This window comes from Cheilinus undulatus, linkage group 17, assembly GCF_018320785.1.
Source record: "Cheilinus undulatus linkage group 17, ASM1832078v1, whole genome shotgun sequence".
Classification (NCBI taxonomy): domain Eukaryota; kingdom Metazoa; phylum Chordata; class Actinopteri; order Labriformes; family Labridae; genus Cheilinus; species Cheilinus undulatus.
Window position 1 is genome coordinate 21,612,385 of NC_054881.1, and position 72,089 is coordinate 21,684,473.

At 39.1% G+C, this 72,089-nt stretch overlaps 1 protein-coding gene across 1 annotated transcript; it reads left to right on the forward strand.

Annotated features, from left to right (window-relative positions):
• The first annotated feature begins 9,175 nt into the window (after positions 1-9,175).
• LOC121525266 (fibroblast growth factor 10-like) lies at positions 9,176-39,493 on the forward strand. The gene is made up of 4 exons (XM_041811159.1): positions 9,176-9,208; positions 10,047-10,710; positions 35,014-35,117; positions 38,641-39,493. Exons 1-4 carry the CDS (start codon positions 9,176-9,178, stop codon positions 38,839-38,841), a joined length of 1,002 nt encoding a protein of 333 aa, XP_041667093.1. The 3' UTR covers positions 38,842-39,493.
• Positions 39,494-72,089: the final 32,596 nt, after the last annotated feature.

Here is a 72,089-nt window from a genome sequence, read left to right on the forward strand (position 1 = left end):
TTCAGTTACTGTGACCCTTTGTAAAACATTATGAGATATGTACAATGGGGAAAGTACTTTTGGTTTGTTGGTTTCTGGGTATGAACATCATGTATGAGCTTTCTTCTGTGTTGATAGAGAGAGTGTTTGCTTTGAACCAACTGTCAGCTTTACTTAGTTTTGTGTTCATGTCTGAGATCAATGTTTGAACATCATTACCAGATAGAAAAATATTTGAGTCATCTGCAAACAGGATGAAAAATGTTTTACTTGAGACTAAGTATAAATCATTTATATAAATTAGAAAAAGTAAAGGTTCCAAAATTGACCCTTATGGTACACCACAGGAGATAATCCTGTAATCAGATGATGTATTATTCCAAGATACAAATTGCCCTCTTGCTGACAGATAGCCTAATATTTTAAACCTTAATAGATTTGCTCCACTTAAACCATAAATAGAAAGTTTCTTTAGTAAAATATCATGGTTAACTGTATCAAATGCCTTAGACAAAGCTACAAACAGTAAAAGACGCAGTTGATATTTGAATTTGGTTGGTCTATAAATATAACCAACAATAACCCTTTTTCTGGAGAATGACTCACAAAGCTCTAAGAAGACAGCCTCAGCTTCATCTCCAACTAAGGCATCAAGATCAATGCAAAGGGAAGATTGAATGTTTTCTTTAACAAAGAGGGACACACCACCTCCACTGCGATTTGACCTAAAACAAGGATGGTGACTATAGCCATGGATTGAAAACACTGACACTATTGAGATAAAACAAAGAAAAAACAAATATCATTAGTAATGTTTTTGTCTATGCAGAGATATTTTAAGGATTCCCCAGAAATATAGGTACAAGGAATTGCCCCCTGTTTAAAGTCTGCAAAGTTCAAATCAGGATCAGCATTAGAAAATGTCAAGAAATACCATCCTGAGAAAAAGTGGCACCACTAAACTGGAGATGACAGGAACTGTCCATGGTTCAGAACACAAAGGGAATTAAAAACATCTTGACTTAGCATAAGAATAAACTATTTCACTGAGAAGACTGAGGAGGGTGCACAACCAACAGGTCATATTTGATGTACGCAATGTTGCATTGTTTACGAGCCTCTCTGGGTTGGGGGAGTAGTTCCTTCCTCTTGAGGCATACTTGTTCTGAGTAGTCCTTATTAATGTAGAGCTTGGTGCCCTTCAGGGTTTTGGCTTTTTTCAGTATTTCCTTTTTATGCTTGTACCTGAGGAGTCTAACCTGGGGCGTCCTTCAGCTTCAAATCTTCCTGTCCGATGGGCCCTCTTCAACTCAATGAGTGAAGGATCCATCTTTAGGTGCTCTGATAGGATTTTTTTTAACTTTGGTCTCAGATTCTTGCCAAGATTCAGATTTGGAGTCCGGAATGCCATCAAAGAGAAGGTTGTTTCACCTAGACTGGTTTTCTAGGCAATCCATTCTGGAGGACAGGCTGGATAAAGTGGATTGGATGTTAGCTAAATCATTGTTTACTAATTTGCTGTGCTCCAGAAAGGTGCTGTAACCTGACTTTAAGTCCTCAATTTCTGCTTGGGAAAATTCCAGGCTCTGGGTGATCTTGGCAACTTCCCGGTTTAGCTGTCAATGCATTTGTTAGTGGAGTCAAGGGTCATCTGAACAAATGATTTGTAGGACTTCAAATGTTGCTCTATAAGGTCCTTGTAAAAAGTTTTTTGTTGGTCAAGTAGCTCATGTACTACAGCAAGTAAAAAATTAATTCATCCTCTGGGTTGCATTTCTAAGGAGGCATGGTGTCTAAAAATAACTTTCAAACATAGCAAATAAAAAGACAAATGAAAAGATCAGAATATATTGAGGCAGGTACCTGGGAGATTATTCCTAGTAGCTCGACGAGGTAGTAGAGGCTATGGCTCCTGCTGCTGCTGCTGTGGCCTGGTAGTAAAGGCTATGGCTCCTGCTGCTGCTGCTGCTGCTGCTGCGGCCTGGTAGTAGAGGCTATGGCTCCTGCTGCTGCTGCTGTGGCCTGGTAGTAGAGGCTATGGCTCCTGCTGCTGCTCCTGCAGCCTGGGGGTAGAGGCTATGGCTCCTGCTGCTGCAGCCTGGTGGTAGAGGCTATGGCTCCTGCTGCTGCTGCTGCAGCCTGGTGGTAGAGGCTGTGGCTCCTGCTGCTGCAGCCTGGTGGTAGAGGCTATGGCTCCTGCTGCTGGTGCTGCTGCAGCCTGATAGTAGAGGCTATGGCTCCTGCTGCTGCTGTGGACTGGTAGCAGGGGCTATGGCTCCTGCTGCTGCTGTGGACTGGTAGTAGAGGCTATGGCTCCTGCTGCTGCTGCTGCAGCCTGGTGGTAGAGGCTATGGCTCCTGCTGCTGCAGCCTGGTGGTAGAGGCTATGGCTCCTGCTGCTGGTGCTGCTGCAGCCTGATAGTAGAGGCTATGGCTCCTGCTGCTGCTGTGGACTGGTAGTGGGGGCTATGGCTCCTGCTGCTGCTGTGGACTGGTAGTAGAGGCTATGGCTCCTGCTGCTGCTGCGGACTGGTAGTAGAGGCTATGGCTCCTGCTGCTGCTGTGGCCTGGTGGTAGAGGCTGGCTCCTGCTGCTGCTGCTGTGGCCTTGTGGTAGAGGCTGTGGCTCTTGCTGCTGCTGCTGCAGCCTGGTAGTAGAGGCTATGGCTCTTGCTGCTGCTGCGGACTGGTGGTAGAGGCTATGGCTCCTGCTGCTGCTGTGGCCTGGTGGTAGAGGCTGATTCCTGCTGCTGCTGCTGTGGCCTAGTGGTAGAGGCTGTGGCTCTTGCTGCTGCTCCTGCAGCCTGGTAGTAGAGGCTATGGCTCCTGCTGCTGCTGCTGCAGCCTGGTAGTAGAGGCTATGGCTCCTGCTGCTGCTGCTGCAGCCTGGGGGTAGAGGCTGTGGCTCCTGCTGCTGCAGCCTGGTGGTAGAGGCTGTGGCTCCTGCTGCTGCTGCTGCGACCTGGTAGTAGAGGCTATGGTTCCTGCTGCTGTCGCAGCCTGGTAGTAGAGGCTATGGCTCCTGCTGCTGCTGCTGCAGCCTGGTGGTAGAGGCTATGGCTCCTGCTGCTGCTGCTGCAGCCTGGTGGTAGAGGCTATGATTCCTTCTGCTGCAGCCTGGTGGTAGAAACATGTTGTCGATCCCCTGGTCTCAGAACACATTGGCATGTGTTCGGGTTCTAGTGGCACCACAGCTCTGCAGTTTGACAGCTGTTAGAATATTTGTGCTTCCTAACAGTGATGAAAAATAAGAAATCATTTTAGTTTTTTGATTAGGTTAAGCCAGTTCAACGGTTTAAGATGGCTTTTAAAACCTTTTCTTGTTTGAGATGATGCTTTGCCAAAACTCACAAGTGAGAATTAGTAGGCTACTTATGTTCTTAGTATTATTATTATTATTTTACAAACAGGAATACAAATACCAGGCACTTTTGTGCATTGGTGTAGTTCAGACGTACAAATGGTTTGTATTAAAACCACACCTAGAAGGCATGTAACACAAAACCACCAAACAGATTAGATTTTGGACATCACATTTAAAGTGCAGGAATAGAGTATAAACAGGCAGAAAAGGGATTTAAAAATATTATACAAAATATAATTAAATGAATAGAAAAAATGAGAGTACGTGAAATTATTTAAAAAAACCAATTATTAATATCTGAGATAAAGTCAAGTGTATGTAAGATAAAACTTTATAAATTCAACATGAAATGTTGAAAATGTCAATGATACGGGATGCAATGTTGCATCAGTTTAACATCAGTGTGATACAATAATTTGCCTTGTTGACAGATATTGGCCCATTGGATAGAACAAGAACAGCATGAGCTGATGTCAATAGCAGCTGTTAATCTGTTGTGTTGTATCAATGTGATGCCAGAATTGAGGACACCCAGAGGCCAACAATTTACACCCAACATGTGCCAAATGTGGATAGATTTTCTATTTGGCAAGCACATTTCAAAGGAATGTGTGACTCTTGGTGGGAAAATGTTTGTATCAAAATAGTCATGAACAAGAAAATTATGCTGTGTTTAAATCAGCACACACAACTGACTGAACAGAACTATCATAAAGTCTGTGATACATGGATTCATGAAAATGTATCACTATAATAGTCCATAAATTTACTACCAATAAAACCCTGTGCTGATTTTCACTTAATTGAAAGCAGCAATAAGTGCACAGAAGGGAAAGAGATGAACTAAAAACAGCTTGACGACAAAGAAAAGGCCAAAAACTGTCAAGACAACCGTCTCCAGTCTCTCAGACCACATCTAAATTGATATTTACAGACTATCTGTTCTGTGTTTTTAATATCAATAGATTTAATAAGAAAAGTAGATAAAGTTGTGGCCTAGGTATCCCTAACTAAAAAAGGGATGGAAAATCTTTTTTTTGCTCATTCTTTGGTTTTCTTGATGTGAAAAATGATAAGGTCTGTTATAATCTCAGTGAAATGTACTGAAATGGATGTGTGTGTGACACAAAAACAAAAGTCAATTTTAGAGCTTGAACAACTACTGAACTTTTTTTTCTTTATTGGACAGCAGGGCTTGACAATAACTGCATTTCCATTACCATTAGAAATGTGCAAAATCCGGCGCGCTGGTAGTCGAGTGGTTAAGGTGCGCGCCATATACGCAGGCGACCCGGGTTCAAATCTGGCCCGTGGCACTATTTCCTGCATGTCTCTCCCCACTCTCTTCCCTGTTTCCGACTCTATCCACTGTCCTATCTAATAAAGGCAAAAAAGCCAAAAATAAATCTTAAAAAAAAAAAGTGCAAAATCTAAATTACGCAACAAAAAACTGGTAATGGAAACACCTGAATTAAAAAAAAAAGTCTCAAATATCGCTAAAAACTTTTTACGCTCTCATGAGGAGGTTTTTCAGATTTTTCGATACAGAAGTATATCACAAAAGTGCAATGGAAACACTTTTTCCACATTTACTAGCCATAGGACCTGACGCATGGTGTCACGTGGCCCGTTTACTCTGAGACAATATGGCGCGGTACGTGTGGACAGAAGAGGACCAATCAGGAGTAAGAGGCAGTACTTTTGGGTGCAGCAGAGTTGTGACGTAAGCAAGCAGGGACCAGAGGCTGGTGTGATTATGGGGGAAAAGACTAGCATGGATGGTGCTATAGTGCCAGTTTTATCAGAACTTGACGATATTTCTTCATTAAAAGAGGAACAAACAACAGCAGAGTTCTTTTCGTTTCAAAAACAACAAAAGTCGTGTACTGACTTGTCTACAAGTCCCCATTTTTCACGGTATCGAGTTACTCCTCTGTAGTGGCGCACATGTGTGACGGCACGTGTTGCGTTGCTCTGATTAGCCTGTAAGAATGTGACAGACAGAACGTTCATCCAATCATCCCCGAGTTCTCTTTCAAAGGCTCTGACCTTTCCAAAACACAGTCTATGGGAGGTTTTTCTCCAGATGGATGTGTGAAACAAATCCATTTGGCATGTTAGGTTATCAAAGTGCTAGATTTGTGCCCACTTAATTTAAGACAAAAAAGGGGGATGAGAAAAAAATACTTTAAAGTTGGAATTGTGGTGTTCATTTTTGAATCTAGTATGAGTTGATCTAGTACGTCATGGTTAGCCTTTACCCTATTAAACATTATTTCAAATGAGGAGTGTTATACAAAAAGAAGTTATGAAAAAATATCCATGGGCTAAACTGTTATTTTAAACATTGGTATTGGTATTGGCCCTGATTTCACAAATAATATTACATTACACTGCCCATCAGTTCTGCCCAGTATCTGGCCTTTAGCACACTCAAATCAATCTTTGCCATGTGCAGTCCGGCCCTCAGCAGGAAAGGAGAGGCCGTAACTTTGACTGAATGACAGATTGTTGGCAGCAGCCAGCATCTGTAGTATCAGTCACAGTTAGACACCTTATAGAAATATGTTGGCAGGCTGATTCTACAGTTCTCTCTTTTTACAGTTAAAGCTGCAAAACAGTATGGATTAGAATATATTAAATCCTTAAAATAAAAGACTACTGATCCTTAGCAGATGGACACTAGAGGACTTAATAAAGACAACGTTGAACACTGAATATGACAACTAAAATCTGCCTGCTGCGAAACTTTGCCAGTGGTTCCAGTAATAACTGAGATACTTTTAGGGAAAAATACAGAAGAAAAGGAGGAGAAGACAAGAGAACAGAAGAGTAGAAAAGAGAAGAAAAGCAGCAGCAGCGGGGATATGGCTGTTGTCTGACAATGTGAAAAGGAAATTAAACAATGCTGAAACCAGACAGAGGACCTAGATTCTTGAAAGGTGAAATGCACACAAGATGCAAGCTCTTTCATCCAAAAACACTGAGATGTTTATCTAAAGATTAGCCTCCAGGGAAAGAAATCACTTGACAGTGTCTGTCAAAACAGCTGAGGGGAAGTTGACTCAGCTAAAAGAGCTTTAATATTCCAATGGAATAAAAGAGAGTGCTTTATCAGGCATGTCGTGTCATGGAGGGTGGAGAATTCATATATTTTAACTTGATTACACAAACTACAGGAGGTAATTTGACTAATGAGCATCCTGTCAACTGAAGCAGACAGCATCCTCAGGAAAATGAGCACACTGAGTCAGAGACACTTCTGTCAATGAAGAGTCCATTTATAGAAAACGACTCCACATCTACTTTTGGTAGAAAAGGCTTTGCTCTGTAAAAAGTCTGAATATAAGCCACGATCTTACTTCACATGCATTAAATTAAATCTTGAATCAACAACATTGAAATATTCACACCTAAGAAGGGAGCTGGAGTGGTAGAAGGAATTCATAGCATACATTCCAATTCACAAACTTTTTCTTATGACTACAGGACGTAGAACAGCTGCAGATCAAGAAGAATCTATATCTTTAAAAAGGATCAGGACTATGACTTCTTTAAAACAAAGCCCATTACGCTTTGATACAAGATTATACAAGGCCATTAAAATGTGTCTGTTTTCAAGGAGGCTATTGAGTGTGACCTATCTTCTCCTGTGCAACGAGACTGAGGTAGTAGCTACAGGCGTGGTTTAGTTGAAGTGACTGACAGAAAGACTAGCCAGATTCCATGTCATCAGTTGGCTGTCTCTGGTAAAGCCTCAAGCTGAGACACCTTCAAGTCAGAGAATGACCGGACCAACAAGCACCACTTGAGGAGAAAGAGGCAGTAGAGGTTTAGTTGTACTGTAAGCCTCTAAACCAGTAGTTCTAAACATTGGGGTCGGGACCCCCTTGGGGATTGCGAGACACTTGGAGGGGTCGCCAGACGCCTTTAAGAAACTAAGAATATTTTTTGCACAGTTTGAGCCCATTTTTTCTTCTTTTTACCCTTTATCTGCCACTCAACACCAAATTTGGCACATTTTAACCTGTTTTCATCACTTTTTTTTTTTAAATCAGATTTTGCCTCTTAATACATTGTTGCTACATTACTCCCATTTCTGTCACTTCTTAATCAACTTCCAATGCTTTTCATATGCATTTTTTCGACTTTCAAGACATTTTTGTCACTTTTAAACCCTTTCCACCACTTTTTCCACCTAATACTGCCTCTGTTGTCCCATTATTGTCACTCTTAGCCCCTTTTCACTACTTTTTATGCTAATTTTTGCCAATTTAACCACATTTTACTATTTGTAATGCCCATTTCTGCCACTTTGAAGCCAATATTGACACTTTTAACACTTTTTAAAATCACTTTTTATGTCAGTTTTTGCCCCTCTAACCCATTTTTGCCAATTTTTTCCTAATTTTTTGCCAATTTCATCAAATTTTTGCCACTTTTAATCAATTTCTGAAGCTTTTAAAATCCCATCTCACCACCTTTTCCACCATTTTTTGTCATATTTTTACCCATTTTATTTCTGATTTAAAAAAAAGGATTTACATTTTTAAGATGACTATATACTATGGCACAAATAATAAAAAACTCCCACAATTTTAGCTTTAATAACAATGACAGTGACTTCATGGCTGGGCCCCAGAAAACTCTCTCCTTTATCCCACCTTATGGACAGCCTTGTCTGCACATGACTATTCTTGACTATTCTTCATGGCTGTGTTCAACCACCTTCAGGTACAGTGGGATCCTTTGTCTCTGTCACCTTTATTTTGGGGGTCGCAGGCTGAAAAGTTTGAGAATCCCTGCTCTAAACAATGGTGGCTGGAGAAGAGATTAGCACCTGTTTCTACTCATTTATTAGCTGGTGGTCAGCTGAGTATAGGCGTTCACCCTCTTAAGTACTCAGATAAATAGATTCCGCCACAGCCTCGTTTGACCAATCATCACGCACCTGTCATATTTTACATCTGTCATTCCCTCTTTCACAGTCAGCCTGTCATTTCAGTGTGAGTGCTGCAACCCTCCTCCACCCCAGCCACCCCCACTGAGTTCATCAGCACCTTGTCCATATCGTCACAGGTCTTTTGCTCATCTCATCCTGCATACCTTAGTCTCCTCCTCCAAACCACATGATCCATTTTCTCAGAAGTACTCCTCATGTGATCCTGGATCCCACCTCAACACCACCACCAGTGTCTAGACTCCATAGGGAGGTATCCTAGTTCGGCCGTTTACCTCACTTCCCCTTCAGGTACATGAAGTCATCACTATGATGTCAAATTGCCAGAGACTTTGCACCTTTCTCTTTCATTAAAACTTGAAAATAAATTATTGTTAAACGCATATTAAGTCCTTCCTAATTGAAATACAGTTTATCTTGGCGGTGAAAGCTCTGCTAAAAAGATGTTCTCTTATAAGACAATTAAAACCAGCATTTGTGGTAGCATTAATTGCTTATCTAGAGTGTTGTCTGTTAAGATACTTGAGTTTATATCAGTGCAAGTATTGGTGGTTTCCATCAACACCTTTGGCTAATCAGAGACAAGCAGTGATGGAGCTTTGACATGAAGGGGAACTTTCTTCCCTTTTTTCTGACCTGCTCTGCTCCACTGGTGGGGTTTTGTTGGCGAAGGGGAGGAGATAGAGAAAAGGGGGAGAGAGAGAGAGAGAGAGAGGGAGGGGAAGAAAGAACTGGGTGGGACAGAAACCCCCCCTGCACACTCATGCACCCACGCTCACACACGCACATGTGCAGACACACATGCATGCACTCATAAGTGCACACGGCTCTTCAAAGCCAAGTGGTTTTCATAGACATCCAATTACACTAAGAGATGACATCTGGTGAACTGCAGCAGATAAATAAGGTGAAAGGAAAGACAAGATTCAGTCACCTCAGAGAAACTCCAGATAACCAGAGAGTGCTCGGCTTATAGAGATAGAGGAGAGGGAGAGGCAAAGGAAAGAGGGAGGGGGCCAAAAGAGAGGGAGCCACACACAGGAGGAAAGAAGAGAGGCAACTCACTGCTCCAGAGCTCAGAGAGGCAAAGACTGAGGAGAGATAGGGAGCTCAGCTCACTGACAAGAAGAAAGACGAGAACTACGGAGCTTGGTTACACACTCAAATAACTTCAAACCAGCTCCACTAACTACAAGAAACAGAGACAGGGAAGAAGAGCAGGATAGAGCAAAGTCTGGATTTTGTGACTTTTTTGATGGATTTCTCTGGACATTTAATGAGAAGCAGCATTAATCCTTTTTTAAACTTCCTGTTTTTATTTATTCACTTTGTACTGAGCAGAGAGGCATCTTTAATCCCGACCTCCTCCTCTGCCTTCCTAAAAACAAATAGTTGGGAAGTAGATTTAAGCTGTATGTATGAATGAAGTGATAAAGTGTTTTTATTTTTGGATTTAGGTGTTTAGATTTGCAGTCAAACTTTTAAGAAAGGATATTCCCAGTTTGTGTGTGAATGAGTTACAAGAGGCAGAGAGCGGCAGTCTTGGGAAAAGGGGGGAGGAGGTGGTGAGAGGTCTTTGAGGCGAGCCCCCAGTTGTTCCCATCGTGAGGTGATCTGAGTTATGGATGTTGACGCATTCCTGCGGCGCTGCTGAGGAATAAACAGCACCGAGGACTACAGCAGAGTCAGCCACAACACCGCAGGCTTCAACCACCGGCAGCAGCTGCATCGCCATCTCCATCTAGAGCACCCAGAATCTGCCGCCACACATCGACTTCAAACAGGTCATTCTACAGGTTTCAGCACCAGCCGTCCCAGTGAGGGTGGGGGTCCCCGCGCAGAGGAGGTGTAGGCGGTCAGTCAGGGGGGGTTTCTCCCACTCTTGCTCCCTCTCCCTGCACCCAGCTCAGCATGCCCCAGCCCCTGAGCACCTCCACAGCTCTCCCAGCTCCACTACCATGTGTAGATGGACAGTGACACAAGGTGCACCGGTCGCCTGGTTCTCCTCCTGCCCCTGCCGCAGACCTCCTTCACACTTCCTCCTCTCCTTTACCTTTCTCCTCCTGCTTCTGCTGCTCAGACCCTCCTCATCCTCGCCGCTGTCAGCTCTGTCAGCAGACTCTGAGAGGAACCACGATGCACAAGGAGGGAGCCCTCCTGACGTCTTCACCTCACCCGTTCCAGTTTACTCATCACCGCAGCCGCTGCACGCATCCTCCGCGAGGTTGCCAAGGGCGACCAATGTGTCATCGTCTTCGGCGACGGTCGTCGGGCGCCACGTGCGGAGCAGCTACAACCATCTACAGGGAGATGTGCGCAGGAGGAAACTTTTCTCCTATCAGAAATTCTTCCTTCGAATTGACAAGAAGGGGAAAGTTAATGGCACCAAAAGTGAGGATGATCCATACAGTAAGTCAACTCTTGTGCTTTATAAGTTCTTTGTTTATTAAATAGAGCTTACAAGATTAATCACATTCATCTCAATTGATCAAGTTCCACAATTATTGCAAAAGTGATGTATAATAAGCCCACCACTGCTCCTTAATGTCTCATTTAAAAGTCAAAAAAAAAAAAAAAAAACTCATCTGCACTTTGTCTTATCAAACATCACCTTATTTGCTTTATAATCCATAATAAGTTATTTTTTCCATGGTTAAACCCATGTTAAAATCTTCTGCCTTTAAGAGCAGGGAACCCATACCCTTAGTTTAAGACAGCAGAAAAATCCAAACTGACCAAAAACAGTTCTGAGTGTAATATAGTGGAATTTTACGATGCAATAGAAAGGATCAATTGCAATTAACTACAGAAATTCTCAGATTAATCACAATTAAAACATTAAATCTCTTTTTACAGCACTAATTTAAACTATATATATGACTGAATATCTGTTATGTGGGTCATTTTGCATTTGAATTAGAAGAAAAGCCAAAAAATGCACAGGGAAGTCCAATTTTTGAAGCCTTCAAAGCAACATTTTCATATCCTTTTATAGAAAAGGATCTCCTGATGCTCCTCTTCCTGTTGAAAGATGCATTCCTGTTTTCCCATCCTTCATAAACTGCGCACATTAAGACAGGTGACTGGGCAAGAGAACAAATAAAAGAGCTGCGTGATTTTCAGCCCTTTCCCCCATGTGCACAGGCAGCGTGCACATTTTCCAAACTGCAGACAGTTAGGGAAGGGAGTGCATGACAGTGCAAGAGGAAAAAAACAAAATGAGTAAGCCAGGAAGACAAAAAAAAGGGAGATGAGCCCCTGGAACCAATTAGAAATTGCCCAGAGAAAGTTCTTCTTCTTTGAGGAAATATCTCAAACATGGCTATTACCAAACCCCTAGGGAGAATGACAAGTACTGTGGCTCCTTGCTGCTTTTGTGCAGCAGCTTTAATAGTAGTGGGCATATGCTAAGTCTGAGGTTGTACTGACTCACATGTAAAATAATAACCATGCAAATTCTGCTCTATTTATTCTGGTTTGTGCACTTTGAGGGCTGTGTAACATGATTTTAACCTTATTTATGCTGAGAGGGGTCACTGAGAACACATGCTTTTTTTGTCAGCACCACTCAGCTTCATGTTCACCCAGGATAGACTTCAAGCTTTTAGTCCTCCAATGAGATGCAGCAAAAAACTCTACTTATGTCTTCAAGGAATCTTGGGATAGCTGTAGCATAGTTTCTGAGGGATTAAGGCAAATTATTGCAAAAAAGACTGAAAACAGCTCACCACCACAGATTTATGTTAAAAAGTTAGCATGTTTCAGTCACTTAAAGCTACCATGTGAGCTATAAAGATTGTTCATAGGGGTTGCCAAAATCATGCAAAATGCCTGTAGTATCATCCTGCTTCCTTTAACTTTCATATGTATCACTTATCATGAATCTTTGCAATAGTAAATGAACAAATAGGCCCTTTCTGATAATCAACTGATGCCTACCCCTCATCAGCAGATTCAAGCATTAATAATAAGTATAAATATTCAGTCTTAATGCTGATGGTCTTGTTTGCATTTAAAGCTTAAAAAGAGACACCAGTATTAATTTCAGTCTGTTTGATAAACAAAACAAAACAAAAAAAAAACCCGTGCAGGAGCTTTAAAAAGCAAAAATGAGCTTCAAGTTCAGTCTTCCAAAAACTACTACTGAATTAATAGTTTTTTTGTGCATAAAAACCCAGAGATGAGCCCATAACAACAGATTTATTTTGACAAATAGCAGTTTTTTTTATTTAAAGCTATCATGCGGATTTGAACATTTGTCCACAGGGGTTGCCAAAATTGCACAAAGTAGAACCTCTTAATCGAGTTTTTCCTTTTTCCTTAAACCGCCATTTCATCACTAATCAAGACTCTTTGAAGTTGCACAAAAAGGCACTCTCTGCTAAACAACTGGCACCTACACCCCCTCGTCAACAGCTTAAGGCATCAATAATAACAATACAGAAAAGGTTCATTGCAATTCTGACAGTATTGTTTTCTTTTATAGCTGAGAATGAGACACTGGTATTAATTTCAGTCTATTTAATAAACATTTAAAAAATCCTCACAGGAGCTTTAAAAAGCAGCCTGCCCTTTCAAAGCTATACATGTCTGTACTCCAGCAAATATACAGACTCTTAAGGGTCCTTATAATCGTTTATGACTGATGCAGAGCAGAAAATCAGCTGTGTTCATTCTGTACTCCACATCTTTATCTTCCAGTCAACCACATCTGGAAGTTGTCCAGCACTGCCACAGTCTGCAGCACCCTGAGGGCACATTGACAGTAGTTGTTGAGGGAGAACAGAACATTACTCCCACATTTACCTGCTCAGTTTCCGTGCCAGATCACTGAATTAAATGTCCAACACACGGGCAATTTCTGAAGATTATACAAGCTGCGATACGCCTACTGTACGAGTGTGAATCTGTGAGAGCATGTAATGTCTGTGTCTGGTCGTGAAACCTATATAAATGGAGCTTTATCACTAACACGGCATTATACATATGTCGTAGGTTTGAATGCATCTCTCTGTGGGTCTGCGGCGCTGTACAAGCCTCTCCTGCTAAGACGCACACACACCAGAGCACAGAGAGGCCAGTCTTGCACATGGCCTCCATATGGCAAAGCCCACTTTTATTAGGGCCAGGGCCAGTGTGAATATATGTGTGTTTTTGTGTGTGTGCCACTCAGACACCAGGGCTCTGCCAGACATGGCTGAAGGAATTTCAATTAGCGTCTCTTCCTCCCTCCCCTCGCCTGCAGTCCTCTCTAACACACATGTACGCACACTCACATACACTTAAACACACGTGCACATGAGAAGCTCAACCATTAGGGCTTGACGTGTCACTAACTATAACTGCATCAGGTCATGGCATTAGAAACACAATCCATCATTTTCAACAAGTCTGGCGTCTTGATTGAAAAAGTGGGTAAGAACTTTTTTAAAAACACTTTAATGTGAGGGGTTGAAGCCAAACTTTTCAGGTCAGTTTCTCTTGGCAGCTTATTTAGTAGGCATTTCATCAAGTATCTACCTGATATCGAGGGCAGATGTTTAACATGTTTCAGATTAAAAGATAGTGTGTGGAAAGTTGGAGACAAACTTCTGCTTGAGATTTTAGCTGTGATGAAATAATGATAAAGTAACGTGTATCTGCAACCTATCATGTCATAGGTGCATAGACGGTGTTTGCCTCAATGCACAAGTCTGCACGTGCAACATTTTGTGCTCACCTCCTGTCTTAAATGTGCTCTGAAATCAGCAGAGAACAAATTGTACCCTTCAAACGAAACCAAACAGAATGATTAAATGCTCCATGTTTAACCAAGAACATAAATGTGGTTTTTGACATACAAGACATTGGATTTTTTCTGTATGAACATTATTTTTCATTGCGTTGGTTACTTATTTTTATGTGTTACGCTATGAATTACAACCCTGGTTACTCATACAGTCAAGATTTAGAGCATGTAGGGCCAAAATAACCACCTCAGAGCCTTACATAGAAGTCTAGACACTAAAGTTCTTTAATGCACTTTTCTGTGCTCATTAAAAACATGCCTCTTCTTCTTTGCATGCAAAATTCCTGTACATGTAAAGCCTGACACACATGAAAAGTTTTAAAAGATCTTTCCTGAGTTTGAAAATGTGAGAGACCTTGTGGTGTGGCATGCAATGACATTACACCACACTTTAACAGATTCCACTCTTAAAATTTGAATTCTCATGCATTTAAGCTAAGCCTGGCATGTGGTGAGCTGTTAGCCACCTGCTATATCCTTTGCAACAGCAATTTTGCTGCTTGTCAGTTTTACAGGACAGGCTTTTTTAAACACTTGTGTTGTCACCAAAAAAATCAAGAAGTTGCGCCTCCATTTCTAAAGTCCTTTTACTGTTTTGCTTGGGGTTCACTATTATTGCCATGGCTGTGTTTGCTGTGCTTCCTCATTCATTCAGCTTGTTTCCTGAGGTTTGATTTCATGTCAGGGCAGCTCTGATTGTCTTCCAAGTAAATCAGAGAAGCAAAGATCACTCTTAGCCCCCCACAAAATCTGGCTAGATAATCTGTAGAACCATCAGATAGTCGGGCTAGAAATCAGAGCAGTGTTGTTATGGTATCAGAATTTAAATTTTAACATCATTACAGAAAAAAACAAATGAATGTGAAAGCTTTTTGATACAATGAAAAAAAAAATAGAAGCCCTGCAGTGCAGGGATTCTGTACTATCTTAGTTGCACAAAAATTTAAGTTCACATTGTCTGCTGCTGATTATCCTTAGGTTGACCCTAAACTTTATCATTGACCCCACTGGAGCTCTTTTTTAAGAAAAAGCTTCAAACTGACAAGTAGCAAGAGGGCATTTGTTGGCGTTGTTATCATGCTCTAGTAGTCTGGTAATGTTCAGGAGGTCAGTTTGCAAATGAGAGTCATTAGATGGTGTCAGAGGTGATGAAGAAGTTTCAGCTCCAGCTCTGGGGTCGACTCTCCTCCACAGTTGAGCCTTTCTAATCATGTTGTCAAAGCTAGGCGCAGTACATCATGTAAGACCTGTGCTGTGAATGTTTGATCACTGATACTTGTTTGTGTAAATTATCTTCCGTCCATGCACCCATCTCACCTCAGAATGGCCTTCAAAATAAGACACTCCCTAGTCTGAATATGCAAATCCCTGTAATGTGATTACACTGATCCTACTGCCACTAACCAAAAACAACAGAACCATCCCTGTTCTCTTCCCTCAATCATCCACAGACTGTCACATCTTGTTTACAAGCATTGGAATAAAGCAATGAAACAAATGGACATGTGTTTGCAGTCAAACCGCAGACTTGTGGTCATGCGTAGCTCAATTAGTATCGAATGGTGCCAACTTGACCGCAGTCTGAGCTTTTGATTCGCACTGCGGCCACCCGGATCGTAGGAGCTGCCACACAAACTTATTGTTGACATTTATCACAGCGGACATGTAACCCACTGACATGAATAAATCGAATACGGCACTATTTATGGAGAGGCTAACACACTGGATGTTATTCTGATTTAGTGCAGGCTGTCCATGTCCGGGGTAATTACACTGGACTGCCCCCCCTGGTTTGACCTCTACCTATTGACCCGAGTCAGGAAGCTTTGTTAATGGAAAGGTCAGCACTACACATAACACGTCACTTTGAGATGTTACTCTGGCACCGTTACTTATGTGGTGGAGCCAAACTTCACATTCTAAATTAAGATCAATCATTTAAATGTGTAGGAAAGCAACACTCTGCTGGTGATGCCTTTCTTTTAGGGGAAGTAACGTTTTTTTTAAATGTTTGTTTTTAATGGCGCAATTAAAAACAAAAAGAAAACGTACCATTATCTGTTATATTGTTGCATAAAGACTGCTTTCCAAAGAAAATTAACATATTTTAAGGCTTTTTTTAGGATATAAGAGCAAGACAACACAAGGCATAGCAGATAACTTCATAACAGATGTGAAATCCATGGAAAAAGGCAGGTTAGTCCTTTTTATATTAGCATTTTTATATCTCAAAATAATAGGCACAAATCCTATTTTCAAATTGGTTAATGTTGGTCTTAACCATGCAGTGTTGGATCTTAATTAAAAAATGCTAATTTATGAAAATATTCCTACAATGTTAGGTTTTCTTTTTTTACGTAATACTTATTTAAAACAATAAAGAACAACCTTTATATTTGGTTTATTGAAGAATGTTGTATGCTTCCATCTTATTAAGATAAGACATCACTGCATTTTGCTTCTTTTCTTCTCAATCCAGTTTACCCTCTGTGTTTGCACACAGCCTTGCAGTCTCATACCCTTATGTGGGCATAAAAGTTTTATTTTTCCTATGAGGAAAAAACGTGCGCAAGCTTCCAGCTTACTAGCACATGGTATTCATCATTTTGTGATCATAACTGTGAAGAATTCTGCAGTTTAAGAACACATCATGAATCACATGTATATTTCCCTAACTTTCTCTTGAGAGTCATGTTGTAGAAATCTTGAGAAGATATTTGTAAAACAGGTTTATTTGTTCAATGAAGATTTCAGAGGCTATAATCCGTATTCCAAAAAAAAGGGATGTTTCAGATTATTGAGAGGATGCATGTGATTAGCTGGCTAAATGTTAAAAGTGTATCTTTCTATAGTTAGCTCCAAAACTACTAGCAGGCAAACTAAATATTTAAATTTTTTATCAGTTAAATATGCCATCTAAACTGTAATGCCATCACCCACCACCTGTTGCCACTTTAGATCTTATTAATGGCTGACCCATGCTGTTATAAAATTCTTTTACTTGATGTAAACAACTGTGGATTGATAGCACTGATAGCATCTAACAGTACGATTAACACTACTGAGTCTACAAGATGGGGATTAAGTTCTATGTAGGCTGTGTCAGGTTATACTTACAAGCAATGAGTAACATATTCACAACAGGATTGTGGATTTTAACCTGCAAAGAGGATCTTTTACCAACTGCTGATGTGATTTTGTCTTCGATAGACAGTGCTCAGCTCAAGCGTTTCTGGGTGATTACTCAGCTGTAAACTAGTCAACTAAACACAAATTTGCATTTCATCAGATGTGAATTTATTTGCCTGGAAACACAATTAGAGTAAACATCATTTTTTTGTCTCTTTAACATGAACTCATGATCCATAAAGACTAAATGTGTTTTAGAAACATCTGCCCAAAGTTCTTAAAAACCTTAGACGTTGCTTCTTACTCTCCTCTCAACGTCCATTAACCTACAATGACTCAGCAAACTAGGTGAAATTGTTGCAAGTTCTTCCCATTCCTGATTTTCTCCCCCTAACATCTTGAAATTGTTCCCAGTCTCGCTTGTTTTTTCTGTTTCTGTACGTCTTATTTTGCTCCTCGCGCTGCGCCTGATGAGCGGGGTTTAGGGTTCTCGTGGGAAAAGGTAACAGTGTGGCCCATAAAAGAGAGTTATGAGGAGGTGCTGGATGCTCCAGAGGTTAGTGTCAGCGTTGCTTTTCATTCAAAGTTACTCTGACATCTTCATGGACTCTTGTCTACATGAGCCGTAAATAAAAGTGGTGAGCCAACGTCACCGCACAGCCTTGTTCAGGAAACACTGAACCTATCATTGAGGCTCCTAAAGCTGCCAGGGCAGAGTTTAACGTCGGCCATTACATCCAGCTGTACTCTGAAAACATACAATAAACATATACTACCTGCACACTCCCTCCTATGTTTACTCCCTCTGATCTTCTCTCCACCAAGCATGTCTGTGGTTCAAACAAACTCAAACCGCTCATCGTTAAAAAGAATTAGTGTGTCTAATGACATGATAACATCTTACAGGATCTGCCTGTATGGACAGAGAGAGCAAATGTTTGTTTTTATCTAAAAAAGCAGCAGGAGTCTGGATCAAATCATGTCAGCTCTGATTCATGACTCCTTTACTGGAATCCACGGAGAAAACACTGACAACGTCATGAATAAGCATTACGTAATATTGATTATTATCTTACGTAAGAGCAGCGTTATTTCACTGTCATTTGTCTTTTACAAATTGGAAATATTTAAAGGAGAATAAAGCCAGGCCAAAACATCAAAAACACTCAGTTAACTGTCAAGAATGAGAGACTAACAGGTCATTTACTGGGATTTACTGGGAGTAAAAGACACTTCACTTAAATTATTATGTAATCTGAACAAATGAGTTAATAGCAGACATGAAGAACAGAACACTTAAAAGCAGACTTTTTTACTCTTGGACAATTTATTTTTTATTTGGTTGGTATTATCAGGAACTTCAGGATTTTTTTACAGGCTCTAATATTATTACCTTGCAATAATATTATCATTATTGTTATCACTGGGCCCGACAGAGCAGGCAGCCTGTTTCTCATCAGCTGTCCTCTCAAATGCAAATACAAATTTGCTTTTTATGTAGCCTGTAGCATTGAATTGATTTCAGTGCTATACAACACAACCTATACAACCTTTGCAGAGCACTTGAGATGATATGTTGACATTTGTGCATTAACCTCCTAAGACCCTGCATCTACAGTTGAGGAAATTGTATTTTAGTTTTCCTACAACACAATCATTATTTCTGCTATTGGAATTTTTGGGATCATTATCTGGAAAATCAATTCAAGTTTGAGTAATTTGCTTGAAATGGGAGAATTTTCTACATAATTTTCACGGAAATTTTGAGGATGTTTATATTTTTTATAGAGTTTCATTGGAAGTTTTGGGGAAATTTGCTTGGACTTTTTTTTATTGAGAATTTAGGAATTTTCAGCTGTTTTTATGTAAATTTTGGAAATGTATTTGTATTTCTGGGGAGTTTAATCTGCATTTTGGGTGGAAATTTGCTTTAAGTTTTTGGTATTTTCATACAAGTTTGGGAAAATTATTTTTTAACATTTGGGAATTTGATTGGAGATTTTGGGAAGGGGAACCTTTGAAATTTTCAGTATTTCTGAAGGGAAATTTCAGGGAATTTGTTTGGATATTTGGGGGTAATTTTCCATTATTTTCATTACATCTTGGGGGAATGTGTTTATAAATTACTGTGAGTTTGATTAGAAGTGGTAGGGAAATTAGATTTGAAATTTTGGGGAATTGGCTTAGATTTTTACAGAAATTTAAATAGCATTTTTGAGGGGATATTGATTGGAATGTTTAGGCTTTAGAGTAAAGTTTTGAATAAATTTAAGGGGTACTTCTTTATGGAATACTAAAAATTTGTCTAAGAATTTCTACAGAAATTGTAGGTAATTTGTGTGGGTTTTGGAAAGAAACATTCTAAGAAATTCAGAATTTTTTGAGGAAACTTTGTTCATGCTTGACTTTAACAAGTCCTTGCAGTCTGTCATCAAAATAAGAACAATGACTCCACCACCAGACCTTTCTCGATGACTGACACCATTTCTTTCTGTGAGGGGTTTTTCTGCAGAAACAGGGAGATAGGTAGAATATTTTTGGTAAAAAGAAAGTCCTGCTCAAAGACAAGGCCATTGACTTAATTTATTAGGAATCAATAATCCCAAATAAGTGTGAGAAACTAAAACTGCATTCCAAACAAAAGCTCAATTGAACTTTTATTCATTCCTCTTCTTGACAATTTAGATATTTGGTGACTGATCTTCTTTTATCATTCATGTTTATGTTGAAATATCTTCAAACTGCAGTCAAAGCTCATCCTTCCCTACCTGCTCAAGAAATGAAAGGCTAACCTCATGCAGTAAAGGTGTTTAGGCTGCAGTTGTATCGACAATGCTAAACAAGTAACAATCTCAGAAGTGATGTATAATTATCGTCTGATAAACGCTTTGTGGCTATAAGAACAGAGGTGAATTTTGGTGAGGACAGTGGCTAGCTTCAAACAACTTTGGGCAAAATTTCCTTTTCCGTGTGATAGCCTTTAATTTCTCTGATCCTCAGAGCAGCGCAATTCATTTGAAGAGTCTCAGAATGTAAGATACTGCAGTTTTACTCGTACACACTTTAGCTGTATAAACCAAAAAAGGAAGTTAGTTTCAATAGGACTTTTCCTCTGGAAACTCTCTATTGTGCTGTTCTACTGACACTATCCATGCCTTCGTAGCCCTTAAAGAGACTTTTCTAGCGAGCCTGGAAGTTGGTGACTTTCCAGGAGCTTTAAAGATAAAATCCACACCAGTAAATCAGATATTGAATGTCTTTTTTTTTTTAATCAGTTTTTAAATCTATATTCAACCGCTTCAACAACTCTATTTTCCCACTGTATGGCAGGCTGTTCCCTTGTTGCGTCATGCTTTGTCAAACTTTTTAATATTTAGATCATGGTGGAGATGGCCTGATAAGCTCAGAGAGAGAGAGAGAGAGAGAGAGAGAGAGAGAGTGCCTTTGATGTGTCCCTCTGTGTCTCTGCAGACAGGAACTGCTTTAAAAAAGTGGCACAAAACCAGCCAATATAACAAAAGCACAATCCCCTTTTTTTTGTAAATATGTGAATGTTCTGAAGACGTTTTGTCACAAAATGATTACTTTTTTTCGTCCCCAAGAGATTAGAGGACAAGTCTGTGCAACAAAAAGGTCTGAGTTATCAGTTTAGTTTCTCTTTTGTCTTTATAATCCCATAACTTTTTAAAATTCAAGTGACACTGATGCAGCTCACATATTCTCAAAGCCCAGGTTGTGCTGAAAAAAAAAGAATGTTTAGAGCTTTACTGTGCACCACAGGGCTGATGTTTTACAAGCTTTGTAAGACAATAACTCCAGGCGAAACAAAATGGATTAAAAACAGCCAAAAACCAGGGCTCAGAGTGGTTTGATTCTTCCTGACACGTTTCAGGGAATTGGGAGAATATAGTTTCAAACCAACATACACAATCTTACTTAAAGATTTCATCCATTTTCAAAAGTATTTCTCTTTGTCATGTTTTATTGGTTTGGCTTTAACTGTTGGCTACGCTGCACACTACAGCCTCCACACTTTTCAGTGGTAATGTGAAATTTGGTGCATATCCATATGCTATATTATATTATACACATTTAAAATGTGTTTAAATTTCTTATGTCTAAATTGATTAGAATTAGGTGACTTAAATGTTTAAGCAATATTTAATAATTTTCTCCAGGGAGTGTCTTTTAATACAACTAATTCTTTTTCTGACTTGAGTTGTCAGATGCAACTTCTCAACTCCAACTCCCATCCTTTGTCAGGGCAATGTTCCCTTTCCCACGCAGGTTTAAATGTGTAGGTCAAGAGGTCCTGATGTTTGAGTGCACATTGGCCCCTTTACTGTCCAAACAGTCATTCATATAGCATGTCTGTCCATACTTGGCATATTAAGGAGAGTAAAATGTTGAGAGCAATCAGTGTAACTCTCCAAAGAGTGGAGAGGGAAATGAAAGTTCCCGTCAAGATATTGGTTAAGACGTTCTCCACAATGTCCAAGTGCAGTTTTTCTACTTTTAAAAGCTGTTTTTGCCAAGTGTCACCGAGGACAATGACAGGATCTGTCTCATTTTTCCATCACTGTTTACATATTTCCTATCATCGTCACTTGATATTTTCCCATCAATTCAACCCCCTGTCCATTAATGTGTCAGCGACAAAAAGGCTGAAATCAGAGCCAGATTTCTCTTGTGCCCTGCCACAAACCCCAGCCGTCAGGCACCACCTTAAACAAAAGTCTTTCAGCTGCAAATCATGTTTCTGTGAGACCCTCGGCTTCTCTGGAGTGCTGCGACTCCCTGACGAGGAAATGGATCCAAACATGGAGAGTCAATTAGAATCCACAAAGAATCTTAAGTTGGACGTCTTTGTTTTGATGGACACCCTTTTTCATTGTTTATGTTATGTGGATGATTTTTAAACAACCTAATCATAAATATCCAAAAAAGATGGTGCAGGAAAAGGGAAAAGGAAGGTTCTCTGACTTCCAAACAACTTTTGGAATTGACCCATTCACAACACAAGATAGCTATTTAATAACCTTTTCCATGTGATTCCTTTTAAGCGAAATGTGTGTTCTCTACAGGTCAATATAATAGTTTAGAGGACTTCAGGCAGTCCTCTCTAAGTATTCCTGAAGGTGATTGTTGCATAAGAGCCGTATTGCACATTCGGCTCAGTGTTTGTCTCCTTTCAGATCTGTCCTAACAATAATCCAACAGTTTGTTTTTGTCTGAACAACAGAAAGTCATTACATTTAGAAACAAAGTGAAAAACTAAATCACAGCATTATTCACTCTGCACGGAGTAAACAGCGATGGGAAAGTTGTTAGCATCATTTACAGGCCAGGACTTCAAAGATCAGTGTTTGCAAATTCAGCATGGCAATTTCCTCCCAGTGAAGGCAGACCAAGGATTTATTTAGTATCATTCACTGTGAAAAAAAGGAGGAAAAATAAACGTAAAATGTGAGACATTCTGTAGTTAAATTCACACACCTGCACCATATCAACATCCCTTTTAGGATTTTAATGAATGACATAATATAATTTTACAATGAATTTGTCAAAATAGTGACCTCTTGTAGCACTAAGTAGAACATCTGTCTGATGCATGAGGTTTCCAGGTGGAAATCTAAAGTTGTCCAGTCTCTTTTGGAATTAAAATTTAAACAACACACAAAGAAATCAGTCATGGTTTTGATCGTGATATTTAAATATCTCTACAGCAGTTGTTCCAAAAGTTCAGTACCCATACCTTGCTTTGAAACCTGAAAAATTATCTGGGCCCACCCTCACACAACCATCAGACTTAAGACAACATAAATTATGAAAAGGTGACGTGAGTTAAATCCTCAGGTTGTTTTGTTGGTTCCACAAAAAATTATAAATGTAATCAAGAATTTTATAATAATTCAAAATATGATCTCGGTTTTAGAAATTATGTTTATGCTTTTTTTGTCTAATTGTAAATGACCTGTGGGGGCCCACTTGCAGTTTTTCTGGAGACCACACCTGGAGGGCTGCTGTAGAGCTAAAGGAATGAGGGGAAAAAAAAAAAAAATTCAAATGACTGAATCGGGGTACATATATTTTTGATTGAGGACTGACATGACTCATTCATGTTTGTGCTTCTTACTTGTGATGGACCATGATTATTCTCTTCCATGTTTTAACTCATAGTTTTTACGATGCTCTAACAGGGCAACAGCGAATTCATTTTGCATACTGTATGTTTACTGTAAGGGACTGTTGGTTTGTGTTGATTTAGGCGCCCCCTGTGGACAGCATATTTTGTGGATTTAGTACGATAAAGGTATAAATTAACCTGGCGCTCCAGATTGATTTGTTTCACACATCCACCTGGAAAACCACTCAAAGACAGCATTTGGGAAAGGGCAGAGGCTTTGGAAAAAAAAAAACCTCGGAGGGTGGTTGGATGAACATTCTGTCAGTCACATCTTTACAGGCCAATCAAAGCAACAAATTACATGACATAGCCGCTACTGAGCTGTGCCCCTACCGAAGGCATAAACTCTGCGAACCATGGCGACTGTAGACATGTCAGTACACGACTTTTGTTGTTTTTGAAAAGAAAACAACTCACTGCTGTTATTTGTTCTTCTTTTAACGAAGAAATGTCGCCAAGTTCTGATAAAACTAGCCCTTTAACAGCATCCACGCTAATGTGTTCCACCATAATTGCACCAGCCTCTTGTTGCCGGTTGCTTACGACACAACTCTGCTGCGCCCGAAAGTACTGCCCCTCGTCACTTATTGCTCCTGTCACTTTCTAACCGGGCCCAAGCGGTTCAGACGGGAGCTTTGCAAGATGGATCCGCCAGTGAGAAACACGGAAATGGACATATCCATCTGCTTTGCAAGGTTAGGTGTAAATTAGATGTTTATTTTCAAATTTTTGGGCTTTTGCCTTTGTTTGAACGAGAACAGATATCGCAGGCAATCAGGGAGGGAGTGCTGGCAATGATCTGCAGAAAGGAGCCTAACGTTGGATTCCACCCTGCACTGCCTACTTGGACTAGCTTCAGCAGGATAAATGCAGAAAATCTGATATCGAATTCAATACTTTTTAAGACCTTTTCCGAGACCCTCTTCATAGCTTTTAGGACTCGACTGCACCTTCAATTTCTAACCTGTTACAATAACAACACAGTTACATAGTATATGTTTTGTGCTAATTGCAAGTGAAAAAATGTGATAAAAATGTAGAAAGAAAATTCTGGCTATATTTCTTATTGCTGTAAGAAAAAAAAAGCATTCTTGGAGCGTTCTGAGATGAGAAAAAGGAATTCAGCTTGATACCAAAAACTAGGTGACAGTTAAAGGTCAGACTTTTTTACTTTAACAACCTGAAAGGAGCTTTAGCACAATCTAGAAGTAACTACTTGCAAGTTTTGCACTGCAGACACCCTGTTTAGCACATGGGGCACAACAAGTAAAATACAATCAAAATAGCTGCATAACTCTTCTTCAGGCCATGATACTGGTGTATAATTGATGATCTGTGTGATAGAAAAGAAATACATTTCTGAGGATTCAATTCTCAAGCTGAAATGTTCTTTTGTTCCAGCTCAGATCCAAAGCGTTTTCAGACATCTCTTTAAGTAAAGATTTATTACTTTTGGACTATTGCAACTCATCTGTTATCACCACTTTCAAATTTTCTTTTTGAGGTATGAAAGCCAATATAAATCAATAAATAACTTTCATGCACAGAGAGCTGCAGCTGCAGTACTTAAGAACCCTGATGACTACTTCAGCCTCAGCTGTATTACAGCACATACATGTGAGAGCTCCTTGTTGAAGAATGCACTGGAAGCCTTATCCTTAAAGTGTCTCTTTGGTGTTAGCGTGGTGCAGACAGAATTCATGGTCTGTAAAGCAGAGGGAGGTGAAGAAACGCATCTGTGACAGATAACACCCAGAGCTGCTGCCATATAGGTACCACGTGCTTGAAGAAAAGACCCCCACTGAATTTACACACATACACCCACACTTCATGTTCCTGCTCCTCCATGCGCTCTCGCTCACTTTAACCCTGAAACAGCCACACAGCATGAAAGCGAGCCTCTTAATGGAGTCATCAAAGGTAGAGCTGAGAGTCGAGTCCAGAGAGGCGTCTGGACAGCCTGGCTGTTTGAACAGAGCAGCGAGGAATGCCAGCTAATTACCCTCAGAGCATGTTAGTGTATGTGTTTGTACTCTATGTGAACTGATGTAAATGCACGTGTCAGAGGAGGCAGAAAGAGTAAGAACAATGCAGAGAGAGAAAGACTCGTGACAAACTGGATTATGTCTCTACATGCTGCACATTATTTTTAGCGTAAAATAGCAAGAACTTTAAAGCTGAAAATCCAACTCTAACAAGCCAAACCACAACAGTTGGGTAACATCGCACTGGCAGCTGAACTGTAAATGGAAAATGTGTGAAATGCAGATGGCCGTCACAGCACTTTGCCTGAAAAACATAACTCCTGCCGTGTTGGGCTCATGAAATGTTTTGACAGGGACTGACAGCTTGCGCACTTTATCATGTTACAAAGTCAGTTTAAGGAATCATGTTTTTTCTCCTCTCACCCTAAACACCACTGTGAATCTCTAGGTGTCATCTCTGTTGTTCTTCAACACGTGTGACATAACTCGCTTCGTTCTTTTCGTGCTCAGAGAACCAATCACATATTATGCTCCTCTTCTTAGGTGGTCCTCTTTATTTTGATTCTAAAAATCTGCCTGTTTGTGTCTGTGTTTGTTGGGCAGTTCCGGGTTCTAACAGGAGAGGGGTTTCCATCAATCACATTTTATGTATATTCTAAATTAACACATAAAAAACTGGAAGGAAAAGCTGCAAATAGAAAAACAAAAGACAAAATACTGCTAAAGAGTGTTTACACTTGGAGGAGGTGCAAAGCAGGCATATTAACATAAGGAAAATGTGAGTTATTGGAAACATTCAGTAAATAAACATAGAGGTCTCTAGACTGATATGATTAAGTTAGCAACCAGCACTGCCAGGGATGGGGAATCCAATTTACAAATTAATTTTACCCCATAGTAATACAGATAACAGTGTCTACATGTAGCTTAGTCAGGACCACTTTTTCAAGAAAAACAGCTATTTGCAGCTATAAGTATTTCTTTATAATCATTTATCAATTAGCACTTATTGCTGTTATTAATGTTACGCAGTGTGGCTGTTCTGGGATCTCCCTGCCCTTCCACGAGCCTACGTGAAATGCATTAAGCAGGAAAAGCCCATGTTTCTGCTCTTCCTATGCTGATAAAGAAAGCTATAGGAAGGGAGAGAAGCATCAAAACCCAGAGCATCTTGCTGCAGATTAACTGTTGAAACAGACCAATATTTACAGTCCATAAAGGCCAATGTTTACAGTCGATATAGGCCAATATTCACAGTCAATAAAGGCCAATATTTATAGTCGATATAAGCCAATATTTACAGTCGATACAGGCCAATATTTACAGTCGATATAAGCCAGTATTTTAAGACAATATGGGCCAATATTTACAGTCGATATAGGCCAATATTCACAGTCAATAAAGGCCAATATTTACAGTAGATATAAGCCAATATTTATAGTCGACATAGGCCAATATTTACAGTCGATATAAGCCAGTATTTTCAGACAATATGGGCCAATAGTCACAGTGGATATAGGCCAATATTCACAGTCAATATAGGCCAATATTCACAGTCAATATAGGCCAATATTAACAGTCAATATAGGCCAATATTTACAGTCAATATAGGCCAATATTCACAGTCAATATAGGCCAATATTCACAGTCAATATAGGCCAATATTAACAGTCAATATAGGCCAATATTCACAGTCAATATAGGCCAATATTCACGGTCGATGTAGGCCAATATTTACAGTCGATATAAGCCAAATTGACAGTTGATATAGGCCAATATTTACTGTTTATTTGCCATTACTCACAGGTGATACAGGCCAATATTTACAGTCCATATAGGCTAATATTTACAGATGATATATTATTAGTATGCAGTGCTTAAGAAATTTATTAGACCACCCTAACCCTAACCAAAGTAAGGTTTATGCCACAGCTGCCCTGAATTAACAGCATTGGTAATTACCAAAATCATTTTTTATATTTCTGCAATGGTTAATGCACCAATATGTAGAAGCTCTTAAACTGAAACAATATTTTTAATGCTAAAATATAATTATTATTGTTATCCATGAATTTTCAAATTTACTGATTTCCAAAAATTGAAAAAATAATAAAGCACATCAATATTTCTTGATTAATATGTCATATTATAGTTATTTACTTGCATTCCTGAAGAGAAAAACTTAGTTTTAGTGGTTGAATGTTAGGCTTGATTAATTTCTGACTTCTCAGAGAAGCCCAGTGAGCCATCTCAAATGTGGGTGAATTCAGTTTGAAATTCCTCATTCCTGTTCAAAATGGTAAAATGTGGAGAGTTCACTGAAAATGAAAGAGTCTGCATTAAAGCACTTCATGATGCTGGATGGTCTTTGAGACAAATACGACAGGTGGTCTAATAAATTTGTTAAGCACTGTATATAAGCAGAATTTTCATATCTGCTGATACCAATAATAAACATTTTACATTTTTATGTGCTGATATGGCTTTATAATATCCTGCATTCCAAATATGCAAAGAAAATCTATACAGAATCTACTTAAAACCCTCCCGCGCTCTCAATCTCTTTACCACTTTCTACAGTCACAAGTGGATAAAACATTCTAGCTGCATTAGCTGTTTGTCGGCTATTTTCTATCTCTGTTCTAAGACCAGAAACCGGCTAAACCTATGATTAACTGTAAAGTAATAACCAACTGGCAGTCATTCTTCATTCTAGTAAACAGCTCAATTGAATTGCATCTAGACTCTCAGCCATAATGCAATGTGCATTGAGCCCTCTTTTTCAGCAGTGTTTTTTTTCATGAGTAGCACCACCTGCTGCTTAACAACTTCACTTGCATAAGAGTGGAGGATGGAAAAATGCACAAATTTACATTTTTCTTTTTCTAAATCTCTCATAATTAGTTAATTTTTGAGGATGGAAGTCCCTCTGATATGTAGTTTTGGCAAGTTCTGTCAAACAAGGCAGGTGAAGTGAATGATTCTGTCAGGGGATGAAATAAAAACATTATGAGGGCAGGAATAGGCTGAATAAAACAGCGACTAAAGGTCACAAAGAACAATCCTGCTCATGTGAAAATGCCTTCAAAAGAAACCCATTCAGTGAAGCGCACAGAGGGCAAACCATGCCTGTTCAATTTGATTTATAACCCAGAAGTAAAACAAGAGCAAAAGCAATTTTTGAGAACAGTTTACAAAATATTCTATTTGAAAAAGAGTCTGGCTGAACTGAAAATCAGAAACAGGCCCTCATTTTCTCAGCTCCGGTTTAAAACCATCACCAGGCGAGCTTTGATGTGGCCACTTAGCGCAGGATGATACTGTTGTCAACCACATCAGTCCAAACCAATACCTCAACGCTCCTCCAAACATAAAATATACAGCAGTTTTCACTCCAAACCAATATCTCACCAGCAAAACTGAGGAGTGTTTGTTCCCTTTCAGGCTTCACGAAGGGCCGGAAATATTCAAGCAAACTCTGAGAGCAAATAATGCAAAGGAAATAATTTAATCCAGTTAAATCGTGGTTTTTGCTGAAACGCTGCTGCAGCCAAGTAGGCCTCTCTGCATGTATTTTGTTCTATTTTTGCTCACATATACATTGCAAAATACAGCTGAATAACACACTGGTGGTCCATTTTTTCATCCTGCATTCTTCTTTTCTTATGTTTAATCTTTTTTGTGGATTTTCTTTTCTTTTGATGTTTTCAGCGGTCCTGGGGAAGTAAACTCCCATGTCACAATGAATACGAGACATCGTCAGTCATAGTTTTTGGAGAAAAATGATCTTTGTATCTTAACCTCAACTGATTCAAATCAGATATTAAATCTTAAAACAATACATAAAAGGGCAGCTTTTGCCTCTTGTTTCCTGGATCTCGCTTTTATTTTTCAAAGACAAAGTGGAAGAATTAAGTGTTTTACCCCAATATCCGTGAGTTTTGGCTCCAGAGTATAAGAACTATTTCCATTCTGCCCACTGAGGAGGGTTCAGGACACAAACTAGTCTGCAAATGACAAAAATGCACAATGAGAGTGAGAGCCGTCTCTCATGACCGCTGGCACACAGTAGAGCCGCTCACAGCTGGTCACCGTGTCGGGGTCAGACTGTGAATGACCACGGCATAATCTTCAAAAAAATCCACTGGATAAACAGTGGAAACATTTTCATAACCCCCTGTAACCTTTCGGTTCATCTGGAGTCTCAATGACCCAGTTTACAAATGGGGCGGTGAACAGGGGTCAAAGAAAGCTCTCTGGATGTGTGTTGCCTTTTGGAGTTGTGTGTAGATTAGTGGGTTCTTGTTATATAACGTATGTGTGTGGCAAACTGTGTCTGTAAACGCTATGTAATTTGGAAAAATTATTGTTTTACCAAAGTAATCATCTAAATTTGCTGCTGGAGCAGAGATTTTGTCTCAGAAATCACTCTGAATGAGGTGCAGAGAAACATTTGTAATATTGGCCCAATCTATTCAAATAGCTATAAATAGTCCCACAATGTCTTCAGTATTTAGAGTTATTGAAAAAACACTTTACAAAGTTGCTTAATCAAATGTGTGCTTGTAGTATATATTTGGATGAGGAATTCTTTGCAAGCAAACCCTTACCACCATCTACCCTTCTTCAGCCTTCTCTTCTCTATTAATGAAAAAACAGACATACGTATAATTTTCAAATATTTTTTGTGGGTTTTCATACCTTTATCAGGATAGGAACATGGATAGAGTGAGGAAAGTCATGCAGTAAAGTGGCCACAGTCAGGGCCTAAAGCAGGGCCACCCGGACACCATCATCAGGCCGTATGAGCCCAGAAGTAAGGTAACTTTAACCCCTGTTCAGTCTAAATTTTCTGTTTACTTCCCCCACTGTCTGAAGGGTCAAAAACAACCTGTTTTCACTAAAGTTCAAAAAGAAAGCAGCTTAATTGAATTTCAAACCCTAACTATATTTTGTATGAAGAAACACTGCGTGATTCATCAGAAACTTTGTGAACATCTGGGTTTTCTCTCTTCTTAGAAAGACAGCACTCTTTCTTATCACGACATAGTATTTTTTTTACATTACTGGGTTTTTTTAGCTATAGAAAATGCTAAAGTTACTAAAATATGATTTCTGACAATTTATTGAATTGCAGAAGGGGGGTTAAGCCTTTTTGTCAACATGATGATTTTTATCTTTACTGTACAATGAGGAATTCGGTCACAAATGTTAACCTTCTCCCATCTTTGAATCACAGCTCCTCCGACATGAATGTATGCAACAAAACTAGATAAGAATAAAGATAAGGGAAGAAGAAAATTGGGATTTGAGTAGGTCATCTTTGAACCTATGACAACACAAGCAAGGGTTAAAGGCCAACCAAAGTTAGGGTTCCTTTGAACTCAGTGCACACACAGATAGTACAAAGGTGATCCACCAATATCGATTCTTATAATCCAGAGATCCATCTTTATATATAAGCCTGCTCTGTTTCCTGACAGCTCCTAAGGCCAGGGACAAAAAAGCTGCTGGAAAAAGTCTCAATAATAAAGAGAAAAACTGATCAGCTAAATAGTTATTTTCAAACATTTCGACACCAAACATATCGACCTTGACAGTCAGTGCATCTGTACTTACTACATCACTGCATACTGTTTAACTGTAAAATGACTAGTACAAGCTCAAACACGACAAGTGTAAATCAAAGCTGCTGTTGTGAGCATGCTTTTGAGTTTGTTTGAGTCGTATGACTTTAAAACGGCAGATTTCCTTCATGTTAATGGATCTAACAGGGTCATACTGGAGTTTAATTTTGGCCACGAAACACATTCAACCTCATAGTGGTCTTTATGAAGTGGTTAATGAACAGGTTCTCACTGTTAGAAGGCCAGCTTGTGTTTATTTGTACTCATAGCTCGGTTAGTGTTACGCTTTCGATTTGGCTGGCAGAGACCCATTTGGCTCGTGTTTATGAAAGTTGTAGTGTTGCCCTGTTACACACAGGTGTTTGCCCTTGGTAACTTTTGGAAAAAAAAAATGTTGATAGCAGAAAATGTTCATGCCTTTTCTATTAGCTGAACCCTGTACTATTTGTACTTTCAGCTTTGGATCATAAAAACTGTTTTTTTTTTCTTTTTCTCTGTGCTTGAAAAATACATTCATAATTAAGACACTGGGCTAATATCCAGGGGGCACAAGGAGGGAAGAAAACTGCAGAAAAATACATTAACAGACTCAAGACACCAATAAGAGGAGGTGTTGAATGGAGGAAATTAGAGAGTAAAAGTTTTAGGAGCAATGTGGGTCTGAGACCAGAGTTTGAACCAGTGTGTGTGCATCTGTAAACCTGATGTAAGGCTGTGTGTCACAGACCCAAGTCCTGCTTTTTTCCCTCCCTGCTATAAACTCTGTTGTTGCAATCTAAGCCTTTTGTTGCAGCCTGGTCTTTTAACTCGCGGGCAGACGGGCTGCTTCTGGTAACTAGTAAAGGGGCCATAAAAGAGCCCTGTGCTTTGGTTTTTGACAAACCACATCAAACAGGCTGAGGGGACGAGGCTTTGAACAGGTGGAACAAGCTTTAGAGTGGCACAGACAGATCACAGCTCAGATATGTCACTTCAAGTGCAACAAGATGGAACATTTTAAAACTAAGGGATCAGTGTTATGTTGCACTACATGTATGTGAAGGTAACACATTTAACTCGAAAAAGTGGCTCACAGTGCATTGTTTGAGGGAGTCACTTGATTTGCCTATTAAAGCAACAAAAGGGATGGATAGAAATGCTATGTTAAATTTCAAAGCACCAGGGACACTTTTCTTTTGACTTCCTGGGCTTTTTGGCCTTCGATGAATATGACAGAGATGAAGTGATAGGAAACATAGGGAGAGAGAGCATGGAGGAGGACGTGTTAAATTGTGCTGTCCAGGAGCAACAAGGACTGTTTCTTCAGTACAATGGACACCTTGCTCTATCACCTGAGCTAAGCCTGTATCCCAACAAAGAAAACTCTTTTAGACTCCACACTGCAGATTTATCTCTTATTCCTAATGCAAAACAGAGCTGTTCAAGTACCAGAATCAATAGCTTAGACTTAAACTTGTTGTTTTTTCAACTCCTCCCTGTGCAAAAATATTGTGTTGTTCCACTCTCTCATGTCTTTACCTTGTAATATCTGATCAACGATTCTGAGCTCTTTGAAAGTTGAGGGTAAAAATTGTGTTTCAACAATCAGTTTTGTTTTGCCCCTGCTCCCTGTTCTTGAAATTATTAAGCTGAAAGATGTCATATCACATGTGTAAAGACATGCATAGTATCACCCCAAACATGGGGGATGACTACAAACGACTGGTTGAAAACTTGTCTTAGAAACAGTAAATAAATTTCACAGAATGCAGGACAAAAGATGTCTTTACTGGTATAGATGCAGAAACTTTCTTGAGCTGGAGGATGTCACAAATATCTGCCTTCATGTTAAAAAAGAGGAGATGAGGGCACAAAAGGGGCAGCTGGCTAAAAAGGAGTATGATTTATAGAAGATTTGATGCTTAAAGAACAAAGTGAGTCTTCACCCTTCCTCTCTGAGTGCATTTATTGCTTTTGCTTTGGTTTTTGCCAAAAGCTATGCTTATCTTTGCTATTTCAAGAAAACCTTATTACTTTCTCTAGATCCTTTAACTGAGAATTAGAATAATTAAAATTGTTTTTGGTAATGCAGCATAAAGTTGCCCATGACAGGAAATTCTCTAATTGCCCAAAGGGAGAAATCTCCAGTGCAACAATAAAAGAGTTGTAGAGATACTTACATATACTTTCTCTGTTCCCAACTTCCCCCTTTCAACTATCTCTGCAACCAAGCTCCACTTCCTACTGAGCCCTTCAGCTAATCCTCTCAAACCCCAGATAGTTTTATGGCTTGGTGTAACTGACTTCAGGATGAGAGAAGAAAGGGCTGGCGACCACAGCTTAACCCAGTAATTGGTTCAGGCTTGAAAACTGATACGGATGCCTTGACCTCTTGCCAACCTGGCAGCCACAGAGGCTCTCTCCATCCTGTCCATGTGCCTGCCTGCTTGCCTGCGTTCCCCTGGTCAGAAAAACAAACAGAAAATAGAGAAATGTTTTTTCCTGGCTTACACCTTGGTCCCAAGGCACGCAGTCAAAAAGCTAACCAGCAAATGAACAGGGGGCAAGAGGCCGCTCTGAGGTCTGACTGTCACACAGTGGTGAAAAAAATGGGAAAGGGGGAGACTGGGACTTACTATTCAAGTTTTCTCCCGCAGGAATTTTTTAGCAGTGCTTTCATTTTAACTCTGTATTTCAAGATTTATCTTTTTCAGATTTTAAAGTGCTGCTTCTTGATATAATGCTAACGCTTTAGGTGTTCACCATTTAAGTGAAAAATCTGATGTGTGGCAGGCATAATGAAGCCCAGCATTAGTTCATGCAGGAAACGGTAGTCATAAGCCCAGCCGTGATCAGCTGACAGCCAGCCGATCCTAATTAGAAATCTGTTCCAATAAGATCAGAATGAGAACAACACAGAAGTGCCTATTACAGAAGCTCCTTATTGTTTATGATAATCAGAGCAACGAGGATGACGAGCTGATGGGCAGACATCACTGTGCACTGAGAGCACAGAGCTTTTGGAGAGAATCAGTTCCCCAGCTACATTCATGTCATTCGTAAACTGAGTAGTATTAGAATGGATGACCTGAAAATTTGGACTCCTCCTTCATCTGTATGTAGTGATGAGCAACGCTCAATTCCTCTTTCTCATTCGTCCCCAACTGTACTATTTCACAGGGTGACAGTCCCACTTTTCAACAGCTTTTCTCCCTAATGTTGAAAAAAAAAAAAAAAGAATGATATAATGTTAATACAACAGCTTAGAATGTAGTTTGTAACTCTCTCAGATCACAGTGAACCTGGCAGCACCTCTGTTTGTAATTTGTGCAGTGGATTCTCAAGTTGTCACAATAATAATGACAAAATTTAAAAATCTAGGTTACAGTATTATTTTACTGCTATGTCTAATAGGGTATCGTTGACTCCCCTTGAGCTCAACCCAGCTTGGGTCTGAGGGGCAGAGTAAGGATCTTGGCCTTACCCAGTTCTGGGCTAGGGACCGCATCAGGCCTGTCTTGAGCTAAGGTAGAGAATCTGATCTCTAATACCCACCTACTTGTGAACACTGATGCAGACTCAGGTTTCTTGCTAAAAAAAAAAAAAAAAAAAAAAAAAAAAGCTAGCTAACTCAGCACTTCTGTTTGTTACAGAAGTATGTGAAAGATTTTTCATTACTGTAAACAATAACCATGATGAATTGCATTCCTTACCAGAACACTTATAAACTTTTCTATCAGAAATGTTGAGGAAATACAAGTTTGCATGAGCTTTCAGGGGAGCAATTTTGATGTGCTGATGAAATAGTTGAATTACTCAATATGCTGACGACAGTCTAGTCTATTAAAACCCCAAAAAACAGCATTTACTTGAGGGGGAATACGCTCTTTTCTTCTTCAATGATCCAGGTCAAACAAATTTCGCAGAAAGCTTAAAACCAAAAAAAGTTTTGACTGCAATTTATGTGGAACATACAGTTCTGACGTGTTTTGCCTCTTTGTGTTTTTGTTGCTTCAGGTATATTGGAGATCAAGTCAGTGGATGTGGGAGTGGTGGCCATCAGGGGTCTCAGCAGTAACTACTACCTGGCGATCAGCAAGAAGGGCGAGCTGTACGGAGCGGTGAGTAACTGTTATCACAATGATCTGCCCATAACATGAGGTGGCTATATCCAATATTATTAATATGATCTAATTGTTCATTTTTTTCATTTGATACAATATTGCTTTGACCAGTAGGGATTGGAAAACATGCAAAAAGAGAGATTTCCCCCTAAGTTGTTAGGAATTGTCTCAAATGCTTGTAAAATAATACACACAATTGCAAGTGTAGGAAGCAGAGCAGGTCGATGTGAGCTCACCTCTCCTCTCTGCTACCCACCTCTGTTCTCCACTCCATTCAGAAACAGGAAACACAATCCTTCAGTTTCTCTATTCTGCTTCAGTCCCTCTGGGGAGAGCAGCCCTTGTTTCATCTGTTTTCTCTCCTTCCGTCCTTTTTCTTCATCTCATTCTCTCTTTCCTTTTTTCCCCCTCTCTTTTTCTTACTTTGAAAGACCCCAACTTTCAGCATGTCTCTCTGGAGCCACACCACAGATGAAATGACACACGGTAGAAAAAGACAGAGAGAGGCATTCTGTTGCATGGCCTGAAACTGAATTCCCATGACGTCTTCTGCTTGCTGCAACACAAGCCATGGTAGTGCTACGGTGAAGGGCTGGCATTCGATTACACTTGATGGGTTTACACAGTGACTTCTTTATCTGGTGGTCATCAAATGAAATCATTGTTTCATTAAATCGACAGATTTGAGATTCAATTTGTGTAAAACAAGAACATAATTATGGAGAAGAAATTCAGATTTCAAAACATACAGTAATTCTGTTATTAGATGGAGAGATTTGATATTCAATCTCTGGCCCTGAGAAGATAAAAAAACAGTTCTGACATTCCTTTATTAATTAGTAATATAATTTGGTGTCATATATGGTTGACATTGCTTTTTTCCCGTTGATTCTCTAATCTTTAACTTAAAGCCAGCCAACACCAGCCAGCCCCATGCAGTGTAGGATAAAAACGCTGCACAGTGTCTGTAAAATATTCTCATTTTGCTTTGGGAACATTCAGTCTTACTTCTGGAACCAATTTGAACAGCTGTGGCCAGATACAGAGAGAGACTGAGTTATATTGTGCATGTGTGTGTGTACGTGCATTTTGGGCACGTTTTTTTCTAGTGAATATCAACCGCATCCAGTTAACTGGCTGTTTAAGCAACGCCAGCCTTAAGCACAAGGGCAGCTTCCAGTAAACTGACAAATGCTACTCTCTCAGATCATTTTCTCTTTATTTAGCAGTGGGTGGTCACTGTGGTAATGGTTGCCAAGAGCATGGTGTCATGGCGCTCTTCGCTGGCACAGAGCCCAAATCTTTGAGATGTCACACATCTAATGCAACCATACTCTCTACCTGTCTCTGACGATCAGAGCTTCCTGTCCACTCTTCTTAAGTGATTACACTTAGGATTGTGCAAGAGGTTCTTAAGCAATGAGGCCATTTCTTGATGTTGTTTGTGCTGACACTAGAAGAAAACATCAACATTATCCTGCGTCACTCAGAAGAGGTCCAAAGGAAGAACTTTAGCATTAATAATTAAAGTTGACATGAAACACGAGTGAATAAATGAGTCATGGCTTTCAATTAAGAATCGGCTTGTGACAGAAAGAAAGCTGCCCCCTGTCAAGTGACATTTAAATGTCATGACTTAACACGCTTGATATTTTGGAATAAGGTTGCTGTAAACATGTGAAAACACTGAGATTTATGTGTGACTGAATTTTTTATTTAGATAGAAAGCTGTTCACCGCTTTCCTGGCTTGGTTTTAATTGAGCGGAAAATATAAGAGCCCATAACATCACCAGTCTTGATGGGGAATTACCATGCCTGCTGCCCCCCCCCCCCTCCCCCCCAATGTTACAATGATATAAAATCACAGACCAGTTCATCTCAGTACAATCTGTTAGCCAATGTCCCTGCTTTCATCGGAAGTAAACAGCAAGCTACATTTGTGTTTTTGTTCATAGTGAGGTAAAGCTATCAGCCACAGTGCTCTTCAGGTCATTAAAAGTATCATAACAGAGAGATTTGTGCCAGCAAACAACAAATTTAATCCCTAACTTCTGCCCCTCTGCTCTGGCAAAGAGCCAGGCAGCTTCACTCTGACCAGAGGCATTTTTTAAAATTAGAGAGGATCGTATTTCTCATAAGTGGGCAGGGTTTCAGCTCATTTAACAGATATCCACACAGTCCTTCAGCAAATTTTACCGCCTTATTTTTCATGACTTTGAAGCTTAATTTTATAAACTTGGAGAGGTTTTCCATGGCTTAAATTTGGCCTGTTGGTTCATAACATAGTGGCCTGTCACACAACAAACCTAAAATAAAGATTTAATCACTTTACAGGGACTTTAATGTCTTGAAAAAGTGGAAAACAATTAAGCATGTTTTTTGAAGCCAAGGTGTGGCCATCACATTGATTTAACAACAGTCCAGAACTAGAGGATGTCACATGAAAATACCACAGATCAAAGACGAGCTAAAAACAAAGACAAGGACTAAATGAATTAGTGGTGGCCTCAGACATAATTTCTCATAAGAATTAAATAAAAAATAATTTCATTGCCAACTAGTCTAAATTCAAAATAAATACATTCTGTACACCAACTTTACACTGCAACAGTAAAACAATATCACACTGTAACGGTACACATTGCAGAACGTGGCCAATGTTAGCAGTGCTAGCACTGCCGGGCTTTAATCCTCTTTGTAAGTTAACATCCACATCCCTGAGCTGAACACCATCACTCAGTGCTTCAGATATTAAAAAGAATAATCTGACACAGCCTCCGGACAACTTCATCTCCATTTTCTTGATCAAAATAGTGTGAAACAGTGCTGTTCCTACAAGTTGCCATCGGTGCTATAGTATTTAGTGGTTGTTAAGAGCAGATTAAAGAGCATTGTAGCAGCTGCTACAATGCTCTTTAATCTGCTCTTAACAACCACTAAAGAGCATTGTAGCAGCAAGACAGCTGTCAATAAGAGCAACTTTAGTATTTCACCATTTAGCTGGCTAATCATGCAAATCGCAATTTGTGGCCCAGCACAGTAGATAGTAGGGGCAGATACAAAATTTTAATTGGCATAAAGACAGCTTACAGTGTATACTCCTGCACATACAGATGTCATCTGTTCTTTGTACACAGTTCAAACTACAATTGGAATTCACATTAAACAGGGGCTGGTCAGTTTAGAGGTCACTTATTTTGTCAGTCCTAAGGTCAGCGTCTTGATCAGTTTCCTGCCAATAGCAGTGCCTCTCAGTAAACACGGGACATGGAAGACATCTCTCATCTAAAATGGTTACAGAAATATTTGATGAAAAAATATGTATAAAAGACCAAAGTCATTCTTTCACCTGCTGATACCTCCTGTACACAGCAGAGTTCTCACTCCCTGTCCATATAGAGAGGGTGCCCTCTGTTTTTTACCCAAAATGTAATCTTAATTTCTTGTATAAAGCTGTATAAAGATAGTTTTTCTTTCTCACGTGACAACAACACTGAGTGTCTTGTCTGTCTCTTTCAGAGGGACTTTGGTCCAGACTGCCGTCTGATCGAACGCATTGAGGAGAACAAGTATAACACCTACGCTTCAGCAGAGTGGCGCAACAAAAAGAAGCACATGTTTGTGGGACTGAACGCCAATGGCAAACCAATGAGGGGGAAGAAGACAAGGAGGAAAAACACAGCCACTCACTTCCTGCCCATTGTGGTACAACCACGATGATTGGACATATCAGCCATGAGAGAGCTCTGCACGTGGCAGGCTATCAGACTTTGTTGGAGTTACAGCGGTGGCTTTATTGGACTGATCTAAATCAGATCTGAATGATGCACTGAGGAGGAAAAGAACTGAAACAGAAGAACATTTTATCTCTTGGATAAAGACATTTCTATTTTTAAAGAAAGAAATAAAATATATTGCTATACAATGTATATATTATTTTCAGTTTTAAGTTATCAAGTACATTGGCACAGTGGAAAATATGGAAAGAAATTAAATCCGTGCCAAAATGTGATTAGTAAATAACTCACATTTCTAGATTTGTAAACATGTGAAGCTCTAGACTAAGATGAGGAAAAATGATGGTATGTGTAAGAGAGGAATAAGGAAAGAAAAGGAAGTATTGACACAAAGGGAGAAGAAGAGATGAGACAATTAAAGGCTGAGGAAAAGTTAAGAGTCAAGAAGCTCCAACACAGTAGCAAGTCCAGCACTATCATGGTTTTCCTTTGAATTTATTTATTTTGTGTAATATTTAACAGAAAAGAACAAAAACACAAAAAGGACAATTCTTGTCTTGGTGACCATTTATGCTTCTCTTTTTGAATACTTATCATTTAAACCTGAATAAATATAAAGATATATTTGTCTTTAAGCTGTCTGACTGACTCAATCATTTTTATTGGGCTGTTCATATTGTGATCACAGAGTTAGGAATAAATACATAACAACTTGTTGACCTACAAGTTTGATTTTGACTGTTTCTCTTAGAACAACCATACAACCATATTCAGATTTGAATGAAGTATGACAAAAGTTCATCTGTCATCAAAATACACATTTCACTTCATTAATGAGACATTAAAAAACAACAACAACAACATTATAGTCTTATTTTTCCTCTCAAACCCACCCTTTAGAGCACCCAGGAGGAGCTAAAAAAACCACACCAAAGATTGCAAATTGTGGATCACTGGTAGCCTGCATCTGTATTTTGGAGACACTGTGGTGAATGTTTAAGTACGTGTTGACAGAGAAACAGCATAAACAAGTTCAACAGAACTGGAAAATTCTACATTTCCATTTCTTCCCTAGTTTGGTAACATTTTGCCTTTCCTATGAGACTTGACCGTCTAACAGTAAAGTTTAAAAAAGTGTGTTTACATGCACCGAAATATTGGGGTTTTGCTGTTTACATGGCTGATAGACTAAATGGTCAACTCATGTATCTGTTTACATGCAGCTGGATAAACTGGATAATCCAACCTCTTAAACTGTTAAAAAGCTAGTTTGTGTACAACACACAGACCTAAGCTGCAGAGTCCATGTGAGACAAAAAAACAGAAACAAAAAATTCTGAAACTTATTTTGAATCTTATGTATAAAAACCCAAAACGTCTTGGCATATCCAATACCTTTTTAAAGCAAATGCTCTATTGTTTTAAATGCATTTAAATGCATAGTTCAGTCAGGAACACGCTCATCATACATGTAACCAATTTATTGCAAAATGGATATCCAGTTTTACTTGGTACAGAAGGCTCTGCTCTAAAGATGCTCCCTAAGTTAGGCAAGCAGCATGCTTTGACGCTCCAGGAAGCGCATGGCTGGAAACCCCCATATGGATAGATACATTTATGAATGCGTAGTGAATACAATGAAATTATTTCAAAAGTGATTAATCCATAGTAGCATGAAAATGAATATGAGAATGCAACCAGCTTTATGCTATAAAGGAGGAGGCTGGGGTGAAGGAGGTTGAGCTTGCCAGCAACAGCGTTGCGAATCAGCATTAAAGCTAACAGGGATTAGCGAGAAGTATGTCACATTAAAATAAACCATTGTGTTGAGACAAAGAGCATCATGCTAGGCTTCATTTCTTGGAAAACACTCCAGAATATGATGTTTAAATGCCTCATTGTACTGCTGTAGTCAGTTACATAATAATGGCACGGTACTTTGTGGTTTTTATACTTTTTACCTTGATTTTGAATTGCCAGGTCCAGTAGGTTTTAACTAAGACTGGCTAATTTAAACGAAATTAATCCAATGTTAATTCAATGTTATTTGCACAAAATATTTATAATAGTATACAGATTACTAGTTGTACAGGGTGTGAAAGTATTTATAGTCCCTGCCATAATCCATCCATCCAACCATTATCAACGAGCATATCTTCTAAGAAGTCTTGAGAGGCTGAAGCTAACCCCAGCTGTCAAGATGGAAATAAGCAGACCAGGTAATATTATTTATTTATGTATTTATTTTTAATATTAATGATGTGAGCTTAGAATGATAGAAAGCTATCGAGGATGACATCCAGACTCTTCACCTGAGGGGAAACTGTGTTAAAGCCAAACACAATAGCCCAAACCACAAGTGTTACTAGTAAAAGACCTTGGTATGATCCATTCATAAGGGTTTTATCATGATTTTAGGTAGTTTGAGTGAAATCTCTGGTGCCCTCCCAAGGGGTTCCAGACCCTAGGTTGGGAACCAAGGGGCTATTGTGCTGCACTGCTCACTCATTGCTCAAAAGATAAAAAGTCAACATATATGCTCAAACATTTGATTTTTTTCATGACTCAGACACACCATCGTTGACTTAATTCAACAACCATTATCAATAAACTGTAAATATGTCAGTGGAGTGATTTAAAACAACACGAGGCAGGAAATCTGTAACAGATCAAACTAATGAAAAGTTGTCCAGCAAAGACCTCTCCCTTACAAGTATTCATGGCCAACATGGCTTCTTAAAGGATAAACACCATCTTTTATGTGATAACAACAAAGACAGAACAGGCTTTACAAATGGCCGACATGCATGCACATGTCTACAGACACACACTTGGGCAGCTGGATAAAAAGGTGTGTGCATCAGTGTGGTCTAGCAGCTGGGGAAGGCCTCCGCCTTGACCTTACTTGTCTGAAACCTGTTGCTGTGCCCCTCGAGACACAAAGACACATGGAGCAGGGCATATGGTATAACGTAAATATCACCGCCTTGTTTATCACCTGATTCTAATTAACTATGATGTCACGCTTTCTTGCGTCCTCTCTCTTTTCTCTTAAACTCCTTCCCTCATGTTTATGCCGTCTTGGTCTTGCCTTTTTTTCTCTGTGCTGCACCACCTCTTTTTTTCGTTGTTTTGAAACTTTTTGTCACGTCTTGGGAAGGTTCAGATAGATTCCAGGGACTGGATGATCAGACCTGGAGCAAGGTTATCGCACATAAATACAGACACACACACGCTTCCTCTGCCCAGGGCTGCACCAGTTGTAATTTGTTCATTGCATCCATCACTTTCAACTCACTGCCATCTGTTTTCTGTGTCCATTTGTGTGTGTATGTGTATGCGAGTTAATTTCCGAGTATGATGGAATCCACCAGAGTGGGTCCATCCTGCTGTGTTTATTACAAAAGGTCCTAGATCCTCTCTTTAAGCGCAGGAATCCTCGGTGCCTTAAACTTGTGTCAAAACGTGAGTAAGTATGATGCATCGGAGGGAGATTCAAATTTCCTTTCATCCTCCCAGGGCATCTAGTCCTTTGTTTATATGATTACTTGGGTGTTCTGTAAACGACATATCAAGTACAATTACTTTGAAATGTGTTCAAGACACTGATCCCCGCCTTCTCCTTCCCCATTTGCCCTCCCTCATAAAGTTCAAGGGCTGGCATTCCTAAGCTAAGATGTCTTTATTATTTGGTGGGAGAACTTCAGAGATCTACTTCTACAAATCAGGAGTTTATAATGCTTTATGAGACAGATACATCCATTGCAAACCCATTCCAAAAAAGTTGGGGCACAGTGTAAAATGTAAATAAAAACAGAATGCAATGATTTGCAACTTCATTTTACAATTTCATGCAAAATATTACATCATTTTGAATTTGAATGCAGCAACACATCTAAAAAAGTAGGGATGGTGAAACCAAACAGCTGGAAAAGTAATTGGTACAAATAAAAAACAGCTGGAGAAGCATTTTGAAATTATTAAGGTTAATTAGCAAACAAGTCAATAACATGACTGGGTATAAGAGGAGCATTTTAGAAAGGCACAGTGTCTAAAAATTGTAGAGCGATTTCAGAAAACTGCTCCTCAACGTTAAATTGTGAAGACGTTAAATATCTGACCATCTACAGTAAAAAATATAATCAAAAGATTCAGAGAATCTGGAGAAATCTCTGTGTGCAAGGTCAAAGCCAAAGGTCAGTATTAAATAATAGTGATCTTCCAGGTCCTCAGGTTGCATTGCATTAAAAACAGACATGATTCTGTACTGGAAATCACTGCATGGGCTCAGGAACGCTTCTAGAAATCATTGTCTGTCAACACAAATTGCAGTGCCATCCAGAAATCCAAGTTGAAGCTGTATCATGCAAAGAAGAAGCCATACTTGGGCACAATCCATAAATGCTGCAGTCTTCTCTGGGCCAAAGCTCATTCAAAAAAATAGACTGAAGCAAAATGGAAAACTGTTCTGTGATCGGATGATTTAAAATTTGCTATTCATTTTGAAATGCCACCTAAAAAGGAGGGGAACCATCCAGCTTGTTATCAGTGCACAGTTCAAAAGCCTGCATCTCTGATGGTATAGGGTTGCATTAGTACCTATGGTGTGGGAAGTTTACACATCTTGAATGGCACTATCAATGCTGAAAATTAGATAGAGGTTTTAGAGCAACATATGCTCCCATCCAGACTATGCCTATAGCATCATATATCAGACAAGAATGGGACAACATTATTCTACCAAAGTTCCAGCAACTGGTCTCCTAACTTCCCAGACATTTACAAACTGTTGCTGAAGAAGAGGGGATGCAACACAATGAAAAACATGACCCTACTTTTTTGAGTTGCGTTGCTGCCATCAAATTCAAAGTAACCCATTTTTTTCATGAAATGGTACAATGTCCTTTTTCTAAATCTGATTTGGTGTTTATGTTCTGTTGTGAATAAAATATGGGTTAGTAAAATGAGCAAATGTAGCATTGTTTCATTTACACTTAAAGCAGTGCCCCAACTTTTTTGGAATTTTGGTCACAGAATCAAGTCTGTAAATAAAAAATGTGTAGACCTCTATGAGAACCTTGACATAATTTTATTACATTTTTAACATGACTTAATGTGCTCTTGCCTCTAACCATAAAGCATAACAAGGCCAGGCTTTGGGTGGGGGGGCATTGATCCAAGACAGATGTTACACACTGATTATCAACCCCAGTGACATCTGAGTTCCACTGGCACTGAGCCACGCATCGTTTCTCTTGTTTCTACAGCGTGCATAACATGTTTCTAAAAACTGTTTGCCAGTGTCATTTCTTGGTGTTGTGCTTGGGTATGTTTGGTTAGTGTTTGGTTTGTTGAGGCATGTGGTGAGGCTCAGTATGCGGTTTCTGTTTTGACTACATCAAGTTCTATCAGACCTGTGTTGGACCTCAAATGAAACGTACACCATTGGCTTCACACGTTCACAGCTCCTCTGTTTGCTCAGAGAGTCTTGTGGCCGTGCGACCCGACCGCAGCAGCAGCTGTGAATATTTTGCATCCCAGGGAGAGGGGCAGAGAGAGCCGGAGAGAGACAGAGGAGGGGATAGAGAGGGAGAGAGAGTTAGACGAGCTTTCGATCAGAGAAAGACGTGTGGGTTTGTCGGAGAGGCCAATAACTGAAAGAACCACAGTCCTGGGGGCATTAATGGCAGTGGAGGGGAGCACGAGAAAAAAAAGGGAGGGGAGAGATGTTTGCTGAGAGGGCAGCAGATTGGACGGGATGCCAAAGGGTGAGAGGAGGGGGTGAGTGCTGAAGAGGAAGAAGGGGTGATGGGGGCGATTTGAGGAGTTGCCAGAAAATTTTGAGTTGGAGGGTAAGGGGGGGATGCTGGAGGGGGTATTTTCAGAGGTAAAGAGACTTTTGGGGTGGGGGGTGCAGGGGATCATTGAAAGCAGACCAAGGGAGTTCCTGGAACCCAGGAGGTGAACCATGAGTCTTCCTCCTTTCATGTTCAGCTTCTCTTATTTTATTCCTTTTCTCACCATTAAGTCCTCCATAAGTCTGCTCTTTGTCGTCATCTTTCAAGCTCTTTTTGTTGCATAGCACAACAACCGTTTGCATAAAAGCTTAATTGATCAGTATCTGCAGCTCCTTCAAGCAGTTTTTAGCTGGTAATGAATGACACTGAGGCTCACACAGGTGACTTTCAATAGCCTAGAACAGCCAGCAAGACCATCAGCAGCAGCAGATGGTCAATCTAGGGATGCACCATATTGGATTTTTGCCGGACGGGAGACGGCACACAGAAGTCCGTCATTGCCTTTGCCATGTTTCGTACATGTCACGTAGGACGACATGCACGTTTTTTCATCTCTATTTTCAATGTCCCAAACATGTTATCAAAAGCGGCTGCTACTGCAGCTGCTGAGTGAGCACTCCTGTGAGTGTAGGACAGACTTTTTAAGAGTAAAATCTTCATTTGTCCACGGAGGCAGTGAGGCTAAACGTGCTAACAGGATGGACACTTGATGTCCATATATCCGTGGTGAAGCTACTATGTTTAGCTTTAATGAGGAGCTTCTCTACGTGACTGGAAACGAAGTTTTGCAGTTCAGGTAAAGCTATAAGCGCCTGCTAGGTATAACGTTTTACTTTCGGCCGATACCAATAATTAGCTTTTTAAGCTATTATCAATACCGATATACTACCAATAATATTGTGCATCCCTAATTCAATTGAGTCATTGTGAGACAAGGTGATAAACAGCATGCTCTAAAAGAGACTTTTCATTTTTAATAGGGCTGACAAAAGATTGAAATTTCTGGAGTTAATCTTGATTTATCATTCCATTTGAAATTCCTCTATTTGCAAGTGTGATGAATTCTAATTTAAATGAAGCAGAAAATACAATATATATATGGAAAAACATTTTGAAAAATTAGAATTGTTCATATTGCAGTTCATCATTAGCACCTTAACAAAGTTTTAACGTCAGTACACATTTACTTATTACATCTGTAACAGCATCATATTTGCCTAGATGAATTCACATTGCATTATGGCGTTACAGAATCCCGAAAGGGAGCGCAAGACATGAGGAGCTCCCTGGGCTGTGGCAATATGGCCTAAAAATCAAAATTAAAAATCAATTTTCTTCCTGCTTAAGAAAAGCAGCAATTAAAAAAGAATTAAGACTCAATAATGACAAGTTTAGCTTTTATCTTAACAAACATTTAATAAAAGTAATTTTTCTTTAAACGTTTAAGTGTAAGCTGTTAACTTGTCAGTGCTAGGAGTGTCATTAGAGATTACAATGTATTTTACTGTGTAATACATCAACATTAAGTGCAAAGTTGAGCTATGTTATTTGTATAAACCCTAATTCCACATTAAGGTAAAATAAGTTAAATAAGTTAAATAAAATAAATTAAATAAGTTATTTATTTTCTTGATTTGGCTGTATTCTGAATCCTATTTTAGTGTTTGTGTTTCCAACCAGCCCATCATCCATCCATCCATCCATCCATCCATCCATCCGTCCATGGCCAGCTCAAACCCCCATTTAGCCTCTGACTATGTCCAATGGCAGACAGCATCAAATGACCATTTTGCCTCCATGCCATCCAAACTGCATATAAAGGTAACACAGACATAAGCCTGCAAATGGCAACATATAAGAGGAAGATTTCTTTGTCCACAAGGATTGCAAACATCAACACAATGAAAGTAATTTGCAGATGCTGAACTAGGGATTTACAATTTAATCAGCATGATGCCTGTATGGGCAGATGTTATCTTAAAAATGTAATGATTGTATTGGATGATAAAATATTTATGCCTGTTTTCATAACCAGTGTACTGGCTCCCCAACTTATATGTATAAATGTAAAATTTAAGGGAGTTTTAGGTAGGAGCAATAATTTCAGCTTAAATCTTTTTCTTTGGTCATTCTCATTCCTTAAATTTCAAAGTGTTTTAAGGACTGTTAAGAAACAGATGGTGACTTATATACCGGCAGCTTGTGTACAGAATTTCATTGTTCATTAACATATCAGTAGAATATCATGGCTGAAATGAATTTGGAAATATCAGCATGTCTGGTCGCTGCTAAATCCAATATCCTGCATCGCTAGCTTTAACAGAGAATCAGTGAAGTTCTCAAAATATGGCTACAAAAAGCTTTTAACCTTGCATATCTGACTCCATGGTTTAGTTTTACGATGCCAAGTTAGACATGATACTCGCTAAATAGTGCAAAAAATAAACATGATGGTCTTGGACTAGTTTTTTAAGCGGCAACAAAACACAGACAGTCTGGACAGGCTGTCTGCAGAAAAGCTTGCATGTTATTTTTTCAAAATTCACAAGAAAAAAATCCCTGAAGAGTGCCATTAATACAAGCAGAGCTGAGAGCTGGAGAGGAAGGTTTTGCCTTGGACATTGCATTGCATTTTCTTTGGGGGAAAGGAGAGGCAAAAAAGGGGAAATTTAGTCTGTTAGAAGTAAGATAAGCCAGGATGAGATGAACAAAGAAGTAAAAATGTGAAATATATCTTATGGCACAGATGGAGTTTAAGCCAATGTTTTATTTGACACTTTTATATACCACTGCTGTAAATCATATTTCTTAATCCAAATGTCTGAGGTAAATCTAATGGAAGGTGATAAGCCAACAGCATATTACTCCAAATAATTCTCTCCCTCTGGGATTCTTTCTTTCTGCTAGCAGTGTGAGATCAGCAGATGTGAAATATAGAATAAAGCATCATTCCATCTAATTTGAAAATGTACTCAACAACCTGTCATATGAAGAAGTTCATCCCACAGCCTGTCCCCTGACACAAACACACACTGCTGTGCCTTTTTCCCTCTACCTGTCTGTTCTGGTTGAGAGGAGACCTTTACCTGGAGCACAGACTCCATCTCAACTTCTCCTGAGGGCTTCAAGTTTCCTGCAACAGGTGGCTCAAACATTTGCCTTGGCTTGCACTGAGGTGAGGCCTCTGTTTATTGGTTCAGAGCGAGAGAGAGGAGAGTCAGGAGAGAGGAAAAAAAAGATAAAGTCAGAGCAGTGCAGAGAAATATTCAGGAAAAGTTACTCTGACACAAACGTCCTGAAGCACAAGTTCCTTAGAGTTTGTTTTATCCAAATGCATTCGCTTCAGAGTGATAAAAACAAGAATGTAAACATGTATTTAATACTGATAATTTACTCGAGGCTTTGATAAACCTATGAAACATTTTCCAGAGCCTGAGCCAGAGCAGGCCAAAACCCCCAAAATTAGTCTCCTCTCCTACAGCAGTGTTTTGTCATCTCATTCCTGGCTCACTTAATTCATTTTCTTTTCCTCTGCGGTGCCTTGCCTCTCCTCTCCTTTCCTCACCTTTCCTCTTCCAACCTCTCCAAACCCCCTCTCGCTCCAGAGGAATATGCTTACAGTCTTAATGAAAATATATTTGTTGTTTTCGTTGGCCTTCTCCCCTCTCACTCCACTGGCGTGATTTAGATCCAGGGTCGCTGGAAGCGGCTATGGCAGCAGAAAGACTCTATTAGTCCTTGATCACTGGCTGCCTGACAGCAGAGTCAACATGCAGGGCATTAGGGCCTGACATGGGATCAAATAAAGACTAATTTATTGTGTGTCTGTATACAGTAAAACCACATTAACCATCTGCTAGTCAGGGTATTCTTTCTGATAATCAAATAAGCTCAAGAGACTGAATGAGTGAAATAAAGGCACAAGAGCAAAGTGGAGTTATTTTTTACTCTTGCACTTAATGAAACATAACAATGTTTCAATGCAAGGCCATTCTGCAGAAAGTTACACTATATATCATTCTGGTTTCATTCAACAGCAACATGACTTCCAACCACATTTTTTCCAATGGAAAGAATTTGCTGATTCAAAGTGGGATCTGGTTGTTTACAGTGCACGGTAAAGATTTAGATACAAATCACAAAGTTCTGTTATGATTGAGAATACCTTGACCTTCTGTTTTTGGTTCATGTGGAGTTTCTTGTAAAAGCGCCTTAAAACAGATTAAAATGAGAACATTTCCCTCAAGGGAACTTTAAATTGACAAGACCTCCAAACTGGATGCAGAGGTGTTTGTAGGCTGGATTATATGGATTGAAGCATCACTGCTGTGAGCCAAAATCACTGCCAACACAAAGGAACAACAATAAGATGGTACAAGGTCACCCTGTATACAGTCTCTGTTATTCATAACAGTTTCTGTCTAAACATAAGGTTAACATAAAGCAATGAAATGTAAAGGTGGCATTTTTCCTCTAAACCTTGTTCATATCACCATCATAACACCACTTCTACAAGGGCTGTCAGCATTCATGTGGTAACTAAAATAATCAAGGTCTGAAATTAACATAACTACTTTTCTCAATAGCATGCAGTCTTGTTCTTTTGGATGTTTAAGATCTAGTGGGGCAGCAGCTAGATATTACTCACTGTAGTGTCTTCCTGCTCACACAGTGGTGTTAAATAATCTAATGGAAATTATCTCATTTCCTTAAAAAAAAAAAAAAAATCCCAGACAGTCCAATGGATAACCTTTTACAAATACTAGATTTTTTTTTTTAAAAGCAAATTCCCCTATTTCTGTGGTAAAAGTTCCCTAGTTATTTCAAATAAAAAGCTTTTTTTTCTCTGAACAGGCTTAGCTTAAGACAATAAAAAAATACAAAGTCAAAGCATAAAAAACAGCAATTTCTTGAGAAAACAGCCTATCTTTGCTTAACCCTCTGAGGTCTAAGGGTATTTCCTCAACTTTTACATTATTTTTCAATTCACCTTTTTAAGATACTTGCAAATAACACAATACCCAAGTGTTTTATATCAAAAACTCCAGGACAATCTCAGCTATGAAGAGGCCTATTTTTGTCCTGGAGGGCTGTGTAAAGAGTTATTTCAGCCAAAATTTCAGCCACACCTTCACTCATGTGGACGAAGTGTTTTGGTGCCTGAAATAGGTTTACAAAAGTCTCAGCTATAAAAAAAAAACTGTAGTAGAATTTATGAATGAACTGTGATGGTCAGAGGGTCTCCAGGATTCCAGAGCATTGATAGGTTGGCAAAAGAGGATCTAACCAATTATGTACGCACAAGTTGACAAACAAAGGATTCATCTGATGAAGCACCGTGAAAGGTGACGAAATGTGCCCATTGCTCTCTTATTGGCCCTGTAACTCCAGGTGTGAATCACATGGGATTACAAGTGAGGGAAGGAGTAAAAGATGAGATTCTCCTGTTCACTGAAGTGTTTGAACCGCATTTCTATGAGGTAAAAGGTATAAATGTATAAAAAAAGCAAAAAAAGTGCTAGTGTCAGTTGACCACAGACCAAGTTGTTAGCAAATTATATATACTGGTATGAACTAGGGCTGAAACAATTCCTCATATTTTTCGATTGATTCGATTAAAGAAATTCCTCAAGGCAAATTATCTGCCTCACTTAAATCAGTAATGTATCCATAAACACCCACGCTGTGAGCTTGGACATCATGCTGTGTTTTGCTGACCTTCTCCAGGTCAGTGGATGGTCTTTAAAGGGCAGATTTTTATGGTGGATGAAGTCAAAAACATAAATGTGGTTGCAGAAATTTAAAGTGAACACCCTTTGAAAAAAAAAAAAAAAAAGATCAAATTCCTGTGTCCAGCTTTCAGGCATCATCAGATCACTGTGTGAATGATGGAGCTTTACTTTTGCTAGAATATGAAATGTTACACTCATGCACAAAGTAGAGGCTGTTAAAAGGATTAAGTGTCCCTTTACTTCAATGACAAATTAGAAAATAAAAATAAACTAAAATAGAAGAAATACAATGTTAGCGCCCAAAATTTTCTGCGAGAGGATCCCTAAAATCCCAAATATTACATATCTAACTTAATGATTTAACTTCATTTCCTTGTAACATTAATAAATGTAAATTGCCATCAGAACTCCATTGGACTGTGTAAAATATATTTCCTTCAGAGAACCTGTTATTACCACTTTTTAGTATAGAAGTAGTTCATTTAAGGGACCTATCTTTTCTTATGTCTACTGCTATTTCTCTTGGAAAAAGCAAATGTGATTGATCAAAAGAATGCAATATTTCTCATTAGAGCACTCGATTAATCGGCAGAAAGAATCAACAGAGTACTTGATTGCATAAAGAATCGACTGCTGCAGCCCTAGTATGAACAACATCTCAAATTTGCTTTCAGCTTAAATTTTTAAATATGTAAACAACTTGGACTACAATATGGAAAACAGAAAGAGTCAGCAGTGACTTGAGACATCCGGGTCTCTGATGCCAAGTGAGACAGAACACTTTGGTAGCCAGAGATATTCTGACATTTCTTCAATCCTGAATCAGATTTCACAGCATCTAAGAGGAAGCCTTACCTTACAAGAAGTAAGGCTAGGACAGTCAAGAGGTCTCTTAGTGGCAGAGTAACAGGAGGTGATGAAATCTGCCCTGAAATGCTGAAGGCTCTGCACACAGCTGAGCCGTCATAGTTAACATGCCTCTTTAATACTCCCTAAGGTAACCGTGGGGTTGGTTCCACAATTTCTACAGCTGAAGTATTTCATTATAATACAATAAGCCCCAGATTTCAATCATCAATGGAAATTAAAAATGTCATGATACCAGATATTTAAATTCAGTATGATTCTAGTAAAACATGAATAATGTTACTACCCGGTTAAACAACAAAAGTTTGTGTTGTACTGTTTTAAAACAAATGGTACTGAAAACTCTTGTTCTACTTTATAAAGGTTGTAGTTGAGGTTCATGTGATAAATGTGTGGTGTGGTTAAAGCTAGAACAGACTAGTGTGCTCAACATGAAATATGGTTTAAAAGGACTACGAGGGTTTTCTGTGGTAATGTGGGGAGGTTTGTGTGGTACCAGCCTTGAAGAGGGCTGTGGCATAAGTGAGCTAAATCGCAGCCACTTTTGTGTGTATGTGTGTGTATCTATGTTACTTTAGCCTAGTCATACTTTTTATTTTCATCTGTTGGGTCATTTTCTTTTACATTTGACCAAAATTGTTCTATAAAAAAGTGTTTTTGGGAAGTGAGACAATACTGACTAAATTTAAAGATTTCTATTGTAACACTTGTTTTGGTTGTTTCATTGTTTTTATCTTTCTACTTTTAATTTTTTCTCCATTTAGCACCACTGTTGTCAGTGTAGAGAATCTATAGAAAGACTGTGATTAAATGTTGATGAACACAGGAGCTTCTGACTGCCATCATGACTAAAAAGTGTCCTGAAATTTAATACTCAGCTCTATGTCTGAATTGTCTGTCTAGTTCCACAACATAGACTCAGACTTTTCAGTCTCTGTATCACATACATTTATTTACCCTTTATGATTCTTGATTAATCAGACAGAAAACACTCTTGAAAAAATTGTAGGCCGGGGGGTTGACATTTACATCATCAGTGTACACCGAGCAACCAGTGAATACACAAAATGAAAGAAGTGGTACTGATATAAAAGCAAGCTTTTCTGAAAACTTCCCTTTGTGGGGAAAGTTGGGGCGATTTAAGCAGCAACGTGACAAAATGATTTCACCCCTTTTCTCTTCCTGCATCAGAATAAAACAATGCCCACCTTATTTCAACCAAGCATGCTCCAGCTGGGCCTAAAAGCAGAGCAATCATGGAGAAGATGAGTGCTGTGATGGTTTAGTTGTGGTGTGTGGGAATGCACACACATGTGCATGATGTGGTCCCAAAAGCACAGACATTGATGATGAGGTTTCCAGTGATGCACTTTGCCTTTCAACACAGTTGAAGACATCTCATTGATGTCATAGTCTGCAAGTCCTCCATGCCAGTGTCTTTACAACCTCTAAGAGACCTGTTTTATAATACAGGCTCAAGATGCTGAGACAAACAGGGGCCTTTACTAGAGTCCAAATCAGTAGGAAAAAATGTTTTTAGTATTTCAGGGTCCTGGACTGGATTTGTTTACACCAAAATGATAGTTAAAGTGCTATCTTCTGATGAAAAGCAGATGGAATAGTAGTTTGTGTATAATTAACAAAACTCAGTCATTGTCCTGCAGGTGAGCCAGGCATTTATTTTGTTACAGTTTCGATTTGACTCTGTCTGTAACCAGAATCTGATCTGTACCCATTCATTTCTAAAGAAAACACTGTAATCCATTTATAGTGAAGGAGAACAATAATAAAGTGCAGCTAATTTTAGATAAGCTTTTGGTTGATAAATAAAGGCTGATGATGTCTCAATGGTAAAAGCAGCATGAGCGTACATACAACAGTGAAAAGAGAAAGAAAAAAGAAAAAGAGCCCTCAGCAAATGTAAAACATATGTTGGCTCCATATGAAAGCAATAAACAGCTTCTGGCCCCATGTCCCCAATTCCAGCCGTCATACAGGGCGAGCGTAGATAATAGCAATGATGACTGCTCAAAACACATTTATTGCATTTAATTATTTAGTATGCTGCTTTCAAGTTTCCAAGGCTATATGAGACACATTAATTCACTATTAATCACGCCGTTTGAAATCCTAATCCGAGTCATGTGTGAAAGCTTAGTGAAATCACAGCAATGAGCTGATTTTTCTCTGCCTTATGATTAGACACTGAATTAAAATATTACGATTTAATTTTTAAAAGTTATTATAGTTTATAAATGTAAAAAAAAACATGGTTACTATCAGCAAAATTATATACAGTACTTTGATTAAACATTTCACATTTTAATTTTAAACAAACAACCTTAGTAAATCAGGAGTGCAGTTTTTAAATGATGATTTCATTTGTCAAGGGAAAAAGCCATCCACCCTATGAGAGAAAGTAATTCCCTAATTTTTAAGCCATGAATTAACCATGATTAACCCCATTTATTAGAAAGAGTTCTATTTTCACTAGCCAGACCCAGACCTGATTACTGCCAGACCTGTTGAATTAAGAAATTACTTAAAAAGAACCTGTTTGAAAAAGTGAAGTAGGCTAAAAGATCTAAAAAAAACAACACATTACTGTCTGATCTAAAGAAATTCAAGAACAGATGAGAGAGTCGTTGATATCTATGAGTCTGGAAAAGGCTTCAGCAACCCACAGTAAGAGCCATTATCTACAACTGGAGAACACTTGGAACAGTGGTAAACCTTCCCAGGAGTGGCCGGCCTACCAAAGTTAGTCCAAGAGGAAAAGGTTAAAAAGCTATATCTATGGTTTTGGGACTCCAGCAACCCACAGTCAAGAGCCATTATCCACAAATTGAGAAAACCTGGAACAGTGGTGAACTTCCCAGGAGGGGCTAGCCTACCAAAATTACTCCAAGAGCGCACTGACGACTCATCCATTAGGTATTATTATACAAAAGAACTCAGAACAACATCTAAAAGCCTGCAGGCCCACTTGACTCAGTTAAGGTCAGTGTTTATGACTCAACCATAAGAAAGAGTAGGCAAAAATGGCATCCATGGGAGAGTTCCAAGGCCAAACCACTGCTGACCAAAGAGAACACTTAGGCTTTTTGCACATTAGCCAAACAACACTTTTACAATCCCCAACACTTCTGGGAAATTATTCTGTGGAATAACTAGACAAAAACTGAACTTTTTGGAAGGTGTACATCCCATTACATCTGGAGGAAAACTAACACTGCATTTAATAAAAAGAAAATCATGATGGTGGTAGTCTGATGGTCTGGGGTTGCTTTGCTGCTTTAGGGCCAGGACGCTGTAATGATAGAGCCATGAATTCTGCTCTCCACAAGATGATCCTGAAGGAGAATATCTGGCCATCAGTTTATGACTTTAAGCTCAAGTGCACTTGGGTTATGCAGCAGGACAATGATCTGAAACACATCAACAAGACCGCCTCCGAATGGCTTAAAAAAAAAAACAAAAAAAAAAAACAATGAAGGTTTTAGATTGGCCTTGTCAAAGTCCGGACTTAAATCCCTTTGAGACGCTGTGGTGGGACCAGGCTGTTCATGCTCAAAACCCTCCGAGTTAAAACAAATCTGTAACGAAGAGTGGGCCAAAATTCCTCCACAGTGATGTGAAAAACTCAATGCCAGTTATCACAAATGTTTGCTTCCGTTGTTGCCACCAGGGGGGGCAAAACCAGTTATTAGATTTAGGGGGCAATTACCTTTTCACACAGTGCCAGTGCGGCTTGGATGTTTTTCCAATAATAAATGAAAGCATCATTTTAAAACTTCATATTGTATTTATTCAGATTATTTCTGTTCAATATTAAAATATGCTTTATTATATTACAGCCATTGCTTTGCATATACTTTGAACAGTAACTGACCATGCTGTACTTCTAAGCAGGTGACTTTACTGAAGCTTGTGCTGCCACGGTAGCTGGGTTGTGTCCTTAGCAGACACAGGCTGGCTGGTGCCCTGAGGGTGTCCCTGCAGTCTGGCAACCTGAGTCATAAATATACGCACAAATCGTCGCTGCCCCAGCTTTAACAAATAAAATGAAAGAAAAACTGTTTCACAGTGCATTCTTGTTTATATTTTCCTAGACACTGTGGACAAAAGCACCAGACATTAACTTCAAAACGACAGCTGAAAACAAGAGAAAACAAAAGGAAAGACCCTTTCCGAACAGATTTGGCTTTATTAGACTGTCAAAAATGATGGCCGACTAATAGGAACCGCAGGTCCCAGGAGACTTTGTGGTCAGAGTCTTAACGCGGTCGGCCTTGCAGTCTTTGTTTTACAGCAGAGGGAACAGTGGTTATAGAAGAACAAGACGAGGATGGGCAACCACAATGTCACTCATAACACTGTGGCCAGACTCAATGTGGGCACATGTGTGAGTATTTCTATTTGTTGTCAAAAGGCTACACTGCATGTACATCTGTTAGCACAGACAGCATATGTGCACCAGCATTTTTTTGTCCATCATGCCAAGCTGCAGCTGGACTTGTAACTACCCTAAAGTTTGACCACTGCTCTCTATAGGAGGACAGCTGTGGTCTCCACTGGCATTCTTCATCTGTCCCCTCAGGTCACCTACAGATCCAGATGTGCGATAGCTCGGAAGCTGCAGTGACTCTGGTGGGCCTGGTAGGGACCTCCAGCAGTTCAAAGTGTTTCCATGTTGCAGCTGCTGAATTTGGCGGGCAGGGTTATTACCCAGGAATTAGTTAACCTTTATTGTACGTTTTTTGTGCATGTGTGTTCATAAAGGATGTCAGACTGTTTCATAGAGCACTCCTAAATGCTGTGCTCCTGCCGACTGTTTGTTTTGAGAGAAAACAAGCCGAATGAGACAGAGGAGAGAGACTCTTCAATTTCCTTATCTCTGAATCGCCCTGGTAACTGTCCAATATCCTCAGTGTGTGTATGTGTGTGTCTTCTCCTGCAGAGTTCGACCTGCATTCACAATCAGCCCCTTTTGCCTTGCTTTCCAACGTAACAGTCTCCATATGGCGGGTGTTACGATGTTGTGCTTTTTCTTGCATGAAATGGATCAGACTGCTTTTAAAGTACTTTTTCCACTACTTCACATCACACATACACACCATATAGATATTACAAATGTGCACACAAAATTAATGATATCCTTCTATTTTTATAAATACTGGGGGAAAACAAACAGGAAACTACACAAGACCATCTCAGTTATCAGAATACTGCAGTGAGAAAAACACTGTTTTCCTCGATGTATTGGGATGCGGATGTTGGCAATTCTGCATCAACGCAAAGGCAGCTCATAATCGATGCAGACGGACGCCGTTTGTCTATTTTCCCCTCCAGCTGGACCTAAGGAAATACTGAAATAATAACCAATTCCCTTACAAACTGAGCGGCTTTCAATGAATTTCAACATTAGTCTATTTTAAATGGCGCAGATTTTCCTGTCTTTGAAGTAGCACTGGCTATTCTGCTCACACTAGAACACAGAGGTCAGCACAGTGAACTCTCCTGAAAGAAACACAGAGGCAGAGATACTGAGCAAAGTTAGGGAGAATAAGAAAAGTCAAGTTAGTTTCAGTCCATCTAAAAATCATTTTGATGACACAGAGGTTGATGTCTTTCATTAAAAAAGATGTTTGTGAATAAGGAAAGCGAAAAAGAGTTGATAAAGATGCTTAACTATGTATGTTGTTCATCAAATATTTTAGAAAACAAGTTAACCTAAAATGCATTCAGAAAGTATTCAGACCCCCTTAGTTAAAAAAATTTTCTTATGTTGCAGCCTGATGATTAAGTAGAAAAAAGTTCCAGAAGGACAGCCATCACGACAACCCTCCACTGATCTGGGCAGGGTGGAGAAGCTAATGAACAACTTGACGACGTGGGCGTAGTTTACGTACAAAGTCAAGACGACACCTGAAGTGGCTGAAAAAATAGATAAAACACATATGTGTAGGAAACAACACAACATCTACTACTGCACTGACAAATAAACCTGTTAATTCAACAGTTAGATTTCATAAAGCATCGATGATTTAGTCAAACTGGTTTCCTTAAATTCCACAGACGTGAGCTGAACAACAACTTCCGGAGCATCTGGAGTGACTGAGCTGTCACTCAAAAACTTGTTGGCCAATAGGGATACGCCCCAGAAAAGCCCACCCACACATGACATTTGTGTCAGAACTGAGAGCAAAAACTCAAGAAACACCAACAAAGGATCAGGCAGCGCAAACACAAAACTGAGAAGCGAGAGCAAATGTCTGATCACTGAGAGGGAAATACAGGAACTATAAAGAAAAAGATAGTTGTTCAAATTCAAATTTTCAAATTCAAATTTTAGTCCTTAAAAACACACTTTGGAGTGCAAGGAATGAGCTGACATAGGTCTGCATCAGTACATCTTTTTACTGAGTCTTAATCAATATTGGTGCCAAATTGGAAGAAAATACCTCAAATAATCATGGGATATCATATTCTTGAAAATCAGACACATGGTCTTGTTGATTATTTCCTTTGACTTTTGGCCACTGAAATCTAATGTTCATCTTTGAAGACAAGGGAAATTTGGAGCCAAATGTGAGAAATTCATAATTCTAAATTCTGAGGGATCAGGTGCACAGAAACAGGATAAACCATAATGCAAACATTTGATATGTTTTCCGGTAAGCCTCTTGTGAGGTTGGTCCAGAATTGACCGGGGCCAAAATGTTGAAATTAGACAGTGACATAAAGTAAATCTAAATCACAAATTATAACTACAGTTTCAAGAACTCATAGAGGAAAGCTCTTACACTAAGACAGGGTATTTCAGTTTGTGTTAGAAGAACTGGGATGTACATTATTTACCATATAAGCTACCTTTCATCCCTCCATCCTGCTTCCTTTCTCTTTTTTTAACCCTTACTGATTCCCTTTACCCTTTTCACTGCTTCCCACATGCTGCTCTGCCTTTAGTTGTCCTCACTCTGACATCTTCCTCACTCTTGCTCTCTTTTTCTTTCCTGTTGTTTTACTAGCTGAGTTCTCCTGGCCAGATGTACTCTATAGTTTATCTTACCTTGGCTTTAAAACGCAGGTCCTCTACATGATTAAGAAGAGTCAGGGACAGAAAGCACACTTCAAAAGACAGGGATAAAGGGGGCCTCAGGGAGAGGAGGAGATACTTACCAAGTACTTAATGACGAAAATACATATATTTTCCAGAGTGGACACTTGCTGTCAGCTAGAAAACAGTAAAAACTAGAAAAACACTCGGAGAGCGCAGACCTCTGCCATTAGCCCCATCTCCCAATAGTACAGAATCCTTCAAAAAACATTCCTGGATCCAGACGGTGAACCAGATCACTTCCAAAATCTAATCATTTCTGACATTTCCTGAAAATTTCATCAAAATCCATCCATAACTTTTTGAGTTATGTTGCTAACAAACTAACAAACAAACAAACAAACCCTGCCGATCACATAACCTCCTTGGCAGAGGTAACAATTTGTAACTCAGCTTTTCTTTGGGATCCCTATACCAAGTAATTTATCAGAGACGCCCCCTGACAAGTTATATTTTCAGTTTAGCTGGCTAGCCCTTTAGTTTAATAACATTTTAACTGTTTAAAATGTGTCCTCAGCTGAGTTCTGTAACAACATAACAGACACCTGTGAACCTTACAAACCAGGCCTAAAATGACAAAGAAGTCAAACAATCTACAGGTTTAGTCCTCTCTGAAACAGACAATTTCCTGTTGGTTTTGACAGAAAGGCATACAGCAGTGCTTTGCATTTTGACATGAATGGGGCTGTGTACTTGCAAAACAGTCAGGGTGCCCATGCTGACCCCTGCCCACGGCTAGAAGTGCCTATAATGGACATTGTGGCATCAGAAATGAACCATGGAGCAAGTGGAGAAAGTGGCCTGAAGGAACACAACGATGAGTTAAAGGTGTTGACATGGCCGCCCACTTAAAACATTCCTGGGATATGCTGTACAACCAAGTCCAATACAAGATTAACTGGACGGAGGTAAATACAAAAAGGATGGGGTGATAGAAAGGATGTGATGGGTAGACAGCAGGGAGTGAAGGAGGGCTTGTAGCTTGTTTCCTTGAAGCTGATAATCTGCTGTTGAAAAATGGTTCTGTGTCACACTTTGACAGTTGGATCTCTGCTGGAGTTCACTGAATGACAAATGTTACAGTTGTTTTTGATTATGTCACCACCAATTTTAGCACATTGTTTATTATGTTAGTTTGTACAAGTGCTTCCAACCCCCTGAGTAGAATAAATCCATTAATAATACACTACACTAAATACAGACACACAAGAACAGCCAGAGCAAAGACAAATAGAAGAATTCTGTTTTTTACGGTGCAGGAGGTACCCTCTGGGCCATTCCTATTTTGACTTGTTACACATATGTGGCCACAAACCTTGAGGTGTCTTTGACCTATAATCAAACAAAGCTGGGTGAAGTAATAGTCCAAGTACTGCTGGCAAAGTGAAAGTCCCCACAGGGTTGTGATGTGGTCTTACTCTTAATTCCTGTTAGAGAACTAGTTGCTCAGGCAGGATGGAAGCCAAGCTGGAAACAGGAGCAGTTCACTATACTGTGATGTGCTCAGAGTTGCAAGATCATACTGTGCATTATAAAGCCCTCCTGTTGTGTTCAAGGTTTGCAAGATGCACAGTTGAAGAGCACTGCACAAACGGCTTTGATTCTGGGTTGAAAATCTGTAGTCAACATCAAATAACAGCTGAAGTAAGCACTCACCACTTCCTAGCTAGCAAAAGACCTACCTTTCAAAAATGTTAATATAATACATTAGGAAAGGCAATAATCTCATAATCTCAACAACAGATTTTACACAGCAACATTTACAGTATAAATCATCAGATGCCTCATACTTGATCTGGTGCACCACCAGCCTGGTTGTACATCACTTCTAAAGGCAAAATCCTGCACAAATCAACACACACACACACACCCAGCAGCTGACTAAGGTAAACAGAGATGTTTGCAGGCTGATTATGACAGTGGTGATATGCAAATGTAGAGAAAGATCTGGCTGGAGTCTTGTTCACTAATGGAAGCCAAAAATATATTTCACTTGAAAAGATGATTCATCTCATTCATCTGTGTTTGTCTATGTACACCTGCATATGCTTGAATGTTCAAATGAACGGTTCTATCAGATGTCCAGTGATCAGTCTTCACACGTGGTAAAACAGAAATTAAAAAAAAGACTTCAATAAAATTAAAAAAGGAGAGGCTGAAAATGTTGTGCAAGTCTTGCAGTAGTGCTGAAGGTAAATTAGTGATATATCTTGTTCTAAAGAAAATCAAATGTAGACACAAATTATGAAGTGATCAGGTTTAAAAATGCTGCTCTCATTTAAGTTACATCACAAGATCTTTCATCTGAGAGACCAAGTTGTCAAATCAAGCTCCTTGAATACAATCTTTGGCTTTATAAAAATAAGTGGTTCAAGTTAAAATGAGAAACTGAGCTAAACTTGTTGACTCAAACCCCTGTAAAAAAGTCTTGGGCTGGTGCACAGATACCTAGCTGTAGGGTCACCCACTATAAACTGAGGCTACAGTCCTCCAAGTAGGGGGACAGGTTCAAGTTCAGCCCATGAATTCTTTTTCATATGGCAATCAGATTGGGCATTTTTTATTTTTTAACACCGTCAAACCCTCCTCAAATTTTACTGAGGTATATGATATTACCACCAGGTCTTTAAAAACCACATTATACAGGTGCTTGCCAATGTGCACATGCAAGCACGGCAAGCAGAGCTCCCTACTGTCAAAGCTCTGTCATTCCTCATAAATTTTACCTCAATAAAACTCCCTACAAGTGACTGCATTCAGTGTATAGTGGAAGCATGCCAGGAGCTTTTCAAAATAAATGCATTATGTACATACGAAGGGAGTTTCTCCAAAGAAATGTTAAATTGGACTTTTACTTTAAAAAATGCAAACCGGAAGTGCTTCTGTACTGTGTTTACCTTTACCTGAATTATCCAGAAACAGACAGCTTCATAAAGAGCAGACGTTTGGGGAAAACTTAATCAAACAGACACATTTTAGCTCGTGGTCTTCATCTGGTTCATCAAGAAACAGATTTCAAACATATTCTGTGGCTGTGGACATAAATATTTGCTACAAGAAGGTAAATATGGCTGTGTATTTATCCTGTCTATATGGACAGATAACTGCTCATGGTGCAAATAAAAAATAGAAGAGACCTAAAATTTTTAAGTTCTCCGTGCGTGAGACGTGCAGCATTTCTGAGATGCAGGCCTAACACTGGCTGCCTGTGTGAAACAGTGGTTACCGCACAGAAAGGAGGAACGCTGTGGAACTGTGACGTCACAGCCACGGACCGACATTAAAGTTTTTGCCTACTTGCCCTTCAGGGCAAGTGCTTCCCAAATCTACTTGCCCCATCTAAATTCCTACTTGCCCTGTCTAGGAGGTACTTTTTCTGGCTGTCAAGTGCATACATTTCACTCACAACATACTTAGAACTAAAATCCATTGCCTGTTGACTGTGGAAAGCAATACACAACACTTCTTTCTAAAGAAAACTGTATTTATTAGCTATGTGTTAGCCCACTGAAAATTATATTTAACTTTGTACACATCAGTGCAATGTGAAAGCTGCACCGGGTTGTTTTCCGAAGAAATACAAACTCAGGAATTTCATATTTACAATACTAATAAGGTAATAATACAAACTCAGAAATAGTTTTTTTGTAACTGATGAAACCAACTATTCTCAGAGGAAAATGAGGTCAGCAAAACACTGACACAAGAGAGGTGGTGGGGTCTGCTACATATGCACCAACTATAAAATGTTGCTTTTCTTCTGTTTCTATTTGGTTTATTTATCATGAAACTGAAGAAATTTTGCCGACACATGAAAATCAACAAATTAAGATTTTTCTTGTTTGATTAAAAATGTCTCCCCCAAAACTACATAGTGCCCCTTTAAAGTGCTATTTCACAGTTCCACCCTGTAACGGTAACAGTTAGACCAGTGGTACTCAACCTTATTCTACCAAAGAGCCACATTGTCTAAAAAATACTTTAGCAAGAGCCACAGTACAAACGTGGAATGTAAGGTATATAATAGATCAGTTAATCTGTAGTTGAAATGAAATAAAACAGTGGATTGGTGGATAATTGTGAGGTTAAATAGGATACAAATGTCTGTATAAGTCAGAAGAACCAATATGCCAAAGATAATGAGCATATATTTATTTTAATATCACTGACATCAGGCTAAAACCTTGTATCTCAATTTTTCATGATTTTAATTTGTTTTTATAAATCATATTTAAATATTTTTTAAAAATTATAAATTTTTCATTCCCTGAAAAGTGATCATTTTGGAGATACCAATCTGTGGCCCAACACCAGCGTTATGAAAGTTCCACCTGGCCTAAAGATTTTTTAAGATATTACAATGAGCTGAGTTTGAGCTATGAGATGCTTTTCAAAGAAAATAATGAATGATGGTTGGCTATTTGGGTATTTATATCTCACATTGGGGCCTTTACTGTAGTTCTGTGGCTTTATTAACATAAAAGAGATGCTTTCTAATTTTTTTCCACTCATTATTTATCCTTTAGTTAAAGGGGGAGGGGCCTCATATTGGTCTTTGCCCTGGGCCTCCTAAAATGACTAAAACCAGCCCTGCAGCTCACCAGACACATCATTTCACCCTGCCTCATTTTGGAGCTTTGGTTTTATATTTCTGCTCTTTTGACAATATTTATGATCATTAGTGCATTAAAGATAATAATAATAACAATAATAATATCTTGAATTTATATAGTGCCTTTCAAGAAACCCAAGGACACAAGATCAAATAAAACACCCACGTTTGGACAAATTTCACTAGATATGATGTTATCTCCTCGTGATCTGTGTGTGTTATACTCGTTGATGACGCGCATCAGCATAATTGTCATAAGATCTGGGTGTGAGAGAGCATTGGCAGGATGTGGCTGGAGAAAAAGTTAAAACGAGGAAATGGGAAGCTTCAGATTAAACACGACAGCACAGCTCAATGAATGAGCAAACTGAAGAGACGCAACACCAGCGGACTTCCTCTGCTCTCTTCTCTTACACATGCTTCTCTGTCAAGCGCATCCGACAGTAATAAAATACGAATTTAAAATAACAAACATTTGAATTTGGAAGTTAAAGCCTGTCTTCTTTATGTGGGTAACAGATGTATTGATGTGACCTACCATGAATCTTTACTGATGACAGTGTTTACCTTCATAAAGGTTTTTAGTTTAAGTTGTGCAGCTGTCTGCGCGTCTGCAGACACGCTCAGCCAATGGAGGCAGGGACACACTGCATCTAGCTACTCGGGGGGCCCTGTATTAACAGAAACGAGAGAGGTAAATAATAAAATTAATGAATAGAAAAGCTCAGAGTCATGCTTGCCTGATCAGGCAAGTCCACACAAGTTTTGCTTGCCCGTCGGCTTTTCAAAGTTGCCCCGGGCATTCGGGCAACTGTTAATGTTGGACCCTGACAGCACCAGTGCAGACCAAAACATGGCAGCCTCCTGGTGAGTTTATAAACTCAAGTTACTCAAATTGCAGATATCTAGTGAATTTTTTAGTTCAATATACATACAAGAGATACAAAAACCTATCCAACAAGAGGAACTTGTCTGATCATTTAGGGTTCCTTTTAAGACATCTTAACACAGGCAGTGGTGCCGATTGAGAAGGACACATATTCTCAAGTAATTCATTGCGAATATTTGTTCATCACACAGACCATCTTCATGATGGTAATTAAGGCAATACTGTGGCTATTTTTTAATACCCCTGCATACAATGTAACTGTATTACTGCCCATTCCTAGTTTGGAAATCTGCATATTGGATATTGGCAATAATCCAATATCATGCGTCCCTATCACACACTTGTCATAAGTTCTGATCTGATGTCACTAATCAATACTGATGCTAATGTTAGTTTTGAACGAAGCTGTAAGCGGTAATCAAGATTTAAAAAAACAAGTCTTTAAATCATTTTACTCGGTGTGTGAGGATTTTAAAATAAATGGAAGTTTCATTTTTCGAAATAAATTACTGGGGCACATCAACTTTTTAAATTATATGTTTTTTTGAGATGCACCTTAAAATCTCCAGCCTAAGAGCTCTGAATATGTTTTAACTGGAAACAAACAGGGAAATCACAATGGAAGTTGTCCGAAGTTGTGCCTCCTTTTTTCAGATTGAGTTTTTTTTTTTTTTCCTCCTTTTGGTTTTTATTGAGCAGTTTAAAGTTCAGGGTGACAAAATGTAGAATTGTACCATCAAATGATAGTATAACCAATACATTCTGGAGTTTAATTAATAGAGCCCGACCGATTTATCAGTGGGCCGATTATAGCATTTCGCAGATTAATAGACATCAGCCAATATGTAGCCGATATATATTAACATTTTTGCTGCGCTGGGGATTGGCTCCGCTCCTGTCGCTCTGTGTGTCTCCATGCTGAACTCAGCCCGAGCCCCTCCCCCAGCAGCTCTCCCTCACTCGATGTACTCAGTGTAAGTTAGTGTAAGTTAGTACTCAGTACTAACTTAGTGACTCTGTCGCTATATTTCCGAGATTTCAGACCGCTCTAGCGACATATCTAGCAACTTTTTCTGGTGTTACTGGAGAATTTTGGAGACTTTGACATGAAAGCATGTATTGTTGTTTTTCTTACTGAGCAGTGGGTGCAGCCGTGGGCCCTTCTCCATCCCTAAGCACTCATAGGCAGCCCCGTCCTCGCACATCGACTGCAGCAGAGTAGAGGACTAACACTCGTTTCAGACTGGGATTGTGTTTTGCTGCTTGCATGTGCCGCGCCTGTCAGCTCCGGTTCCTGCCGGTGGGGCTTTCACACAGGGCACGAGTTTTCTGCCTGTCAGCTGCATCTCCCTGCTCTCAAAGCCCAGTCCTTCAAGCAACTTGATTCAATGTATAGAGGAAGTGTGTCGGGAACTATTCAAAATAAAAGCATTCTGTACAAGTGAACGGAGTTTCTCTATAGAAATGTGGAGACAGAAAGTTTCACTAACAGTAGATCTTTAGAGAGCAACTTTGTAAAACAGGCACATTTAAGCTTGTGGCCTTCCTCGGGATTATCAAGAAACATATTGTAAACATATTCTATGTGAATATTTGCTACAATGATGTAAATATGGCTCTCCATTTATCATTTTCCTGTCTAATACGGTCCACAGCCACAGTATAAGACTATAATACAGCGTTTTAACATTGTCTAAGTTGCATCTTTGTGAAATAAACAAAGATAAATGCAACTGGTTATTCACATGTCCACATGTGTTCATGTACAGTATATATCCCGTGTATATCAATGTTCTTATTTCATATATTGGCAAAAATATCAGTTATCGGCCAATATATCAGATATCGGCTTTTTTTAGCCCCCAATATTGGTACCGGCATCGGCCCCAAAAATCCCATATCGGTCGGGCTCTACTAATTAACAAACCCTTTTGTTTGTCAGACTTCTACCATTGTCAGGATACATCTTATATTGGTGCCATTTTCAAATTTTGATGATTATATAGTTCCTTCCTGATCAAAATAGAAAAAAATCTACCATGTTGATCATTTGCAACACCATACAGCTGTCCTACAGAGAGGACAAATCCAGGTAGCATCTCACCCTCCAACAAGCACTTGTACTACAAGCTTCCAAACAACTGCACATCCATCAAGCTGTCAGAGTCGTAACTCTTTCAACATGATGCATGAGAGACAGAAGCAATGCATGGAAAACTACAAACAACAGAGAATCATCCAAGTGTGAAGCATCTGACAGAACTCCGCCCTGAGCCTTGGACCAACCTGCTCATCAAAGACAGACGGGGGAATTACCCTGGCCTGGTGAACACACATATACAAACACGCACATAGACACACAACGAGACAAACACAGACACAGGTCTAATGAGTCCCAGCTGTGAATGGTTGCGTGATACAGCAAGACAACAATTAATGTGGAGAGGAGGACATGTTGACCTACTAAACAGAGAGAGAGAAGGAGAGGATTGAGGATGAGAGAGAAGGTAAGAGAGATGAGGAAGAGATAGAGAAAGAGCATAAACAAAGTGATTTGTTACAGTAGAAAATAAAAACAGTGTGTGCCCGTGTGCACAATACACTACAAAACTTCTTTGTGGGCTGTACTCACTTAAGTATTACACACTGGTATACAAGGAATCCTGCAAATAGAATTACTGCATGAAGTCTCAGTCTAAATGGAATTGACAAGTGTTATCCTGAAGATGTTACGCAGCTCAAATCAACACAAAACAGGGTAACGTCTTTTACAAAGCTTGAAACCAAAGGAATTAAGAACAAAAACTGAAGTCTTATTGTTTGTTTTGAACTTTACTTTGCCTCCTTTATTTCACTTGGGTGTTGACATCTCTGAACCAAAGAATGCGCCCATAAATTTCTTTCTTGGTCCAGTGATGTCTGTAAAGTCAGTTCTTCATTATGCGTCAAAGGAGAGACTGTTAGCTTTGGAAGTTAGACTTTTAAGTTCTTGACTAAACAATAAAGCTTGAAAGCAAGTTTGTGGGAGTTTGATGATACTGTGTTTAACCTCCATAAAGAAAGTCCTGATGAACAAATGCTACAGTAGTCAAGTTCACCAATTGGGGGGAATTACTTGGATACAGCTGTAGTCGATGGTAATCGACATCCTGTAGGTCAACACTGAACATCCTGTAGATCAACAACAAACAGGTCTTAAAACACCAATGGAAATGAGGAGTAGACCATTTTTTTCTGGAAAGTTTGTCTAAAGTCTGGGGGATCAAAATTAGTCAAGCTCAATTTGGCCATCAAATTGGATAAGTGTTCTTGTCCCAAAATGCAAGCATTGGGGAAGGACTGATTTATTATGGAGGCATGCCTGACTCCACAATGGTACACCAAGATATGCTGCCTTTAAACTAGTTGGAACTTCTTCAAGTTGATTGTGTTAGCAAGTAAGGATGCACAGATACAGATACCTGTATCAGGTATGTGAGTATGTAATCAAAGTTGGACCACCGTCTGTAATTTGGAATTGAAAAAACAAGTGAGTGATGGCAGTTTTTTTTACAACCAAGGCTAAAAGAATTTTTTTCTTCTACGACAAATTTTCAGTAGATTTGACTGGTGGGATGACTTACTGTGACATACTACAAATTTCACACCGCACAAATACATACGTGATCTATATTTAGAAATGACAGAGCAGTAAGGAGACACTTATTTGATACAGAGAATAGGGAGGAGAAGGACAATGACGCACAGATATTAATGACCATGATTTATATGAGAACACCAATCTGTAATCAGAAACTACAGTATTCTTTACACTCTTTTACAGGTAAATAAAATTATTTTAGGACTGATGTTGTGTTTATATTCCCCCAATCACTGCATGATGGCAATCCCTCCATCATCCATATACGCTCGCTTTCTCTTTTGTAAAAAAAACAAAACAAAAACAACTAGAAAAGCACTCAGAGAGCACAGACCTCTGCCATTAGCCCTATCTCCCAATAGTAAAGAATCCTTTAAAAAAATTCCTGGATCCAGACGGTGATCTGGATCACTCCCAAAATCTAATCAGTTCTTCCTTATGCCATTTCTGACATTTCCTGAAAATGTCATCAAAATCTGTCCTTAACTTTTTGAGTTATGTTGCTAACTAACTAACTAACTAACTAACTAACTAACTAACTAACTAACTAACAAACAAACCCTGCTGATCACATAACCTCCTTGGCAGAGCTAACAATTCAATAACAAAGAAACATCTGCCTATACTGCTCTAACCATGTCTGGCAGCATGATTAAATATCATGGACTGTTTTGAAAGCAAAACATCTCAACTGGACAAACGCAGTGTGCGTGCACACTACACAAAGGCACAGCTGTTTCATTGTGCAGAGGCATAAACAATTTACAGATCAACAGCCTGAGTAAACAATTATATCACACAGAGATAAACTTCCTCTACATAGACCGTAAAGAGATGCCTGATATTATGGCCAGCTGATCTGACATTTGCGCTTGTACCGTAAAATATAAAATGACATTTCACACTCACCACTGCTCATCAAATTCTTTAACTCACTCTCATCGTTTTTCCAAACAAAGTAATTTATTTCCTTTAAATAGGAGAGAGGCACACATGGAAACACAGTCAGATATTTGGCTGACAATGTATTTAATTTTTTAAAATCATGTTTTATTTTAAAGCGCCTTGTGCCCAGGTCTTACAGGTTCAACGGCCCATTAATGTTATTCAACAATTTCTCTTGGGATCCAACAGAACAACTGACTTCAGTGGAGAGAGGAGAAGTGAGATCCTGGTTTCATTTGGAGTTAAATTGCACCACTTTTACTGCCTGTGGCAGTTAGCGCTGGCAACATGGAGCAATGTTGCACTGAATTTAGAATATTCCTCCACCTTACATAATGTTAATGTGACAGGGCACAGTTTGCTTGGTGGAAATGCTCTGTGGATAAGACACAGTCATCATCCCACACCAAAAAAAACATGTAGAAAGCAGCACTATTAGTTAGTGGATTTGCCCCTATGCATGAGTGTCAAGTGGAGAAATGAAGAACATCTGATGAAAATAAAACAAACTCTCAAAGTAGTTTTATTGACAGATATGGTATCACTAAATACTAATATTTGTACTTGGAATCAGTAAGTACCCAAATGTAAGTACTCCTATTTGAACTTGGTCTGCAAAAATATTGTATCAATGCATCCCTAGCTTGCAGGTTAGTCTGATTAAGTACAGTTAGATTAAAGTGTTTTAAAAGAGTAATAAATCAACTTTGAACTGTGACATACTGATATAAACATACTGAAGGGTAGCCAGGAAATATAAGCTGAAAATCACAAATTACAAAAAGAAATCATTTCTCAATGGTATACGAAACAGTAAGAAGAAAGACCTCCATTGTCGACTGATTTTACAAATGTGTGTTGCTTCATATCATCTGTGTCACTGAAACTAAACACGTTACCATGTTGACAAATCGACATAAAAGAAGGGGGGTGTATTGTTCAATTCCACCATAAAAGACCTTCGATGGGGTAGAAACGTGCAGCCCTGCATGAGTCAGCAGAGTCCAGCCGTCTGAAACATAATGCACTGTCAAAGTGTCCGCCAACAAACAGCTCACTTCCCCAGTGACCACAGTGGCAAAGTAATTGCCCAGAGGCTGAAAGATGCACTGGGCTCCTGGAACCTCGGGGAAGTCCAAGACGTCAGCATGACTAAAGACAGCAACACTAACGTGATCAAAGCTCTGACAGTGAATGAGTGGACCAACCTCCATGTGATTTAGGCAAAAAAGCACAAAGCCATGGGAAAGTATCTATACCAACACTAGAGAACATTTACAAATAGTCCCTTTGATATAAAAATATCTGAAATAATATAATGTAAAGTGCTGTGATTTTTTTCTTTTTTTTTGCACATTTGTCACACCTAAATGTTTCAAATGATCAAAAAAAATTCTAAGATAACCTTAGTAAACACAAAATTTAGTTTTTAAATGCTGATTTAATTTATTAAATCATGAATTAACTGTTATTAACTGCATTATTGGAAAGCTGAGTTCAATTTCACTCGCCCCACCCATGCCTGATTACTGCCAGACCTGCTTAATCAGTAAAATCACTTAAATAGAACCTGTCTGTTAAAGTGAAGTAGGCTAAAAGATCTCAAAAAGCAACTCATCATGTTGTGATCTAAAGAACGGATGAGAAACAAAGTCACTGACATCTATCATCCTAGAAAGGATTATAACGCATTTTCTAAGACTCTGGGTCTCCGGCAAACCTCGCTGAGAGCCATTGTCCACAACTGGAGGAAAATTAGACAATGATGAGTCTTTCCAGGGTTGGCCGGTCTACCAAAATTACTCCACGACTCATCCACGACTCATCCAGGAGGTCACAAAAGACCCAAGATTACCATCTAAGGAACTGCAGGCCTCACTTGACTCAGTTAAAGTCAGTGTTCATGATTCAACAACTAGAAAGACACTGGGCAGAAATGGCATCCATGGGAGAAGTCCTAGGCCAAAACCACTGCTGACCAAAAAGAACACCAAGGCTCGTCTGATATTAGCCAAAAAACATCTTAATGATCTTCAAGACCTCTGACCAAATATTCTGTGTACAGACAAGACAAAATCTGAACACAGTATTTCATAAAGAGAAAATCATACCAACAGTCAAAGGTGGTTGTGGTATCACGATGGTCTGGGGTTTCTTGCTGCTTCAGGACCTGGACGACCTGCCGTAATTGAAGAAACCATGAATTCTGCTCTCTACAAGAAAATCCTGAAGGATGTTTTTCAGGCACTGTACAACGAAATTAACAGTGTATCATCAGTTTACCATTTCATTGGTTTCAGAGAAATAAGACATTAAAGATATCTCTGAAAATGTACTTTATGAAGTCTGAGTCCCATAAATTTGCATTCACACACTGTTTATACCAGATAAATACAAAAATACATTGTAAATGCTTGTTTAAATTTCATATTGTTAATAAACTATTAATTCTAAGATGTCACCATCCCTTGTGAACATCCTCTTTCTAATATATTAGGTTTCAAGAATTGAACCAGTATCATTTCAGGTTTGAGTGCTGGTTCAGTATCTACAGTGAAACCAAACTTATTATCTTATCCAAGTTAAAATTTTGGTATTCTGAAAACACTGCGTCATATTTTGTTATTGTTGTGGTTAAGAGCCCCCTGTGGCAGAACTTGCATACTGTTTATTCAAGTGAAGAGCAGAGGAAGAGTGGCAGGTACTCTAATTAGTAAACAGAAAAAGGCAGGAGGACCTCAGACATATGGAACCACTTTGGTGTTGAGAAGTCTGACGCAGAACCATGCAAAAGAACCTGCAGAATTTGTCACAGTTGTAGATGCCCTTCAGAGCAACATGAGAAATATATGTATATACGAATATACAGTGCTTAACAAATTTATTAGACCACCATCAAAAGTAAGATTTATGCCACAGCTGCCCTAAATTAACAGCATTGGTAAAAATTGGTAAAACCAAAATCATTTTTTATGTTTCTGCAATGGTTAATACACCAATATGTAGAAACTCTTCAACCCAAATGATATTTTAATGCTAAAATATAATTATTATTGTTATCCATGAATTTTCAAATTTACTGATTTACAAAAAAAAAAAGAAAAAATAGTAAAGCACATTATTATTTCTTGATTCATATGTCAAATTATAGTTGTTTACTTGCATTCCTGAACAGAAAAATTAGTTTCAGTGGTTGAATGTTAAACTTGATTAATTTCTGACTTTTCAGAGAAGCCCAGTGAGTCGGCTCAAATTTGGGTATAAAAAGGTGAATTCAGTTTGAAATTCCTCATTCCTGTTCAAAATGGTAAAATGTCCAGAGCTCACTGAAAATAAAAAAGTCCACATTAAAGCACTTCATGATGCTGGATGGTCTCTGAGACAGGTGGTCTAATAAATTTGTTAAGCACTGTACGTCATCTGAATTTTAACCACAAAGTGGGAAAGATAATAGCCATGATCTCAAAAGCAATCAACATAATACGGATTATGATCTTTGCCATAATTGATCCCCGCCAGTACTAGATCAAACCAGACTCCATTTGTGCCAATGCATTCTCTTCAAGTTAAAATGAAGCTGAGCCAAAAGTAACAAAAAAAGGACCCTGAAGAGAAATGCAGCGTTCCT

Coding starts and splice junctions, on each gene's coding strand:
- LOC121525266 (XM_041811159.1), top strand. CDS start 9,176: ATGACATCTGGTGAACTGCAGCAGATAAATAAG. Junction 9,209..10,046: donor AACTGCAGCAGATAAATAAG/GTGAAAGGAAAG, acceptor ATCTCCATCTAG/AGCACCCAGAATCTGCCGCC. Junction 10,711..35,013: donor AAGTGAGGATGATCCATACA/GTAAGTCAACTC, acceptor TTGTTGCTTCAG/GTATATTGGAGATCAAGTCA.